The sequence below is a fragment of the Xenopus laevis genome, chromosome 3S (genome assembly GCF_017654675.1).
Source record: "Xenopus laevis strain J_2021 chromosome 3S, Xenopus_laevis_v10.1, whole genome shotgun sequence".
NCBI classification, from domain to species: Eukaryota; Metazoa; Chordata; class Amphibia; order Anura; family Pipidae; genus Xenopus; species Xenopus laevis.
Window position 1 is genome coordinate 44,932,697 of NC_054376.1, and position 72,089 is coordinate 45,004,785.

General features: G+C 37.8%; 1 protein-coding gene across 1 annotated transcript; it reads left to right on the forward strand.

The window, feature by feature from the left end:
* The first annotated feature begins 14,975 nt into the window (after positions 1-14,975).
* LOC108712848 (ammonium transporter Rh type C) lies at positions 14,976-40,211 on the forward strand. The gene is made up of 10 exons (XM_018255328.2): positions 14,976-15,309; positions 23,832-24,018; positions 26,955-27,105; positions 28,110-28,257; positions 28,691-28,857; positions 30,253-30,390; positions 33,499-33,635; positions 34,644-34,768; positions 35,251-35,324; positions 38,737-40,211. Exons 1-10 carry the CDS (start codon positions 15,123-15,125, stop codon positions 38,842-38,844), a joined length of 1,422 nt encoding a protein of 473 aa, XP_018110817.1. The 5' UTR covers positions 14,976-15,122; the 3' UTR covers positions 38,845-40,211.
* The last annotated feature ends 31,878 nt before the right edge of the window (positions 40,212-72,089 follow it).

Below are 72,089 nucleotides of genomic sequence, written 5' to 3' on the forward strand. Positions count from 1 at the left end.
AAAACACTATCTCTATGGCAGACAATTTTGGTGGTAGGCACTCGGAGTGTTCTTGAGAGGTATCAGCCTGTCACGGCAGTGTCTGCCACAAGCTTTGTATTGGGAACTGTTAAAATGGTAATTAGGCGTGTTTTGACTGATGCTTTTTCCTGTTGTGTACCCTAATATTTAAATTGCCCTGTGTACTGTAGGCCTTATGTGATTTTTGTGTATCCTCCGTGCCAACAGATTTAACAGACTTTTAACATACGATGGATAAATTACACATTTATTTATTCAATTTTCATTTGCAAAGGGAAGATAAAAATTTAAATAGCAGCCATTTAAAATCCAATGTTCGAGCTAAATTAATGTACCTCAAACTATTCTCTTTAAAGTAGTGCTGAACAGTATCCTGTGCATTAGTCTCTAACACTGGGGTATATTTATCAAAGAGTGAAGTTAGAAATAACCACAGTCTGCTAGAGTGAAATACCGCCTGTCTCCATTCATTTCTATTGGTGAAAGTGAAAGTTCACCCTTTTATAAATACGCCTTTAAAAATCCCCTAGAAATGAATGGAGCAGACTGTGGTAATTTCCATCTTCACTCTTTGATGAATATTCCCCTATCCGCAACTCTCCATTTATTTCTATGGTATTTTGAAAGGCATATTTATCAAACAATGAACTTTCACTTATACCCATTAATAAATACTCTTTTAAAAATCCCATAGAAATGAATGGAGAGTGGCGGAATCACATTCTAGTGGACTGTGGTGATCTCTTACTTTACTCTTTGATAAATATACCCCAATATCTGACAGCTGCACAGATCATGTGCAGTGAATTAGCAGAAAGGAAGGTTGGGAGATACTGAGTCATCTTTGGAGGCACAGATCTTCACTGATATAGAGCAGTGTTTACCTTTGTCTATAGGATCCCAAAACGTAATGTACAACATTTCTACCCAATTTATTTAAGCTTTATCACTTTATCTCTTTAATCCTATCACTTAATTAACATTAATGTTGCTCTGAAATCAGTATATATCACCATTATGGCACTGATAATATGGGTTACACATTATGGACGAAAGTGCCTAGACATCTGCTTGTTGGTTCCTCCATTGGTGCTGTAACTGCCTTTTTGTTTTGGAAAGGCATTCTACTAGATTTATACAAGGCTTTGGTTCTATTCAGCAATAAAATAATGCATTTGTCTTATGTGCCTAATTTACAGTTGGCATTCCAATTCATTCTACAGGCGATCACATAGGGTACAGTGCAGGCCAGTAATGAAATTGTTCCATTACTGTCACAGCAAACCCATTCTGTTTCAAGCCCACTTTTTGTATAGTGGCATTATTTCTCTCCAAATAGTTGTCATGAAGCTTAAAGAACAGAACTATCATGAATTTTATTGTATGCTCAATTTTTGAGTTAGACCAGGGGCCTAGGCCAAGCAATAATAATAACTGCAGACCATTATTTCTCATCTACCAATCTTACCACCAGAGTCCAATGGCAGCCATATTTTAGACTTCTGTGCAGCTGCTTATTCATGAAAAAACATGTTCCAAATGGATTGTTCTTGTGCAGTTTGAATGAATATTCAAACTGAGGACATACGATTACAGAAGGGGTTCTAGACGCTTTTGTTTAATTAATGTATCTGGATACCTTTTGCCATATAGTTTCATCTATACTAACATGTTAATTATGCATGTTGTGTGTGCTCCACATTAATTTAGGACAGGGCAAATTTGTAATTCTAGGAATTATTAAAGTAACTTTTTAAAATGAATCAGTGTCAAGATTAAGTAAACTAAAAATAAACACTTTTAGCAACAATGCTCAGTACTGTATGCCTCAAATGTTTTTGATGGATTTCAGGATACACTGATTTTGTTATGTCTACATAAAAATACCAATTTAAGTGACTATAATGTGCTGATACAATAATAACTGTATTTATCTGATTTAATTAAAACAAATACTAAAAAAACAAGATATTTATCTGTCAATTCTTTAATTAGTTCTGGGTAAAAACCACTTTGAGGTACACATACACAAGTGTTTCTGGGTTCATCCTGGCCTGTTTCCCCAATGGTAAAGTCAGGTGCATCTTGCAGCTTAATGCACCACATAATGTATGCAGGTACTGTACATATGATGGGAAAGGTTTAAAGACAAAGGTCAATTGAGATCCCTGATTTGCACTTGCACATACAATGCAAGAGCCCTAAAGGATACAAGAGCTTGCCCCTTAGTGCTTATCTATGAAGCACTTGCCCTTTATACTGTGCTCTGCCAAATAAAAGGCAGGCACATAGGACAGGGCCCTGAAGCAGGCTGTGCTCAGAATGAAGCATGTCAGAAGGAGAGGATGCCTACATGACTCCCCACAACCCTTGAAATAAAGAGAATCGAGCATGGGCAAATGCAGGTCACACTCAATTCTAGGTACGGTGCACGTGTCTTTGTGCTTCTAATCAAAACTAGGGGTAGGCATAAGAGAAATGTGCCTGGGACCCATTGGCAATTGAGCGCATCCCACCTTCAAAAGAATAAAAAGCATAATCACTGCTCTCCCTGCCCTGACTCTGCATTGGCTTTACTCCAAACTCCTGGGCAAACAGTAGTGGACCCCAGGTGAGCAGATGGTGCAGTGGAAGCTACTGTGGAGATAAGTGAGGGGTGTTAAGGCTGTTGACAAGTAAGGGGAGGGTGATGAGTGACAGCAGATGCAAGAGGTACTTGCCGTGGGCAGAAGTAAATCTTAGCCCAACTCTGTTACTCTGGGGGGGGGGAGCTTGTGAGTAAATGTTCACATTATTCTGCATTATGCACTGCATATCTTGGTATCCTCATTGAGAACAGGTATTGCCTATTCCATTTAAATGGAACCCGTGCAATATGTAAACTAATACCTTTGAAGGCAAGGATCATAGTCAGATAGGACTCTTTTTGACACAGCCTGATTCTGAGGAAGACTTATTAATTATTAGGATTATTAAAGGCAGACTGAAATATTTTAAGCCAAAAGGGATTCATTGAAAATGTAAGTTTATGTGTGAAGAGCACTGGAGGTTTGGATTATGAAGAAACTAGGGGGTATTTACAAATGTAAAAGTTTAAAGAATTGGATGCATACATCATTGTGACCCCAAGCCATAGAAATTATAACATTCAAACATCAACCATTCTAAGCGCAAGAGCATCCCATTTGTGTTAAAATGAATGCACAATTGCATGTACTTTAACACACCATACACAATGATGCTGGGCATTGCTGCATTATGGATAGAAAAAATTAAATATCGGATAAAGAATGCTTTAGGTTATTAACATTATTATATTTCTCAATAATATTGACATCTGGGGTTAACTGTGTGTGTTGTTTTCTTGAATTGTCTTGGTTCATTGATCTGTTACCAGTAGCGCAGCATGAAAGGTTAGTAAAGGACTACCGTTGTAGCATGGATAAAACTGGAAATTTTTGTTTGGCTCAACATGACCTTTTCTCATTGACACACTCTTTTCTTACTTCCTATGTAAACTGTATTCACATTTTTACAATAAACTGCATATTTCAGCTTTTCAAAGTACAGGTATAAGATCCCTTATCTGGAAACCCGATATCCAGAAAGCTCCGAATTATGGAATGGCTGTCTCCCATAGACTCCATTTTATCCAAATAATCCAAATTTTTAAACATGGTTTCCTTTTTCTCTGTAATAATAAAACAGTAGCTTGTACTTAATCCCAACTAAAATATAATTAATCCTTATTGGAAGGAAAACCAGCCTATTGGGTTTATTTGATGTTGAAATGAATTTCTAGTAGACTTAAGGCATGAAGACCCAAAGCATGAAGACCCAAATTACGGAAAGATCCGATATCCAGAAAACCCCAGGTTCCGAGCATTCTGGATAACATGTCCCATACCTGTATATAATCCTCACTTACAGGGGGTTTAGATCGAAAAATGTTGGATGAAAAGGGCTGGTGCTGAGTACACCTTGGGAAAGGTGGTAAGGACAGGGCCCCATGCTGCGCATCTTGCCACTCCTACCTTGCTCCTCAGAATGGAGAACATGGTTGGGGTGGGACGGATGGATGCCTAAGTGCATGCCGTCTAAGTAAGAATAGATACAAAGCCCAGTCTGCAGTTCTCTGTGCCCCAAAATGGAGCAGGTGCAGCATGCAGAGTATATAAAAATGACCAATTGCTGCCTTTTTTGCATCTTGCACTAGAGTCCTTAGTTGAACCAATTTTTAAGTCCCCGACCACCATCAAACAGGAAGTGATGTTGCTGCAAACCGGAACATGTTTTGTAAAACTTTAAAAGGAGTAAAATATAGACAATATTACATAAGATAAGAAATTTAGATGAGACCTGCAACCCGAGCCGCAGACGATATGTTTTATCAGTTTTGCCAGTAAGGGTATTTTTCCACCCCAATAGAAACAGAGTTTGTGCTACTGTCACATTGTAACAAGTATCTATGGTACAACTTAATAAATAAATATTGGATCAAAAATACAAAATTGTAGTAAAGAATAAAGGAGAAAACACTCACAGTTCACCTCAGTCCCAAGGTGCAAGATCCAAAAGTACTATGTCCAAAAAGAATGTGAGGGTCTCCAATAATAAAGAAACAAATGTAAAAAGTAGAAAAATTTATTAGGACATAAAACCTAACGCGTTTCGTGCCTATTGGGGCACTTACTCATTCCACCCAAGTCATATTACAGATCTCTTTTAGAAGTGCAAACCCAGGTCATATGTATGGATTAAAGCACTGTTTTTAGATATACAAGTGTAGAGACTGTTATCCAGAATGCTTGGGACCTGGGCATAATTACTGTACAAGGTACTATTTAAAAATAAATGAGAAAAAGGAAAACATTTTGTTTAAAATATGGATTATTTGGATAAAACGGAGCTGGCCTTTCCGTATTTTGGAGCTTTCTGGATATCAGGTTTCCAGATAACGGATCCCATACTTTACTTGCAGCTTTCCTATTTTATTTGCAGTCCTATGCAGCCTGGTGTGCAGGATAAAAGAGTTGCCACTGCTGAGTGCAAGTATAACAAGTGCTTCTGAGCCCAGTGTGAGGATGGCTCATCTGCTGTACCACAATGGCTGGGGACAATGGTGGGCAGTTGTAGTGAAGGTGGGAAACATATACAACAGGAGCAGAAAACTGCTGCCCAGTCAATGTGCCGTAATACATTAATATACAATAATATACTGAGGCCGCCGCACCATACTTCCCTGCAGCTACAATGGCATAATACACTGGGATTACTGTACTGTAATGTAGATAATTAACTATGCCATAATATACTACAGTTAAAGCTAAATAATATATAAAATAAAGTAACCCCCATTGTAAAATACAGTATAAGGATATTATAAGTCACCAAGGAGTTCCATGACTATACAAAAGCATAAGGCCAAAGGCCAAGTGCTTTTATAAAGGACATGGAACTCTGAGGTTACTTCTAATATCCTATTTTACAACAAGGGGTACTTTATTAATTATAACAGACAAGTTTAAATGAGTCCTGTGACATTACATCATTACAATGACTGTAACTGATGACACTGATAAGCACTATTTGTTAGGATATCATTTACATGCTATTTGTGGCTCTTGTATATTAAATAATGAATAAAGTACCCCTATTGTAAAATATAAGGACATTATAAGTCACTGAGGAGTTCCATGACCATCTAAAAGCACTAGGACGAAGGCCGAGTGCTTTTATTCAGGTCATAGAAATCCGAGGTTACTTCTAATATCCTCATTTTCAAACAAAGGGTACTTTATTTATTATACTGTAATACACACCTTTTTTATGTGAGAAAAATGACATTACAAAGAGCTGTTTATAAGGATATAATTTACAGGATATTCATCTCTTTTGTGTATTATATAATGATATTACTGCGATATAATGTATATGATCACTGTTTTATTATATACCAAGGTCATATGTAATAAAAGGCACAATGGTCCAGTAACCACTAGAGATGAATTTTCTTTTGAACCATAAGTCTGTAAGGGTAATGTGCCATAGTATACTGAAACACTATGTACAAGGTCATTTTCCATAATATACAGTATTTGGGATCACTGTGCTGTATACTGGGAATTTCGGAATTTTGTTATATTTTTTTACTATGCCATTGTATTCCGTGGGGCCACTGGTGCATCAATCTCACAAGCAATGTGTAATATTCTAGTCTCACAAGCCATGTGCAATTGCTTTCAGCAATGTGTCAGTCTCACAAGCAGCTATAGAATATCTGCCCTACAATTAATTTATAAATTACCACTAGAACTATGTCTTTGCCACTGGCAATGTGTCCTTTTTTCTGGCAGTGTGTCTGTACCACAAATACCAGGTCACCCTTTGTGTGATGCGCCAATAGGTGCATAATGTTACACCAGGGCATATTAGCGCCCTTTTCTCGCAGACGCAAGCTTAGAACATGTATGTGTAATGTACTAAGTGACACACGTCATTAAGTATTTGCTGCCAAAATTTGCATGTGGCTGCAGTGAGCACAGTTATGCTGGCATGTTGCATTGTGGGTTTGGTTAAACACATTTTGGAAGGAAAAATAAAATGAGAAAGAAATGTGGTTTTGTGACTTACAATAAGATGGTAAGATTCCAGTTAAAATAAGGTAAAAACAAAGATTTTGTTTGTATTAATAACATCAGCACACTAACAGTAGAATTTGAATTAGTATAAACACTACTGATAAGAAACTGAAAAAAACCTGCTTCACCCACCTATTATAAAATAGGAAAAAAACCCAGAGAACAATGCCACGAAGAAGCAATTACTTCTGCTTGGGTGTTTATATAAATTTATTTTAAATTAATATAAAGATTATGTGCCAGACATCACATAATCCCAGATGAGATTACAAAATCTATTCTGTCCAAAGCATTTTTAAAATGTAACCATAGAAAAAGTCTAGAAATACCCCGTGTGAGTAGTCTATATGGCTATAATATTTCAGCACTTGGGTAGCATACAGTATGTCACAGGGATAATTACATATGTGTAACTACTGTATGTGTAACTATCCGTCCCACAATAGATTGCATCCATCTCAAAGTGGTATTGACTTTTCTTGTAATAAAACAATTCTATAATTTTCTTGTCATCAGGCATTAATCTCAATTAGATTCGTTTTTTAGTCTAAATACCAATAAAAAACAAAACCATAGTTGTTATTTAGTAGGAACTGCAGCTCTTGACCAAAAAAGCAGGAGTCCCCAGCCTTTGTTTGTTTGCATAGTAAAGGTTGTAATCGATTATTTGGTATTCCCTATGTGGAGTGGTAGTCTAAGGGTCAGTCCACATGAGCAGATTCAGAGAGATAAGTCACCCCAGCGACAAACCGCCTCTTCTTCTCCCCAAACGGCCTTCTCCATGCCCTCCACTGGCTAAAATTAAAATCGCCTGCGGCAATTCACACGCGGTGCTTCGTTTTCCGAAGTCACTCGAAGTTGCCTCATGAGGAAACATTACACACCTTACAGCTGTGGTGTGATGCCAACATATTCTATTCAGAAAATGCAGGTCATTTTCTTGCTCAATAACAGTTATTCTCTTTTTTTTGTTTTTCCTGCCAACTAGGGCTGGGCGAATTTTTTCACTCTGTTTCGCCGCAGAAATGACGCCCATAGACTTTTATGGCATCACACGTCAAAAAAAAGACTGGCGTCCAAAAATATTTGTCGCACGTCAAAATTCTTTTTGACGCCCATAGACTTTAATGGGTGTCGGCGACATTTCGCCAGTGACGGATTTTTGGTCAAATTCGCCCAAGCCTACTGCCAACACATTTTTCCCCGAATCATGCCAGAATTTAGAGGGCTGAGGTGTTGTAAATAACAAAATAGGAGAAAGTGAAAGTACCGAATCACAAATAAAAATACAAAATCATGATTTTGCAGTGAATTGAGGCAAAATCACAACTTGAAAGTGAATAAATATTCCCTGTTGTGTTCTACCATACATAATATATAAAGGTTCTTCTAAAAAATAATATCTAATGCCAAATTAATGAAACATGGCCAGAAATGCAACTATGACTAAGTGTCCCTAGTAGACACAAAACGTGTCAGGCCCTTGCTTTTAATCATGGAAAATAAAATGTAAATTTTTAACTTTTAATATCTGGCCTTTTTTGATATTTCCAGAAATGAAACTAGTTTATTTTGCCATTGATACTGGCACTATTATTGGTTTTATATTCTCAGAAAATTCTTATTAAGCACACATATGCAAATCTCTAAAACACATTCAATTACAGTATATATAAAGGTAAAAGTAATCCAGTCTAGCATTTGCTTGACCTTGTGCAGGGTGAAGCATCAGAGAAAAGAATCTGCTAACTACAAATACTGTACAAAGAGAGTGGAATTTCTGCAAGGACAAAGCTGGGACACAGCATCACATGCAGAAAATGACTGGTAAACACTAATATTCATATTCATATTGCAACAAGTAATTATGTTATCACATCAGAGTCATGTTTTTTTAGAAGCCACAATGAAAACTATGCCAGTAACCCTGCATTATGCAATAAGTGTGTGCATCCTATATAATAAAGTTCAAATGTCTCTGCGTCCAGTCCCTGTGTCCGTGGGATTGCGCTACTGCCCCACGGACCGTCTCCTAGCGACGTAGATAGACGCGCAACGGACTACATATGTTCTAGCGCCCGTTAATTTAATGGGCTTAATGTCTATTGTGTATATAATACTGAAGAACAGCCTGTATTGTTTCTTGGTTGAAAAAGTCCTGCTGAGAGTTGAGAATGAGGAAGTCAAACAATTATTTCAAGTAAAAAACAGATAGAAAGAAAGGCAAATCATACATTGAGATCCACAACTTTGGCCAGCCTGCAAAACGTACTGATGTTTGCCACTTTGGTGACCCATGTACTGGGCCATATTGGGAAGATCCAATCAGATCCCATCTACATCAATGTAGTCCTCATCTGATGGAATTTTCCAGTGGGCAGTCCATTGGGCAGGCCTGATACAGTACACAGTCCTTAAGTTACTAATAATTATGGAGGGTCAGAGTCAGCAGCTTATATCAGCCTCAGTTCCATTATATATGAAAGTTAATGAGCTCCTGTATATAGTATAACTTATTGGCTGCATTTGGCAACTGTGCAATTCAGTTTGTAAATGAGCCTTATTGTGTTCTATGTTATTATTACTTTCAGGATTGCAATGACCTGAGTTTGTTTAGTAATCAAGATGCAAGAAGCCTAAAATATATTTAATAATTTGCATTCAATTCAAGCAGTGCTGAACTGAATCTATTGAAACACAACAATTATCATCCCATACTCCACCTTTGTTTTGTTGCTAGTACAGGTATGGGATCCGTTATCAGGAAACCCGTTATCAAGAAAGCTCCCATAGACTCCATTTTCTACAAATAACCCACATTTTTACAATTTCCTTTTTCTCTGTTATAAAAAAACACTTTTTGGAAGCAAAAACAGACCTAAGGTATGAAGATCCAAATTACAGAAATATCCGTTATCTGCACAGGTCCCAAGCATTCTTTGACAGGGTTATAAATACAGGTATGGGACATACCTGTATTTATAACCCTGTCAAAGATTTATTACTTTGATGGCAACAAGAAGCTACCAAAATAACCTTAAAGCGGTGAGATAAACTCCCTCTGCATTCTGCTAGTTGGTGTATTTAAACATTGCTGTATTTCAGAGAATTGTTTGCTTGCTTTAAAATTATCTGATGTTGTAGTTCCTCTTTTTTCTATATGGGTCAATCCAGTGGCGCATACTACTTGAAAAAAATACTATGTGAAAAATATTAATTTCTATGAAACATATGGGCTGTTTTATGTGATACAGGTATGGGACCTGTTATCCAGAATGCTCGGGACCTGGGTTTTTCCGGATAACGGATCTTTCTGTAATTTGGGTCTTCATGCCTTAAGTCTACTAGAAATTAATTTAAACATTAAATAAACCCAATAGGCTGGCTTTGCTTCCAATAAGGATTAATTATATCTTAGTTGGGATCAAATACAAGCTACTGTTTTATTATTACAGAGAAAAAGGAAATCATTTTTAAAAATTTGAATTTTTTGGATAAAATGGAGTCTATGAGAGACAGCCATTCCGTAATTTGGAGCTTTCTGGATATTGGGTTTCCGGATAAGGGATCCTATACCTGTATAAAAAACTGCAATATTCAGGGGTAAAAGTTCCCTTTATCTAAGAACTGCTTAGCTTGATCTCAAGTGTTTTTTGTTCAGATCTTTTAGGTTCAGGGTTTATTTGATACAGATATAGGATCTGTTATCTGGAATTCTTGGGAAAGGCTTGGGACCTGTGGTTTTCCACATCACGGGTTTCTATCATTTGAATCGCCATACCTAGTCTACTATAGAACATTTAAATATTAACTAAATCCAACCGATTGTTTTACCACCAATTTGGATTTATGCAGATTATCCAGGATAGTACAAGACATTGTTTTAATATTATAGAAAATAAAGAGATAATTTTTTTTAATAGTGTTTTAATTATTTTCCTTCTTCTGAATCCTTTCAGCTTTTAAATGGGGTCACTGAACCCATCTAAATAGCAACTGCTCTGTAAAGCTATAAATAGTTATTACTACTTTGTATTACTCATCTTTTTATTCCAGCCTCGTATTCAAATCAATGCGTAATTGCTAGGGCAATTTGGACCCTAGCAATGAGATTGCTGAAAAAAAACAGTAAATAAATCAAAAACTACAAAAAATAAAACATGAAAACAAATCGGAATATCACTTTGTACTTGTTACTAAAAGTTCATTAGGTGAACAACCTTTTTAAAATTGATTACTACGTTATGGGGCAGATTTATCAAGGGTTGAAGTGAAAATTAGAATTTTCAAATTTCAAATTAGAATTTTTGAGTTTTTTTTATGGCCAAAACTGTCAAATTCGACTAGGGAATTGTTACAATTTGAGTCGAGTATTTTTAAAAATATAAATTTTTGAAATTTATCATACACTGGCCCTTTAAGAACTCAAATTCAACTATTTGTCACCTAAAAACCTGAGTAATTGCTGTTTTAGCCTATGGGGGATGTCCTCGGATCAGTTTAGAGTTGTATGCTGCCTACCTGAAATTCAGAGAAAAAACCCGAATCGATTTCAATTCGATTCAAGTTTGTGGGTCGATCCTATTCACCCGAGTACAAAATTTTTTATTGTAGTTGGTCGAATTTTGAGTTCATGGGAGTTTAAAATAACTCCCATGAACTCGAAATCCAACCCTTGATAAATCTGCCCCTATGTGTGCACTGAGCACACTGTGCAATGCGTTTCCTGCTTTCCAACATTTCTTTTGACTGAGCAGATAAATTGAATATGGTCCTGAGAGGTCAACTGAGTTAAAAACCTAAGTGATGTCATTCTCATTATCTCATTCTTCTTTTCTTGTCAGCTCTTACATAGGGAATTCACTAATTAGTCTTGCACCTTAGTGACCTGCGATCAACAAATTAGCGGAGGTAGTAATGGCAAAAAACATAAATCCATCCAGTACTTTATACTAGGAAAAATATCTCAGTTGCATTTTGTCACGGAAAAAAAAACAATTGCCTTTTTTCTTGGGAAAAAAAAAACACTATGAACGCACTTGTTCGAATACTGAAAATATACTTTGCATTGACTTCTATCTTGACAGCTTTTAGATGGCAAAATTTAAATTTTTTGAAAAGAAGTGAAAAATTCTCAAAAATATTATGATCATGTTTTTTCCATAGTCACTCTTCAAAAACAAACCTTGGCCACATTTTTTTGCTATAGTTTTCCAGAAGTGTAGTAAAATGAGCGAAAACGAGCAGCGGGCGGGCCAGAGACGTCGGGGGCAGGGCAGTGACGTGGGGAGGACAGCTGCGGCAGGACTGATGACGTGAAGATCAGCTATTGGCTGATCGCCATGTCATTCACTTCAATGTCCTGTCCGGATTTTCTCATTTGGAAATCCGGACAGGAAGTTTTCACCCGGGTAGCATTTCCAAAAACTGGGCTGTCTGGGTAAAATCCGGATTGGTGGCAACCCTAAGGGTGGTCCTTCCTTTTTGAGCTTTAACTTTAGAAGAGAGTGGATGGTGCTGAGGAGCTCAACACTAAAGGGAAACAAAGTGGCAAAGTGCTACAGGCTTAAGAGAGTTATGTTTTTTCATGGGTTCTGCTAAATAGCTATGTTGGTATGGACTAAAGTTCACTCTTAAGTCTATTCAGGCTGAGCCAGTAAAGCTTGATGGAAAATAAAGCAAATGGAAAACAAATATACCTGTAACCCTATTGACACCCTTTCTGGCACATCTGACCGTGTTACACTCCTGGAAGAATATTTACCAAAGAGTAAAACTGGAGCTCACTACAGTCAGATAGCATGAAATTCCACCGCTCTCTTTTCATTTGTATGGCATTTTTTAAAATGTATATTTATCAGTGGGTTACATTTTTACCTGATGCTATATACTGTGGCACTAAACAGTTGGCATGGGACAAACCTGAGTCTCTACATGGTGGCATGAGGAGCTATTGAGTCGAAATGCAAAAATAAGAGGATGAGTATGGAATAGTTCAGTAACAAAAGTAAATAATGAAAAAAGTGAAAGAAATCACAACTTCACCCCAGTCTATGGGTGTGTATATATATATATATATATATATATATATATATATATATATATATATATATATATATATATATATATATATAGTCCATGTGTTTTCTCCGCACTCCAAAAAGGGGCAAATGACCCAGGTGCTACCCGTAATGAAGTAGATAAATATATAGATATAGATGGGTGCACACCAGGAACGTTTAAGACAAGGTTACTTTAAAAAATTAAACATACTTTATTGAAATATTAAAAACAACCTCTGTAATTAGCTTCATACACTGGGGCACATGGAGATTTTCTTGGGTTTGGGTTGGCATAGTCTGATTCCTGCACATGTGAATTCAGTTGCCAACTAACAAAATATCTATAGATATTTACAACATGGAGGCATGGCAGTGACATGAAGCTGGGGATTCTTAGAATGATAGGTCCCTTTAATGCAAAGCTCAGATGATTACTTTATTTAAAAATCCTCCATAGAAGAGTAAAAAAAGCAGCCCTTTTGTTTAACAAAGTTCAAATATTTGTAAGCAGACCTTATAATGAAAAAAAATACCTGCCATTCACTTTATGTAGAAGTTCCTCCATTGTTACAGGTCTCAGAAATCCCAAAATGCACTGCAGCAAATCTTTAAATACCAGGAGGGGCCTGGGGGAACCCCTTTTAGAGGTACAAGCTATCACACCCCACTGGATCACAAGTAGTTATATGCTTCTAAAATAATTTAGCAAATCTTACTGCTAATCCTGCTTCCTGTGTGACGTTTTAGTAAATTTTTAAATTTAACAAAAAGCTAATTTCTGGCTACAAACTAGTAGGGTGGGAGCACAAGGGGAGGTATCTTCTGTCCATTCCTTTCCCTTATTGGTCACTGGGTTTAAGTCCCGGTTGAGCTGCTCAGGGATTGGATAGCCGAGGTTTGAACTTCTCCTCCAGCTCATCCAATCACCATGCAGCTTTCCCAGGACTTGAAATTCTGTGACCAATAAGGGAAGAAAATGCTGTCACTGGAAGAAGATGCAGCCACCTGTGCTCCCCTCCTCCCTTCTGTAGTTGACCAGCTCACTGACAGCAGGTGGGCCACACTAATGAAGTAAGGGCATCATGGCAGGGCCCCCCTAAAGGTAATCCTTTGTGGTCCCTGTTGTGTGGTGGGGCCCTGGGCACCAAATTTATTTTACATGGACGTTTAAAGGGGGCCCTGACCACCAATTTTCTTACAAGTGGGGGGCCCTGGCCACCAATTGTTTTTCCCCATGTGGGGTCCTAGCCACCAATATTTTTTAATGGGGGGCCCTGGCCACAAATGTTTTTTTTTAATGGGGGGGCCCTGACCACCAATATTTTTTTATTAACATGTGGGAACCATAGCCACCAATGTTTTTTTTTTTTTTTTTAGTGTTTGGTGGGGGGTGGACCTGGGGGTGGGGAGGGCGGACCTGTAGGTTGGGCTTGTGCTAGGTGCAGCCCAGGAAATTTTATTGTATGGGACCCTGCGATTTCTGATGGCGGTCCTGTATACTGTAGTGTATTATATAAACCATAAAAATAAATATTTGTGCATGTAATAAATTATTAGAATGTCACTATGTTCACTTTAACCTTACTTACTCTAACGCAAGTTCCAAATTTAAAGCTTACAGTCATTTAAAGTAAAACATAAGAAAAACAACTATAAAGGACAAGCTTGGGCAGGTGAAGCTGTGCAAATGTTTGCTGGTGTCACAGTGTTCCATTAGGCAACGTTATTTTGCTGAAGTTTGTCCCTTGTTGCAGACCCCTGTAAAGAGAATGCAGTCTGTTTCCAGAGCAGTAAGTAGAAAAATACCTTACCTTAATCATGTGAAGCTAAATGATCCTATTAATATTTTACAGTTGTTTGACCAGGTGTTTTACAGTTTATTGAAACAATGACCTGGTCTTTACTGGTTAAAGATACAAAACAAAAACTGTGCTACCGTGTTAGCCAGTAGCTTATAGACGAAATCCACTGGGTAAAAAAAGGATTGCAGTTTCATGTTGTGATTTGTAGTGAGTTGAAAAGAAAAAAAAAATTAGTGGAAAATGTATGGACCAATGAAAGCCACCGTCCGACTCCACCCTATTTTCTATACATCCCAGAGCCATACCTAGGCTGAGGCAGACTGTAAATATTCATAACCTTTTCTGAATCCCCTCCTACTTTTCAGGTGAGAAGTTGCACCCCTTAAGCCCTTGAATATACAATAGCAACAGGTCATTTGCTCAGTCTTCATATGGGACTTTTAGCCTGTCCCTATTATACAATACCTGCAACAGGATATTCTGGTTTATGCCTACAGCAGGTTTCTAGCTTATTATCTGTTATTCGTTTATTGCTGTTATTATAATTATTATTTTTTAATTTTTTTTTTTAATATACAACCAAAAATCCATCAAAAATGCAGAGAAACAGCAACATGCGGTGGCGGCTACCGCTCATTTGCTTTGTGTGGGAGATCGCCATGATCGTTCTCTTTGGAATCTTTGTGAGATACAATGATGAAGCTGATCCGCACTGGCCCATATTCATGAAGCATGAAAACATCACTAGTGACATTGAAAATGACTTTTACTTCAGATATCCCAGTAAGTACCTCTTTATAATCATTTCATTGTCACAACTGTTATCTTAAAGCCTGTATGAGTTGGTTGTATATTGATGTCCATACGCAGGGAAATACCATAGGAAATCCCATCTTCATTGCATATTGCCTTATCATTTTTGGCTTTTAGTAGTATAAGCTAGAACTTATGGCATCTTTCATGCTGTGTGCTAACATCTTGCAGCTGAATAACAACTAGAGGACTGTAGGTTTTCAAATTCCTTTTGATAAAGGCTACAGAAAACAATGTTAAAGCTGAAGGTCCTTATTGTTTTAATGCTGTAACATTAGATGGGTGTACATCCAATGAAACCGAGGTAGAGAACCTGATAGATGGCATATCACCCAATAATCCATTTCCCTAAATTATACCTGCTGCATTTCTGAGAACAGGTTTACCTTACAGCTTGCAACCAGTTACAGAATTTGTTTTTGGTGTAAGCACTGCCTTGTACATATTTATAAGCAACCGAGAATATCAAGGACATTCAATTTTGTGCAGAAAGAATAATAAAATATTGTTAGCGTCCTTCATTTTCGTGCATAAAATGGTGTTTTAGGCTCCACTGGTGCAGCAGAATCGCAGCACTAATGCTAAGCAGTGAGGCAGTAGCTTGATACTGGTAGATAATTGCAACCATACCCTTGGTATAATGATGATAACGTCTCATTACTCAGAAATATGTTGTTCAAGCAGTAAATGCTCACCCACAGCAGCTCTAGCCTTTGCAAGAGGACCAACCCATGTGTTCTCTGCACCAGCACTAAAGGATGATTGCTGCTGTTAAATGCTCACTTTCTCTTAGCATCCCATATGATGATTGATAAGAACTGACACAGAACTGTCAAGTACATAATGAGCAGACTGTAGGAATACATGAACCCAGAGTACACAGCTTACTGGTCTGACCAGTTTTATGCTACAGAGCTTTTTCCTTGGTTCGACCCACCAGTGCTAATCTTGCTTCATGCGTGACAATTTTCTGCAGATTTTCCATTTACTGAGTGACATTCTGATGATAAATTTTGAAACTGACTTCTTATTTCAACTAAACCAGTAGGAGTTGTCCAACACTTTCCCTTCTCTGTACTCACACAGTAGAACCAGTTTCACAGTGCACCCATGTACTATAATGATAATAATGATTAGGCCAAGGCTGGAGCAATGGCTTATTCAGTAACTCCCTGCCCAAATATGATTAAATACACACATTTCCTTAAACAGAATCACTCAGTTAAAGGTATGTTCTTCTTAAAGTAAAATTATTTTTACCAGAAAACTGTGCTATGGAAGGGAATTTGTGTACCAGAATCCATCAATTCACAAAGGCAGAAGTTGAGGAAGGGGTTGCATAACACTGTTGGCCTAAGTGGGGTGGGAAAAAGGTTCTAACAAGTATCATGGTTCCCTTTCAGACTGTGGAACCCTCCAGGTTAATTAACCTTTTATTTCAAGCTCCGCCGCTGCAGGGACTGTAGAATATATCGGCGCCATATAATTCATAAATAATGTGATTTCATTCATGCCATCTAGACATGTTACATTTAACATTTCCCTTCATCATGTTGGGTGTGGCTGTCAAACTTGCAATTATACAGCTCTGTGAGAAACCTGCACAGAAAAATCTTACAATCAATTTTTTATGGCAAGGCAATTCAAGGGTGGCCCACATCTAGATGTAGCAAGATGGTTTTATGGTCCCTAGCCTACAAACAAACTGCACTTGTTTTTAATGTGACATTACAAATTTAGTTTGGCCCTTTAAATTGCAGAGAATCACAAAGTTGCAATGCACTTATATTAGCCATTTACATGTTATTATAAATGTCGGCTAACAGTGCTGAGAGAGTCACACATTGGAGATTCCTTTACTATTCCACAGAGCCATATTTTTTATATTAGCACTTGAGGGTATGTGCCCAGGGCACCTAAAAAATCCCCACTGTCAGACACTTGCAGCTAAATCCTTCAGCTGTGAGCAGGGATGGGTACCCCTCTCTTTGCCAACTGGCACATGAATAGATTGGTGCCTGGAGGGGGAGATCAGAGTATAATGCAACGTTCCCCAAAACCCTACTAATGTCAGCTGCTTTCCCAAGCTGTGCAGTGTCGGCAGCACTTTGTACTGCAGGATGCCAGCCAATGAGAAGCAATATAGAGTAGGCGATACCTTTTATTGGCTAACTGGGTAGATTAAAAGAATGCAAGCTTTCGGGACTACTTAGGTATGGTATCCTGAAGCAGTAGTCCCAATGAAGCAGGAACCTAAGTAGTTCCAAAAGTTAAGTTTATAAAAGTTATCGCCTATTCTATATTTTCTGGTTTTAATCTATGGCTAACATGGTACAACACTCTACTAATCAGCAGCTAGGCAGACCTGACAGGGAACCATAGCTTATCGATTAGGACATACCCTGAAACACAGACAGCAACCAGAGAAGATCTATTGGGAGTTCCAATAAAGGGGCAATTTTTAAAGGTAGTGATCATTTTAGCCCAGATAGAAACTGGCACCACATATTATTTATTATTGCTTAAAAGATTGAGGGTATTTTTCTGGATGCACTTTTTAAAAGAGTACTAAACTTCAAGTAGTGTAGAAATGCTGCTGAAATGCTAGGTTCTTTACCAGACCAAGTTACACACAGCCCTTTAGCAGTTTATGTCTTTGTCACTGATGCCCCAGTAGCTCCCCATCTTCTTTTCTGTTGATTTACTGCACATGCTCTGTGCTGCTGTCACTTACTAAGCTTATGGACTGACTCACAATATACTGTACAGATTATATTATACTGATTAGTAAATAATGCAGATTAGTAAATAATGCAGATTCTCATTACATGACAGCTCCAAAAACCAGCACAAATTTCATCAGAATCAGCTGTGGAGCATCATTTTATATGACATGCAAACTCCCAGCAAGGGTTACCTTAATTCTTCTCACCATGGTTGACTTCTATGCACAGAATCAACCACATGAAAATCAACTGCAAACCATGTGTTTCTCAAAACAATGAACTTCTTTATTGAAACACAGGCTGTCCATCAGCATCACAATATCCAGACAATGAGATCTCCATGCACATTTCCTTCAGTGGAAAACCTTAACACTTTGAGATATTTCAGATAGTTTTGCTCTTATGGGGGTAGTACAACTTGTCTTGGCGATCCTTTCCCCAGCACTGGAAATCTAATGGGGTATCTTGCTTCTTGGCAACTTTCCCTCCTCCTGAGCTCACCCACACGTGTGTCTGACTGTTGGCTTTGTCACCACTAGGTGCTAACCCCAAATAACCTCCTCATTGGAGCATTTAACTGATCATTTAATATTTTATCACTGCCTCTCATTCCTAGAGGAACTGTAACAAGAAACTGATATCACTAACTAAAACCTGGGCCTGAAACTTGCTCAGACTTAATAATTTGGTGACAACCCCTAAACTTAGCTTCTCAATAGCAGCTGAGAGCAGACTGAGCATGTGCTCATTACTGATAAAATCCAACATGGTGAGCTCCTGTGACAGTGTTGAAGTCCGGAATCATTAGAGTTAAATAGATGCTGAACCTTTAGTTTAGTGTGGAATGGTCAGTACATAGAATATGGCATTTTTATCCATATTAGTTTTTAGGGGTTAGTGTCCTTCTTTGACACTATATTTGGAGGGCTATAGATTGACCAACCCTAAATGAGTCACCCATATACCATTTACTTTTTTATCTACAGTTTGCACAGGAAAGTCATCCATATCGGATAAACCCTCCTAAACCATAGAGAACTGCAGATATCAAAAGTTCAAGTTGATTTTGTCCAAGTAGATTGCTTTCATCCATATTTTTATAAAAAAAAATCTATATACTTACCTTCAGTCAAGACTGGAAAGAAACTCAGTTGAACTGTGATGTCACAAAATACAGAAGCATAAATTGTGCCATAGGATCCCAGACTGACAGCATGTGGTGACTAAAGGAGCATGACATAAGCTCAATTAGAAGATCCAGAGACTGATAATAAGCACACTGGAATGTGGACATGCTTTGAATACTAATATTTTTAACAAAGAACATGGGTGTTTCAAGACAATCACTTTCCAATTGGCTACTTGGTATTCCTGTTGTTGTAAATACCTTTGTATGTGTAAGTGTCCCAATCTCCCAATCTGTTGCAAAGCATAGGTGTCAATTCTCACATAAGCAGCACACGGTCAAAACACATTGTTCACTAGTAACCCTCCATCTCTAAATGCCTCTGCCTGACCTCTCCTCTTACTGTTTACGCTCTTCAACTTCATTCCCTGTTTAAAGGAACATTAACACCAAATAATTACATATAGTATCTAAGGTGGCGAAAAAGAGCAATAATAAGATGTACATTTCTCATAAACACTCCAGCTCATACTTATGCAAGTGCAAGAGAGAATTTAAAGGAGAACTAAACCCTAAAAATGAATATGGCTAAAAATGCCATATTTTATATATTGAACTTATTGCACCAGCATATGCACTTCCATTCGCACATGCGCGTGGCAACTCGCGCATGCATGCACTGAATGCCAATTTGAGCATGCACTCTCGGAATGGCAATTCCCACATGTGCACGTCCAGCCAGCGCTGGGATCAGCCAGGTTGCCTAGGGCGCCTGGTCGGCCAGGCCCGGCTCTGATCAACACAAACATAAAAAGGTTAATTACCCAGCAGTTTTGTTGCCCATGTCTTTGTTGTTTTAGGAAAGAAACATATATTGCTTCCGAGATTTACACAAGCCTCGGTTATCAAGCAGCTAGCCTATGATATAGTGAATAAAGTACCCCCTCCTGTAAAATATAAGGATATTATAAGTTACCTCGGAGTTTCATGACCATATAAAAATACAAGGCCAAAGGCCGAATAGTATTCTTGCATTTTCCCCAAAGCAGTGTTAAGCCCAGTTTTAAAGTTTTGTTTTTCTTTCTAAAAATTCTGTTAAAACACTAAAGTGTGAAGTGAACTTGATCAAAGCCAAGGAAATCAGACAATTCCATATGTAATATTTTCTGCATTCTTCAGGTGATCTGACTTTTCGTGAAGAGCAAATAATTGCATATAGTCTCATATAGTTTCACAAATACCTCTGTAAAGGTGTAAACACTGGTTTTGTGTCCTGAAAATGATTGCATTATTTCAATGAACATAACTTTGTTTTGGACATGACTGAAATAGTTTAGACTGGCTATATAGCCCGTTTTGGTAATGTCAAATGTTCACCAGTGGGGCGTAGGAAAATGAATCATGCAGTTACGATCCAATGATACTGAATGGCCACTATCAGAGAGAGATGAGAAGTACAAAGTCTTTATTCTCATTATTATAGTATGATGATGGACTTGTGAGCCTTTAATCATGATAATTTGAAATATAACCCATATCCTTAAAGGGATTGTTAAATTAACTTTGTGTGATATAGAGAGTGCTATTTTGAGTCAGTTTGCAGATGGTCTACATTTTCAGCAGCTATCTGGTTGCCAGGTTACAATTTACCTAGTAATCGGGCAGTGGTTTGAATGAGAGACTGGAAAATGAAAAGGGGAAGGCCTGGATATCAAAAGTAAAAAACAAAACAAAAAAAAACTGACAATAACATTGTCGGGGGTCCGTGACACCCATTTGAAAATGAAGAAAAGGCAGAAAAAGAAAACCAAATAATTTAAAAACAATACATAATAAAAAAAAAATGACCAGTTGAAAAGTTGCTAAGAATTGGCCATTTCATAACATACTAAAAGTTAACTTAAGGTGAACCATCCCGTTAATTATGTGTGTATTTTAAAAACTGCAAGATCCTTTTAACTAGTCTACAACAAACACAGGTGTAGGACTATCATTTTGTTGTTCTTCATAAAACATAAATGTATATGTATCTATGTACATACATATATATATGTATATAACAATTAGTTTTGGCACAATGTGAACATTTAATTTAAAGACCTCATTGAAGTAGCATGTTAGCTTAGCTAGACAGCTACATGGAGATGCAAGGAGACTTCTATCCATATAGAAAAGCCACACTACATCGTCAAATATATTTTAATCCAAATGGTGTCTTTCCCTTTAATATGCAAATCGGCAGCAATATCTGCAGTATTCTTCTGGGTAAATTCCTGGGGGAAAATGATTGTATAATTCTATTATCTGTAGTGCTAAACAGAACATTTATCATGACTATAGCAGATGGATAATATTGCTTGTTAAATCTTTTCAGAGTTCGGGTATAAACAGACTGTATCAACCAGTGGGTTCTTATCTTCTGTTAAATTGCATGTTCCTGTGTTATTATTTTTCTCCTATTAAAAGCTCTAAAGTGACTTTAAGTTGTTTAATTGTGATTAGACACACTCTCAACTTGTACAGAACTGCACATTTTATTTATCACAGATTGTTGCTCTTGACTTAATGTTACTGTTAGTCTTTAAGCAGGACCCAATTTACTTGAATTGGTTCAAGGATTTAATAAATAACCACTGAGCGTTTAACTTAACTGTGCTTGATCATTATCAACAGTGAAAAACAAATTGCATTTAGATTCAAGATCACCTTGACTTGCCAATGGCCTGCATAAGAACTTTACTTTACCAAGGTGACTGCTTTGATGGTACTAAGACTGCACAGAACATGAAACATATATGTAGTGATGGGCGAATTTATTCGGCAGGTGTGTTTCTCCGCCACCGCTGGATAAATTTGCAAATTTGCTGTGAAATTACGCTGGCAAAAATTCACCTGTGTTAAAAAGTCGGTTTGCTATTTTTTTTCCAGTTTCACGAATTTCTAAATTTGTGAAACTGGAGAGAAATTTGCGAAACTGGAGAGAAATTTGCGAAACTGGAGAGAAATTTGCGAAACTGGAGAGAAATATTCGAAACTGGAGAGAAATATTCGAAACTGGAGAGAAATTTGCGAAACTGGAGAGAAATTTGCGAAACTGGAGAGAAATTTGCGAAACTGGAGAGAAATTTGCGAAACTGGAGAGAAATTTGCGAAACTGGAGAGAAATTTGCAAAACTGGAGAGAAATATGCGAAACTGGAGAGAAATTTGCGAATCTGGAGAAAAATTCGCGAAACTGGAGAAAAATTCGTGAAACAGAGACAAATTTGTGGTGAAGTGAAACGGGACAAATTCGCCCAACACTACCTATATGTAGTGGTAATTAAACTTATTGCCACAGCCCTAACACTTCAGTATTTCCCTATTGTATAATTATACAATATAATTCTCAAGTATTTCGGTGACCAGTATATAACTCGTTTAAACCTGACTTTGGTATATGTATATCTCTTTGTTCCATGATTTGGTGCTCATGAGTAACATGTTGCTTATCAACACTATGGATGTTGCTCCCAGTAGCCTCAAAGCAGATGCTTCTTGTAAAGGTATGGGATCCGTTATCCAGAAAGCTGCAAATTACGGAAAGGCTGTCTTCCATAGACTCCACTTTATCCAAATAATCCAAATGTTTAAAACTGATTTCTTTTTTATCTGTAATAATAAAACTACATTGTACTTGATCCAAACTAAGAAATAATGAATCCTTATTGTAAGCAAAACCTATTGAGTTTATCAGCCTATTGAGTTTATTTAATGTTTACATGATTTGTAGTAGACTTAAGGTTTGAAAATCCAAATTACAGAAAGATCCATTATCCGGAAAACCCCAGGTCCCGAGCATTATGGATAACAGGTCCCACACCTGTACTACCAAAGAGAGCCTCCTGTAAGCTGCCAATTTACACCCCTTATTTGGCGCCTCCAGGAACGTTTTCACGCTTGTGTTGTTAACCCACTCTTTTTATATTAGAGTGTCATTCACAGGTAAAAAAGGTTGGGGACCCCTGGTATAGATTTTGAGTGCAATAAGTAGCACTTATAAATAGCTTTAAAAGTGTTGGGTGCATTTGACGGCAAATAGTCCTGCCCTTTCTGTGGCCAGATCAATCCTTTTCATCAAATTGATTTCTCTGTGCTTGCAGGCAAAATAAATAAATAGATACAGTTACTGGGTGAACTATTTAAAAAGTTGTTTATGTGTGTACAGTTAATACCTTTATTATTTGGACAGGGACCAGATGTGCTCTGCACCTTAAAAAACACTTCTATGAAGCTGGTATTCTGTACATATATATCCCCATATTATAAACTTCACTCACCCTTATTAGCATCTTAGGGACACACAAGTGGCATCAGGGAAGAAAGGCAGCAGACTAAATTCTCTAAATGCATGGGATAGCTATGTCTATATCAGACATGTGTGGTAATAGCAGCTAATTCTAATTTTCTATCCATTATAGCTATAAAGTCTACATCAACTGAAATATGGGAAGATGGTTTATACAATATAAGGGAACAAGCAACCATAGAGTAGACATCCTGTTTGGTAGACAGATAAATGGAATGCTGGCTGAATTATGAACAAGTGCTGAAATGCATTTTTACAGGTCATTCTAAAATCTCTCTTCTATCTGCCCCTAGGTTTCCAGGATGTCCATGTAATGATCTTCGTTGGCTTTGGTTTCTTAATGACATTCCTTCAGAGATATGGCTTCGGCAGTGTGGCTTTCAATTTCCTGCTTGCCGCCTTTGGGATTCAGTGGGCCCTTCTGATGCAGGGCTGGTTTCACACATTTGTAAATGGGAAGATCCTCATTGGAGTTGAAAGGTGGGTAATAATAATTATAACGAAAACAATGGATGATTATATCCCTGAGTCCCACCATACATTAAAAATTTCCAACTATAATACAAAAAAAATGGTGCCTTGCTATAATTTTGAAAATAGCAATATTTACATCTAGAGGACAGCTGCTGTCAGTGTGTATTCAATGTACATGGCTGTAAATGCTGTTATGATAATGTAATTAACTGCATCTAGTCTGCCCAATCATAGTTCATGCACTGGAAGTTTCGGCAGTTGCAGTGTGATGTTTAAAGGGATTCTGTCGGGATTTTTATGGTGTAGTTTTTATTTCTAAATTACACAGTTTACCCTGCAAACAATTCACTCTACAATATAACATTTCATTCCTGAACCAGCAAGTGTATTTTTTTTTAGTTGTAATATTGGTGTGTAGGCAGCCATCTCAGGTCATTTTGCCTGGTCATGTGCTTTTAGAACGAGCCAGCACTTTAGGATGGAACTGCTTTTAGGCAGGCTATTGTTTCTCCTACTCAATGTAACTGAAGGAGTTGCAGTGGGAGTCGCAGAAGGGGAGAGGTGATATCACTCCAACTTGCAATGCAGCAGTAAAGAGTGACTGAAGTTTATCAGAGCACAAGTTACATGACTGGGGGCACCTGGGAAACTGGCAATATGTCTAGCCCCATGCCAGATTTCAAAATTAAATATAAAAAAATCAGTTTGCTCCTTTGAAAAATAGATTTCAGTGCAGAAGTCTTCTGGAGCAGTACTAACCAATGCATTTTGAGAGTGTCCATTAAGACCAAAAATTATATTAATCAGATAGTGTTCTTTCAGTTATGGAGAACTCTTATTGAATTTGACATTACCTTTCCCTCCTTCTGATCTATCATCTGCCTGGCTAGGGCTGGCTTCACCCGCTGACTTTGTATTTAAAATGCAAATTACAGAATATGTAATTTACTTTCCCCTTAGAAATTGTAAACCTCACAGGCCCAAATTGTAAACGTCACAGGCCCAAGCGTCATCATCTTGAGAGTCTACAAACAGAAAATTATATATATATATATATATATATATATATATATATATATATATATATATATATATATATATATATATATTTATCTCTGAAAACATAGCAGAAGAACTATTGTACATAACAAAGACATAAAGCTCAACAGGCAGAATAGAGAGTTTATTGGACTGGAGCAGTGAGGGGTGGAAGGGCTTGGTGCACACAGTAACAGCCACCACCTGTAGCCATCCACCCCTCCCCACTTGTGTCTCCCCCATTGACCACAAGCTTGTGCAAATCACTTCCTTTGATGTAGGAGACCTGCGTGTATTATTGCTCTTCACACACGCACAGCATTTGATAAGTTAATGACATTTAAATAACCATACTAATAAAAATGCATCATTTGTTTTATGTGTCAACATCTGTGTTTAGTACATACTGTAATTTGCTGATTTAATTCATCCCTAACCTTACAATTATTTATTGGCTCCAGAGTTGACTCTTAAGCGCTTTCCAGAGAATTCTTTTAATAACTACTCACTCATTTCTGGTGAACTTTCCTGTTACTAATATTCATTTAGAGCAACACACTTATGCTACTAGAGCCCCAGGCACAGTGCATCTACTGTACTAATTCTTTGGGGCGACTAATCATTGGAACTGGTTTCCCCTGCCTTCCTCCTACTAGAATAAAAAATTGCCCGTGGCATGGCACTCGCGGCGCTTCGTTTTCCGAAGTCGCCCGAAGTTGCCTCATGAGGAAACTTTGGCCAACTTCGGAAAATGTAGTGCCGCGAGTGCCATGCCGCTGGCGATCTTTCATTCTGGCAGGTGGAAGGCAGGGGAAAACAGTTACGGGGAGATTACTCGCCCCAAAGAAGAGGCAATTAGTCGCCAGGTGACTAAATCTCCCCGAATCTCCCAGTGTGACCTTACCCTAAATCAATCTCAGTGACTAAGGAGGCATTTTCAATGCAACTACTGCATATAGAATCATAGACAATGCATAGGTTATGGGCATATGTATGGGATCCGTAATCCACAAAGCTCCGAACTATGGGGAAGGCACCTCCCATTTTAGTCAATTTATAATTTTTAAAAGGATTTATTTCCTCTCTGTAATAATAAAACAGTACCTTGTACTTGATCCCAACTAAGATATAATTAATCCTTATTCAAGGCAGAACATTCCTATCGGTTTTATTTAATGTTTAAATTATTTTTTATTAGTGTTAAGATGATGATCCAAATAGCATTCTGGATAACAGGACCTGTACCGGTAGAACAAAGCTGTCGGGTACCACTGAAGGTTATAGCCTCCTCTATGCTTCCCACTGGGCCTGAGCCCTGTAGATGAAACAGGATGATCCCAGCTGAGGAATAGCAGGAGTGGCAGGAAAACTCACGAGAATAGTAACACATTTTATGAGTATGTAGAAACAAGGCACTTCAGATCCAGAAGCAGAGAAGTCAAGCAAAAGGGGTTACACAAAGAGTAGTCCGAAAACAAGCTGAAAGTCAGGAATCCAAAAGGTCAAAAAATCTCAGAAGAACATGCAGTGTCAGCCAAAGACTAGCACTGAGCATAGGCCTCGGCAGCTATAAAAGCTGAGAGGCTTGCTCATGTCAAAATGTGCGCATGCCAAACGCAACTTTACTTCAACTGGGCCTTTAACACATTCCACCTTCTATTCAGTTATATATATATATATATATATATATATATATATATATATATATAAATTTTTTTTTTACTGCCTGTGTACGTTTCCATAGTGTGTTTTTCCTTAATATGCAAGCTGACTAATTCAATTCCTCTTGTACTTGCATCATCAGATAAATACACCATAATAAAAAGAACCTAATTGAGATGTATGTATATAATGCAAGAAATATAGATTAAACATATGATTGCCCTTGATTTTCTTTCAAACAGCTTGATCAATGCAGACTTCTGCGTGGGATCAGTCTGCATCGCTTTTGGAGGTGTTCTAGGCAAAGTTAGTCCAGTTCAGATTATGCTCATGACCTTGTTTCAGGTCACTCTGTTTGCGGTAAATGAGTGGATTCTTCTAAATAAACTTCACGTAAGTCACTTCTATTTTTGTTGATACTTTTAGAAAAATAACGGTTTTGACCACAACAAATGCAGCTTGAAGACTAAGCTTGACTTGGCCTGGGATAGAAATGTACTAGTATGTAAGCCTAGGGAACTGTTTTACAGTTGGACAAAAAATTACAAAGAGCTGTCATGCTCCGCAACACCCACAGTTTAATTTCAACAGTCACAAACTATGGCAGGGATTGTTTTTAACAGTTGCTGGCCAGGTAAAAAAATAAACGTTATTATATTTTTTGCACCTGTCAAGATTATACACTTATACAATCTGATTATATTTTTTAAAATGCAGAGTTGTCCAAACAATGGGGCACATTTTCTAAGGGTTTTGGCACACATGCAGATTTGGGGGAGATTAGTCGCCCAACGACAAATCTCCTCTTCTTTGGCAACTAATCTCCCCTAAATACCTTCCCGCTGGCATGAATGTAAATCTCTGGCAGGATGGCATTGTTTAGATAGACATTTCCATCTTCAAACATTGTATTTAACAGGTAGAGGATGCCAACGTGTGTCTTAATCAATAAATTAAAGACAAAGTAATAACAAAAAAATTTAAATCCCTAAATGTGTTTACATATTATGTTACCTCTTTTTGAAAATGTAACTCATGTCTAGAAAGAAGGACATTTTTATATTACACCACAAGTAGGTACATGTTTTGGATATATATCTGTTCAGCGTAATAGACTGAGAGAGGGGCTTTCATTAGAAATAATTACAATTATTTATTACAAATAAAAGGTGGTGAAACATAGCAAAGCCAATAACTAAGAGTAGGTAAGCCATGTGATCTAAATGTGCAGGCACTTATAGGCAGAGTAAAGGAAACTACAATCTTTATTTCGGGTAAACATGAGACACATGATAGCCTTACGTGTTTTGTACACAGGGCACTTAATAATAGGGCCCTTGACTTCAGTGTAGATGATCAAGAAAGGGCAGATTTGATATCTCTTTTCTTCAATGCAGGTAATTGATGCTGGTGGTTCAATGACTATTCATACATTTGGAGCATATTTTGGCCTTACTGTTGCTTGGATTCTTAGCCGACCAAAACTAAAGCAAAATAATGACAAAGAGGGGTCAACATATATTTCTGATCTGTTCTCCATGATTGGTAAGTTCCTTCAGGAAAATTTCATGTACCAGGTTACTTTATTTAAGAGTGTATATACTGTATATCTGTGATAGGACAACCAACAATTACTGCCAAAATTGTGTTTATTTAAGTGTGTATGAGCAATACAATCTTCCCTACAGCCAGTATTAAATAATATTTCATAGGACAGATATAAAAGGTTACGAGGGTCCACCTAGAATAAATATTTTAGCAGAGAACATGTATATCAACCAACCTTAGACAGAGATTATTTACATGCAGTTATCTAGTGTCTCCTAGTGCACATGCTAACCAAAAGTCTGCTTTTCTAGACTTCTTTGTGGCTCACTTTCACGTATCAAGATAGACTGCTGCTTTAACGTGGAAACTTGATAGTTGAACCAAACATATATAAGGCTACTTTTACCCTCTCATTTTTTTGTGATCACAGGAACCCTTTTCCTATGGATGTACTGGCCCAGTTTTAATTCTGCTATCTCATATCATGGAGATGCCCAGCACAGAGCTGCAATAAACACCTATTGTTCTCTTGCTGCTTGTGTTCTCACAACAGTAGCCATATCCAGTGTAGTGAACAAAAAAGGCAAATTAGAAATGGTAAGTATTAAGAGTTAACGTACACTTATCATATATATATATTTATATATATATATATATATATATATATATATATATATATATATATATATATACAATATATATACTATTATTCACACATAGGGCCAAATTCAATTCAGCGAGAAAAGGTTAATCAGGTGAAAACTCATGGATAAGTTTCAATTTGAGATGGAGAAATTGGAGATGTCTCAGTTTGACTACAAACCAATCGGAACTCAGCACCTTGTAGTACAGATCAGGAAGTAGCTGTCTGAGCATAGCAGGGACTCCAAGGGGCAAATTCACTAAGCTTCGTAGTTGCGCCAGCGTCCGATTCGCCACACTTCGCCAGGCGTATTTTCGCCAGCGCTACGCAAATTCACTAAAATCCGAAGTTGCACTCAGGGGAAGCGTAAGGTTGCGAAGTTGCGCAAGCGTTAATTCGCCAAGCAAAGCGAAGTTATGCTAGCGATGCTTAAATTGCATACAGCGCCAGATTGAAGTTACAATTGAGGTATATGTAGCAGAACTACACAAGCCTGGGAAACCTTCAAAACAGCAATTAAAATTTTTATTTTGCCCTACACATGTGCCCACTGTATAGTTAAGGTGCCATGAGTTAGGAAATGTAGGGGGGAAGGAGGGGAGCCCCAAAAAAAATTTCGATCTTTTTCAGCCTATCACCCATAAAAAAAGAAAAAACGCCAGCGTTTTTTGGGACTTAGAAAAAATTTGAACTTTTTTTGAAGCAATCCCTATCTACTCTATTGCACTTCGCCTGGTCTGAGGTGGCGAAGGAAGTCTGGCGTAAAAGGTAGCGTTCAGAATAATTTGCGCATCAGTGAATTTGCGCAGTTACGTCCGTTGCGCAAATTCGCCAGGCGTAAGGGTGCGACGTAACACTAGCGAATTTACACCAGCGTCCGTTAGTGAATCGGCAAATTAACGAAAATGCGCTACACTATCAAATCAACGCTAGCGTTAGGCGATTCGTAGTTTAGTGAATTTGCCCTCAAGGACGCCAAACGTACATTTTGTGAGATTTGGGTATTTACACCATACACGGCAAAATAAAAACCTAATATACACCCTGTAAGTTGTAAGTGTTCAAGAACAGTGGTTTGGTTGGATCATCAATATCCCCTTAAATAGGTGCCAGCAAAAAAGTAAAGAAAGTTTTTATTTTAGGGATTTTCAGCAGGTGTGTAACTATTACTGAGGCTTTCTTTTTTTAGTTCATAGAACATTCTTTGCCAGTTAACAGACTTGACATTTTTGACCGATCCACTAAAGTCAGAAAGTACATGAAGTGCTGGAGCAGCTACATGTATTTGCTTAATAAACGCTGTATCATCTGTGACACATGGTGCCTTTTTCAAACAATTTCATATACAGGTTCATATTCAGAACGCGACCCTGGCAGGAGGAGTAGCTGTTGGTACAGCTGCAGAAATGATGTTAACTCCATATGGATCTTTAATTGTTGGATTCATATGTGGCATTGTGTCTACCTTAGGATTTACCTACCTTTCGGTAAGTAAGAGTGCTGCAGTGGGCTATAAATAATATGGCTGCGCTCATGTTTTTTACAGTGTAAATGTTTTTTAATTAATTTCTATTACATAAAGGAATAGTAAATAGGAGGCACTTAAAGGTCAATAAATAGTAAATTATAGTCAGTAATACCTGTTTCTTAATCTAGATGGAAACTTTAAATCTTAACATGCATCAATAAAATCTAATTCGTTTCCAGCTCCACATGTGTTGCTACAAATCGATATCGTACAAATAGTACAAACAAATTAGGGAGTTGAGTAAAGTAGAGAGGAGCCAAAATAGACAAAAGGTACATCAGCTAAGGCTACACAATAACTAGATCAATAGGTGTGTCTTGCCAGAACTAGACAACAGTGCCAAACCAAAGCCACTGTAAGTAGTGAGCTGGAATGTGTTTGAGCATAGGTGCTACATGGTGTGTAATAATGCAAAAACAACAAGCTACACCAACAATTGTGAGCAAAGCAAATCCTGCAGCCTGTCCTCCTAGTATTGAGGTGATGGCAGTAACCCTGGGTTATGGTGATACAGTACATCTATTATGCAGAAGGAACTGGGTTTGAAGACCATCCAAGGCAGTGATCCCCAACCAGTAGCTCGTGAGCAGCATGTTGCTCTCCAACCCCTTGGATTTTGCTCCCAGTGCCCTCAAATCAGGAGCTTATTTTTGAATTCCAGGCTTGGAGGCAAGTTTTGGTTGTATGGGTGCAGAGATCCAAATAAATCACAAAGTTTATGCACATTTTGCTATGTGTGTGCCATCTGAATCTTCTTGGTTACTGTTGTATAAAAACCAGGTGCACTGACAAACAGAGCCACAGTGTAGGTTGGCAATCCACATAGGGGCTACCAAATGACCAATCACAGCACAGAACATTTTTCATGCTTGTGTTGCTCCCCAACTCCTTTTACTTCTGAATGTTGCTTGCGGGTTAAAAAAGGTTGGGGATCCCTGATCCAAGTGTTAAATGCAAAAGTAGCCTTGCATTTATCAACACTGAATTTTCTCTGTCATTTTACCAAACCCCAGTTTGTCTAGGTTACTGACAATATGTTCCATATTATTCATACTCTACTGGTCTTTATAATTTTGTCTCACCTGCAAATATAGAGACTAAAGGGTGAATGTAATAAAAGTCGGTAATGCAGTGCTAAAAGTTATGTCTTTGTGCAAACAAATTTTCCTTTGTACGAATGTAATAAAGCTTTTGTCAACCCCGAAACTGTTTAGCGACTTCTATCGACAGTGGAAGAAAGTTTGTGAATTTTATAGTTTGCACCAATGTGCAGTGAATGTAATACAACTTCTTACTAAAAAAGTTATGTTTGCTCCAAAAGATTATGACTCCTTCAGTGCACAATTAAAATTCACTATGCACTATCCCCTAACCCTACCCCTTTTGCCTTTTGTACCCCCCTCCCTATTTCATGTTATTTGAATTATTATAAATAAAGAATAGTAAAAAAAACTCACTATGCACAATTGAAATTAGCAATGCAATAACAGTTTAAGGAACAAAATTACATCGTTAGATGTGAATTTTTATTCTTATTGGTGAGAATTGTTTTTCTCTTTGCGATTTGTTTTACATTCCCCCAATAATTTTCTAGCTTTAAATGTAAGCGTGGCAATGGTGGTGGAGCTGTTTTGGTTACCCTTTATCACTTTCCCACCTCATGATTTTGCAGAAGTGGTGGGTTTTATATATGATTTATGTTTTTGTCACTTAATTATAATTATTTACAGTACCTGTTTTGTTTATTTGTTTGTAACTAAATCTGTGGACCCCAATATGGGGATCCTTATTTTTCCCTGAGTGGAGTAAAGGCGAAAGTGGAGACATATAAAAGTGTAGGATGATAGACAGGCTGCAAGTTTGACGATTCACAGTCAAAATATATTTTAAAGCAAACTATTCCCTGTTCGGAGGAAGGTTAGAGGCAGGACTGCCATCAGAAATCGCAGGGCCCCGTACGACAAAATTTCCTGGGCCCCCTGGGCTGCGCCCACCGCAAGCCCCACCTACAGGTCCGCCCTCCCCCCCACACAGTAAAAAAACAAAAAAAATGTTGGTGGCTAGGGTTCCCACATGTTAATAAAATATAAAAAGATATTGGTGGTCAGGGCCCAAAATAAAAAAAACATTTGTGGCCAGGGCCCCCCCATTAAAAAATATTGGTGGCTAGGACCCCACATGAGAAAAAAAAATTGGTGGCCAGGCCCCCCCCCCACATTATAAGAAAATTGGTGGCCAGGGCCCCTTAAACGTCCATGCCTTCCTGAAGTTAGCAGCTCTTAGAAAGATGGGGGCCTAGCTAATCAAGTAAGTGTGGCGTGGCCGGGGCCCCCCTTACCCTCGGGGCCCCCTACAACTCTCCCCCCTGTCCCCCCCTGATGGCTGCCCTGGTTAGAGGTATTCTCCATTTTTAGTTACTATTGAATGCTCACAAACTCTTTAATACTTATTAAATGTATTATTACTATCCCCCAATAAGATCATAGTATATCATGACTATAGCCATGATGAATATGTTAAAAACATTACTGTGCCATATATAAAATCATACCGCTGCTCAGATGTAGACACATATATATTTAGAATATCTTAACTTACATTGTCATTTTTATTGTACCCTTTTAATTGTGATCACATGAGTGTTTCTAATGTTCAGCCTTTTAAAGGTTTAGAATTAAGTGCCCGACTGTGACAAACTGTATAATATCTTGATGCTATTATATGAAATTCTTTTCTGTAACACAAGGCATGTACTGTATATAGTGTATCTATATATAAAACATTAATATTATCTAAACTGCATTGTAGCCTGACCTTCACTGCTTTCCAAGTTTCTGTTCCATATTAGTTCCATATTGCATATGTTTATCCACTCTTTAAGGAGTTCCCTCTACTTTATTTTTCTCATATACTAATAAGATTTGTCTTTTGATGAGACCCTTTTACCACTGGATATTGTTCACAGCCCATGTTATTTTTTAATTTTATCCACTGCATTTTAAGTATAATATATGGGCTGGAAATTTTTGAATATAAGAATGCAAACACTATCATTCTTTTTCCCCAGCCTATATTGTCTAATAAATTACGGCTCCATGATACGTGTGGAATACATAATCTTCATGCAATACCAGGCTTAATAGGTGGAATTGTAGGTGCCGTTACAGCAGCATGCGCAACAGAAGGGGTTTATACTGCAGAGGGGTAAGTAACCTAAACGACCAATAAATATACAAATAACAGTTATTTTCATGAGATGGTGTCCTGACATATAGGGGCAGATTTATCAAGGGTCGAATTTCGAAGTAAAAAATACTTCGAAATTTGACCATCGAATTGAAATGCTTCTAATTCGAATATCGAATTCGAACTTTTTTCATTTAATTTGGGTATTCTACGAACGATTAAATCCTTCGAATTGAACGATTTTTATTGTACGATCGAACGATTTTACTTTGACTTCAATAACCTTAGAAAAATGCTGTAGAAGGTCAAAATAGGCTAACATAGCACTTCGGCAGGTTTAATTTGGCAAAGTATTGAAGTCGGTTTTTTTTACAGAGACAGTATTTCGATTATCGAATAGTCGAATATTCAAACTATTTTTACTTTGAATCTAATTCGAAGTAAATTTTAAGTCGTAGTATCCTATTCGATGGTCGAAGTATCCAAAAAATTACTTAGAATTTCGATTTTATTTACTTTGAAAATTCCCTCGATTTCACTTTGACCCTTGATAAATCTGCCCCATAGTATACAAGCATAATTCACACAATTCTTTCCAGAAAGCATCTTTGTAACTGTTAAATTCTTGGAAAATAAAGAACAAAGCTGCAAAAATGTTTGTGCCTTTAAAAAAAGAACTGGTTCACTGTGCAATTTTAGATTCTATTCAAGTATCCACCAACAGATGAATGGTTCTTATAATGAAAACCATAGCACCCAGATGTAAGCAGACAGACGGTTCTATCTTGTGAACCTGAAAAAGAAGGGCATTTACCCAAAAGTGTGTGGTGTTTCAGGTGGATACGCGTTTAGCTGTCATTAGGCATTTTCGGGGAAGAATGGGGATTTCAGGAATGTTAAATGGTATGGTCTAAAACTTTAGTTGTCTTGGAGTTACAGTATGTATATAGCAATGTTCACAGATAGTGGTCTTGAATAGACTGCAATATTTTATTTCAAATTCTTTGTCATATTTTTGTTTTGTAGACTGAAAAAGATGTTTCACTTTGAAGGTGAATATGCAGACAGAACTCCCAGTATACAAGGAATATATCAAGCGGCCGGCATTGGTGTGTCTCTGGCGTTTGGGATTGTAGGAGGCACCGTTGTAGGTATGAAATATCAACTGTTCTTATTCTGTTGTTGGAAGATTACAGATAGGTAGCTGGCAAATCTAGTTATTTCTTGAGTGCAGTGAAAACCATTAGATCCAAAAGTATTTCAGGGCTACTATTGTAATTCTGCCTTGTGTAGTCATGGGAAATAAAATCAAATCTTCATTTTTTATGCAACATGTAGATAATAATATTTGAATTTTACATCTACATGATTTGTTAGAGTGGGGTCTGGAGAGGTTAGGTTAGGCCCCTGGCTTTTCTGGTGCATTCTGATGATTTATTTTATGGCCCAGTTGATTCATACCTGTATGGGTGGGCAACATACACTTGGAATCTCTCCCCATTAACTTGTCCCCCACGTTTCACTCAGAAATGCAGCAGTCAGTTCAAGGTCATTTTGGCTTGCTATGTATTTTACTGACTTTCTGATCTCTTCAAGGTTTCTGGCTAATGTCAATTTGCAAATATTTTTTCAGGCTGCATTCTGAAACTGCCGATTTGGGGAGACCCATCAGATGAGAACTGCTTTGATGATGATGTCTACTGGGAGGTAAGATCTTTATTATGGCAAGCACATTACAGGGAGCGCAACACTTTAGTTGTTTAAGAAACCAGTTTTGCTTTCTTAGTAAATCACAGCTGAGCAATAATTTATCTACCCCCTCCCATCCCATTTCCTTTTTGGACTTGCCATGTTGTTTGCCTGGGCTAAGGAATGTTCCACAGACATAGAAAGGGTAGAACAATCTAATTTTGACCTACATTTTGTAATACACCTTGAAAGATACAACAGAGGGGGGATAACCCAGCTAAGGCACCACTGGCCCTGCCTCTTGTGGGTTGGGATCTCTCACTGACCACAAAATGATGATTGTTCATGTTGATAATAACTATATATATATATATATATATATATATATATATATATATATATATATATATATATATATATATATATATATATATATATATCGGTATATAACCATTGTTAAAGCTGTGTGATAATATTCCATCAGATTATGGAGCATGATAATAGGCACAACTTTCCCTTTAATGTTGTACATGCAAAGATGAAACCTTTTCTAGTACAATGGGTAGATGTACCCACTTTCCAACGACATTCCAGAGAAAACACAATTTTCATTATTGTTTTTGTTATGTGCTTTTTATAAAGTATCTCTTGCTTCAGGGGACAGACAAGGCGTTGGTATGCCACAAACTGTATAGTCTATTAAAGCAAAAAAAATAAACATATAGGTGTCAGCACCACTGATGATAAAGGCCAATATAAACATGATATTGGATATACTGTGTAAAAAGTTCATGGGTGCAGGCCTATAAAAAAACTACACTGTCACAAAGTTAAAGCACGATTTCTTAGTAACAGGTTTGCACGCACAATAGTCCACATTACCAGTTTAGTGTTTAGTGTAACTACAGGGTTATGGGCCCCCACATAAAATATGTTCCAATGTCCCCTTATCGCCCCAAAATTCTAATAGCTAACACCACTTTCTTTTAATTCAAACCCATTTTCTTGTAGCCGTACACCTAAAATGTGCCCATTTTGTACTGAATGTAGGTCTAATTTATAAATACAGTGCTAAGTAAAATTGTGTTATGCAACCCCCTCAATCAATGCATTTTTTCTCCTGTTTGAAAAAAATAGGACATATTTGGGGATCTTTCTAAATAAGCTGTGCATAGTTATATTTTCAGTATTTACCAAGGCTCTTTGTAGCTATTTAGGCTTGTGCATGTGCCATATTGTAACATCAAAATGTAACTGTTGTGCGCATGTCTGGAGGTCAGATGTATTAGTTTAAGGCATGCAGGGTTTCCCTAGTGACTTATGCAACCGACCTCTAGTGAATCACACAAATGTTGGGCACTGTATGCAAGCCGTTTGTATGCTCTCCCCATGTCTGTATGAGTTCCCTGCAGACTCCAATTTCACCCCAAAACATACAAGCTGGTTAATTGGCTCCTGATACAATTCATTGTGTGTGAATGGGATAGGGACCTTAGACTGTAAGTTTGGCTGGGGTAGGGACTGATGTGAATAATGTATAATCTATGTAAAGTGCTACTTGAATGTATTGGCACTTTTTTCTCCTATTCATACACGATAGCAATGTATCAACATTGTCTGAAGCATTATTTGCCACTAGGTGGCAGTAGATCCTAAGAGAAAAAGAAAGATGCTATATTTTTATTAATTGTGTGTGATTAAACATTGAAAATGTTTCCGGTAGTAAAAAAAAGGCATATGAGCAAACTGCTTCCTATTATTATTTTTTTTCTCCTGGAAGAGATTAAAACTTTTGTTTTCACCTACAATACCATTCACCAAAGTATATTGTTGGATCGGTAGAGTCCTCTGCTCATGCAAAGACATTCTTGAAATTGTTAAACCTAATGGCCCTTAATAAATATAAATATATATAAATATATATATATATATATATATATAAATATATATATATATATATATATATATATATATATATATATATATATACACATATATATATATATATATATATATATATATATATATATATATATATATATATATATATATATATAATCAATCCAGAAGAATCCACACTCACAGGCCTTACTGATTAAAATGTAAGTTTTATTTTTAAAACACGGTCTGACGTGTCGGCCAACCCACGGCCTTTCTCAAAGTTTAAGAAAGGCCGTGGGTCTGCCGAAATGTGAGACCGTGTTTTAAAAATAAAACTTACATTTTAATTATATATATATATATATTTTGCCGTCTCTGCACCCAGGCACATTTACCGCAGTTACCGAGAGTGCCGGTATCAGAGTGAAATATATAATATTACAAGAGTCCTCTGCACTCAACCCATTATCAATATGTTTAAGACAGAGACATTTTGTGCATACTGCTACTGAAAAATGCCTTACCCTTTATACAAAACAGGGATTGTTTGTCCATATATTGCAATATATTTAAACTTTAAGATTTAAGTCATCCCATATCTGGCCAGTCCTATGCTTAATTTTCATCTGATTCATTAAGAATTCTATTGCTTCATTATACATTTTACAAAGGGACTAAGTTTTACCTGCAACTTACTTGCTGCTTTCAAAGTAAAACTCCCAAACTTGGCTGCCCTTTTATTAGACACCAGTGGGATCACCTGACTATAGCTGGGAACCCTTCCCAGCTATAGTCCCTTTGTAAAATGTATAATATATATATATATAGTATGCACAGTGAAAAAAAACACTAATAAGAAATATTGAAGTTCTTATCTTCTCAATCGTTATGTACCAATTTTTGATAAAGCACCCATTCACACACACACACACACATACGTATAAAGAAGAAATGGCCGGCAACACCGAGTCTTTTAGTGAAAAATTCAAAAGTGTATTAAAAAATACATGTAAAGCAGTTTCAGTCCACTCAGGGACCTTTCTCAAGACCTTGAGAAAGGTCCCTGAGTGGACCGAAACGTCACGTCGGCTTTACATGTATTTTTTAATACACTTTTGAATTTTTCACTAAAAGACTCGGTGTTAATGGTCATTTCTTCTTTATTATTCATTTAATTTATCTTGCACCTGAATCAAGCTTCAAAGGCGGAATGCTGCCCATTCGGAATTACTATATATATATATATATATATATATATATATATATATATATATATATATGTATGTGTATATATATGTGTGTATATATATATATATATGTGTGTGTATATATATATATATATATATATATATATATATATATATATATATATATATATGGAACGGCATTGCATTTACAAAGATTTTAAGATTCTGATTCATGAGAAACATGGATTTATAGGGTATTTGCCCACTGAGCAAGACAAGTGTGTACTGTATAGCAAGTGTTGTACAAAGGACTAAAGAATATTTTGGCATAGGGGAAATAAAATCTCTGTTTGTCCCTACAGCTGCGTGAGGAGGATGAGGAGGAACACCTGGGAGCTGCCAACCAATACATCACTCATTTACCAGAAAATTTTAAACTACCAGATAGGACTGAAATTTCCTTTAAATGAATTGTTCCCCAAAATTTTGTAAAAATACTCACAATGCAGCACTCTCGTTTTTGGCCCGACTAACACAGAAACGTTTAGTTCTTCAGAAGTAATTTTTTTACCCTTTTATAAAAGGTCAGCAGTACAATATTTTTTCATGACCAAACAATCTTTTTTTTGTGATAAGATCTTGAGGACTTTAGACTTTTTCATCCAGCAGGTGTTTGATATCATTGGGTGATGAGGTCCCACTGCCGGACGTCCTTGCTTTAGAACAACTTGAGCCTGACCCATTAAGCTGTGGGCATGTAAGTACATGTGAGATTTTATTTTGGCCTCATCCTGCCAAAGAACTCTATAGAAATACATTTTCTTTACATATACTGCCCCGAGTACCAGTAGAACAGAAAATCCACCCACTCCTTGGAAAAAGCTGGACAGAATGGCTTGAAATGACAGTTCTGCAAGCCAGAAAACGGAATGTGATTTTCTCAGCCATAATTATTGTCTATATATGGTGTTGGAACTCCCACGTGCATGAATTACTGTGTTTGCATTTGTGTAGGAGGCTTTGATTTATACATTTCTTATATTTCAGCACTGACATTAGATCCTGATCCCATAGTTCTCCAGTTGGGATACCAACAGGAGACCGTTTAGGGTGCCAGGGCTTATGTGCACATGGGATTTTGTCTCACATAAATTGAAAGTTAAAAATAAAGTATAAATTGTCTCCTTAAAAGGGAAGTAGCAGGTGTAGGCCCTACTGTATAAACTTCTGAATCTCCATAAAATTTACTGGGTGCCCCTCCATTTCACCAGATCATAAAACTTACACCTATTTGCTCTCACAGGGGATTGGGCTGCATAGCTACAACTGGACTAAAGTAGCACAAACATATAGTGCAGTAAATACACACACTTTGATACCTCTTAAAATATCATCCCTGTCGCATGATAATTGGGAGACTGGCACATTTAATAAGGACATTCTGCCATTTGCATCTTGATTTCACATTCCCCTCACTCCATGATTGTGTTTTGCACTGGGACCATGGAACTTTTTCTATTTCTTTTTTTTATGTGTGTCTTATTAGTTCTAGAGCTACATTTATATATTTAAAATGGTGTTATTTTCTTTTGCCTTGCTACTCTTTTTTATGTCATTTGCTGCTCCACTATTTCCACTATTTGTAAAAAATGCTCACTCCTGCACTTGTGTGACAAGATCAGAAGTGTGAAGATTGCTAGAATCTAAGCTGTAAAGCAAATCAGAACTGCCGCTTGGTGAGAGAAATAAAGGGGACCCAATCATGTGAATACTTAAAAGTGCAAAACCTGCTGTCATGTTTTTTTATCATTGAAGTAAATGGGTTTCCCCCACCAAACTACTTTTGATGCTAATGTAATTTTAACAAATGTGTAATAATGTTCCATTGCTTTGTGCTGTTTTATTCTATAACCAGATGTGCTGGTTGTTAATAACATTTATTTGCCCCATAAAAAAATTGTCTATATAGTAAAGTTATCACTATAGCAAAGTTGCCTTTGGAAACAGGTGTTTGTTGGAGCAACAGGTATAGAAAAGGCAAAATCATTGGTTTAGAATTCAAATTTAGTGATGGGCGAATTTATTCGCCAGGCATGAATTTGTGGCGAATTTGCGCAATTCGCCGCTAGCGAATAAATTCGCAAAACGCCAGCGGAAAAAATTTGCTGCCGTCAAAACATTTTTTTCTAAAAAACGGACGCCGGCGTCAAAAACGGGCGCCGGCGTCAAAAACGAGACGCCGGCGCAGTTTCCCGAATTTTTCGCGCAAATTCGCCCATCACTATTCAAATTGTTAAATAACAGACTGGAAAATAAATAGGCGATGACCTGAATAGAAATCAGTAATTAAAAAGTAGCATTAGTTATAAATTTGTAGCCTTACAGAGCGTTTGTTTGTAGATGGGGTCAGTGACCCCCATTTGAAAGCTGGAAGACCAGGGACCTCCAATACCCTTGCTGCTCACTCTCCTTCCCTTCTGCTCATTGCTCCACAAAACTGTAGCATTTTATTCAAGGCTTTTCCATTCTGTATGTACATTCCTTTAAAAAGGCTAGAATACCCCTGCAGGTGAAATGCAAACACTATGGGGCAAATTTACTTAAGGTCGAATATCGAGGGTTAATTAACCCTCGATATTCGACTGTCGAAGTTAAATCCTTCGACTTCGAATATCGAAGTCAAAGGATTTAGCGCTGTTCATTTGATCGAACGATTAAATCCTTCGAATCGTTAGATTCGAAGAATTTTAATCCATCGATCGAATGATTTTTGTTCGACCAAAAAAAAGCTACCAAAGCCTATGGGGACCTTCCCCATAGGCTAACATTGACTTAGGTAGCTTTTAGGTGGCGAACTAGTCGGTCGAAGTTTTTTCTTAAAGAGACAGTACTTCGACTATTGAATGGTCGAATAGTCGACCGACTTTTAGTTCGAATCGTTCGATTCGAAGGTCGAAGTAGCCCGTTCGATGGTCGAAGTAGCCAAAAAAAACATTCGAAATTTGACTTTTTTTCCTCTATTCCTTCACTCGAGCTAAGTAAATGGGCCCCTATGTCTCATCTGTTTCCGATAACCAAGCCAAAATGTTAATTTTGATACTGGCTGCACATTCACATGGATATTATCACAGGAATACAGAAGAGAGTAATACGATTCTTTAATAGGTCACTCCTTAGATCAGGGATCCCCAACCTTTTAAACCTGTGAGCAACATTCAGAAGTAAAATGAGTTGGTGAGCAACACATGCATGAAAAATGTTCTTGGGGTGCCAAATAAGTGCTGTGATTGGACATTTAGTAGCCCCTATGTGGATTATCAACCTACATTGAGGCTCTGTTTGGCAGTACATCTGGTTTTTATGCAACCAAATCTTGCCTCCAAGCCTGGAATTTAAAAATAAGCACCTGCTTTGAGGCCACTGAGAGCAACATCCAAGGGGTTGGTGAGCAACATGTTGCTCACGATCTACAGGTTGGGGATCACTGCCTTAGATTGTACATTATCTGTGAGTTTTTTTTCAAAACATAGTTTTCCTTTAAGGGAGAGTGTTAAAGTGGACCTTTTACCCAGACATAAAAAAGCTGTATAATAAGTCATTTTCAAATTAAACATAAAATCCAAATTCTTTTTTGTATTAAAGCGTTCTCAGCTGTCAATCAAATATTGCCTGCCCCTCCACTATGCCTAGGCAGAGAGGCGGGGCAAGCAATTACTTTCACTTTCCATTCAGCACTTCCTAGATGTCACTGCTCTCCTCACATTCTCCCAGGTCTCTTAACCATTTAATTGTGTAGCCAGGGCATGGGGATGGCCATCAGTTCCCCCATTCTTGTGCACAAACAACAGTTTGAGATCGTGGAAGGCTTACAGTGTCCACAAAATGGCTCGTACCTAATTGTTATAATCCAGACTGAAGGAATCAAGATTTAAATAATTTATACAGTGTAATTAAAGTTAATTTTGCTTGACTAACATGATAAAATAGGATTTAGAATTTTTTTTGGGTGTCGGTTCCCCTTTAAAGTAGAGTTACAGATCTGTGCCATGCTAATTTAAAATCTGTCTTTTCTGAGCCCAAGCACAAATGAGCTTGTCATACACATTTATGGCAACAACAGACAGGTTCTAATGCACCTCCTGTGGGAAGTCTGACAGGGACGCCTACTCCAGACCTGGAACACAAAGTCCTAGCACAATATTATTAGTTAAATATACACCAACCCAGATGCACTGGCTGCTGCTATTTTGGGATATGAAAGCTAATAAGGAATTGAGTGACAGAACTAGCACTTTACAGGAAATATTGGACCAGTTTCCACATGGAGGAGACAGGCCCCCCAGCTTAAATGGGTTGTTCACCATCTAACACTTTTTTCAGTTCAGTTGTTTTTTTCATCATAAACAAAGGCTTTTTTCAATTGTTTTCCATATTTTATTTTTTACCGTTCTACCCAAATTTACGTTTAAAATTTAGGGGGAACATTTACTTAGGGTCGAAGTGAATTTGAAGTGAATTTTCGAATTTAAAAACTTCGAATTTCTAAGTCATTTTTGGGTACTTTGGCCAAAATTCGACCATTCGAAAATCTAAGTACTGTCTCTTTAAAAAAAACTTTGAATTAGACACTTCACCACCTTAAACCTGCCAATTGCTATGTTAGCCTATGGGGACCTCCTAGAACCTATAGCCTATAGCCAATATTTGGGTAAGTTTTTAGAAGTCGAAGTTTTTTTTTTTTGGAAAATCATTTGATTAAATCGTACGAATCGTTCTAGTCGAACGATTTTAATTAGATCGAAAACGGCTAAATTCAAACAAAAATCAAATTTTTCAATTCGATGGTCGAATTTCAAAGTTTAAGACCCTTCGTATATCTGCCCCTTATTGTTCCTGTCTCTAGTGATTCAGTCTGGCAGTTCAGTGATCCAGGAGCATCTGAACTGTTACAATTTGCTGCATTTAGTTGATACAATTAGTTGAAAATGTGAAATATTAGCAACTAGTGTATTAATTCTAACAGCTGCTTTTAATAAAGTTGAGGGATGCTGCTCAGCAGGGACAAAGTGTAATAAAATACCTGGTGGTCTAGTGGTGCGGCAGCGTGGACAGCCGCCACGCCGCCGCGCTCCTTCTCTTGCCTCCAGCGCCGGCGCCATCTTGGTTTCTTAGGGTGCGCGCGGCTCGCCTGCGCGCCTCTTAAAGGTACAGGTGCGCTGGCATGATTACGCATTGGCGCACGTTTTGGCGTGAAATTTGAAAGTATTTAAGGCCCATTCATACTCCCAGCCAGTGCCGGTGATAGAACTTTGTTTCTAAGTGGTTTCTGAGCCTAGTGCATCTGTTCCTGTTATTCTGTATCCTGTTTATCCGTGTTTGACCCTGCCTGTATCCTGACTATTCTGAACTCTGAATCCTGACCCTTGCCTGCCTACGACAACTCTTCCTGCTTAACCCCTTGATTGACAATCCGGTTTGACCCTAGCCTGCCTGACGATTCTGATATCCGCCTGCCTCGACTCTGCCTGTCTGACGATTCTCTTGCCTGCTCCATTTGTACCGTGACCTTCGGCCCAAAAGACTCTGCTTACAGCCGTGCCCCTTCGCCAGCCAGAACATCTCGCCTTGCACCCCTCGTTAAGTCCAGGTGGCACCCAAGTAAGCTGAGGGCTCCTCCCGAAGCCCAACGGTGGTCACACTACTGGTGAAGCCGAGCCGAGACCAGGGTGCTTGGCATTTGTTCTGGTATCGGGTGCCGGCCATGACACAAAGATAACAAATGTATCAAATAAATGTGTCGATTTAGTGCAGTGAAAGAGTCGGCAACCCTCCCAGAGCTGCTTTAATGAAAAATGAAACTTTACACTTCCATATTAGAAAAACAGTCACAAATAAAAAATTGAAAGTAATCTGAAAAAAAGTCTTTATAATCTAAAACTGACCGAAAAAGTGTAGGTGATCAACCCCTTAAGGAAGGGGGTGAAATATATTTTTTAGATGTCAGTTGGTCAGTAGGTGGCAGCAACTCCTAAGTTTGGTGAAAGAGAAAAAAAGCCTTAGAAAGTTATTGGAGTGTGGGAGGTCCTTGACCCTGTAGTTTATTTATTTATTTTTTAAAAAAACTGAATGTTGTGAAGAATCTCTTTAGCATAGTAAGAATCTTTTGGATATCAACCATGTGTAGATCTAGCCAATAGCAGGGCAGTATCTGCAAAAATGGCCAGCCTTAACATCCAACAGAAAGCATAGTAGGTGTAGTGACTCCAAGGTAAAGCCACTAATATTATTATCATTATAATTAACAAAGCGTCAACATATTCCACAGTGCGTACAATACAGATTACCTATAAGGATACAACTGACGCAGGAGTTAAAGACCTCTGCTTAGAATTTAAAAGGTTGCTAGCCAGACAGTTATAACTTTAGATAAGCAGTTAAAGGTACAGTACAGTATACTTTCTTATTGAACACAAGTGCAATAATTATGGCTTGTGCTGAACATATTTTTTGTCTATTGTTTTAATCACACAACAAATCCATGGTTTCTATTATATTCTTTTTTATTAAATTATGATATTTTATTATTAAATATTTTTTTTAATTAAAGGAAAACTATACCCCCAAAATAAATACTCAAGCTTATATCATATTAAGTGGCATATTAAAGTGTATTACCAAACTGGCATATATATTTAAGCAAACATTGCCCTTTTACATCTTTTCCCTTGAGCAGCCATTTTATGATATTCTATGTGCTGCCTTGAAGATCACCTGACCAAAAATACTGCAGCTTTAACTGTAACAGGAAGAAGTGTGGAAGCAAAAGACATAACTCTGTCCCTGAATTGGCTCATGTGACCTAACATATTTGGCTTGTTTGAGTGCACAGTTAATTGTAGTATCCCAGGGGTCAGCCTTTATTTCTTAAAATGGTGGTTTTCTATTTATGATTACCCAATGGCTCATACTACTAAAAAAAGTATATTATTATGAAAATTGTTTATTTACATGTTTTATGCACTATAGTTTTATAGATAATTACATTGTTCAGGGGTATAGTTTTACTTTAAGGACATTTTTTAAGAACTATAGTAGGAAGTGTGTATCGATGTGTCATCAGTGAGGCTCATACACATGAGCAGAAGCAACTTGTTCAGATATTTTTACCCAAAATGCAGTTCAATTTCAAGTTTAATTCCATACATGATTTTATTATTCCATTTGAACTGTTTTCAGGACGAGTTTTGGAGTAGGCCAAAGACTGACCCCAGCATTACACTTCAGAGGGAAAATACAATTGATAGATTTTATTATTTAACACTTGTTAGATACTCTACTATACAATAGCGCTGGGTGAATTTATTTGCCAGGCGTGAATTAGCGGCAAATTAAATTTTTTTATGCCAACGACAATTCCGACACCATTTTTCGCAGTTTCTGGAAAAATTCGCCCATCACTAGTATACAAACATCCAGTATGTCTGACCACCTTTGCATCAGCTGTTGTTAAACTGCAGCTTTGAGCTTCCAATGAATAAATTCAAAGACTGACCTAGAGATGACAAGAGTGTCCGTTCAGCATCTCTGAATTATACATCTTATTCTCACATATAAATTGTGACTTCTTCACTTTGGCTTTGATGAATGTACTAAATGCATACATTATATTGTAGGTGATTCTTTTTTATAAAGGGATGGTCTAATACCCACCCAAGTTTTTCTTTCAATGTGTACTGTACAGGCAGTTTAAAGCCTTCCAGAGTCCTAGGCCTTGTTCTAATTAGAAGCACTTGATGAAAGGAGACTGAAGAAGAATAAGAGTGAGCAATTGTGTAGAATATCAAGGTTTTTGGTCATTTGGATGTCTGGAGGAAGTGTGGGAAAAGGAGCTAAGGCCATAGGGTATACGCTTTAAGGGATTAAGAGGTACAAATTGGATGGGAGGGGACACAGCAATTGACCACATGCATTAGAAGGCAAGTTCCCATGAGAGGAAAGGCTCAAGCTGTCCATGTTTAAGTAGATGCTATGCCTGGCCTCACTTTTAATCCCTTGTGACCTGTGGGCAAGAAGCAGAAAAAGAGTTTGACAAATTCTCATGTAAAAAGATGGCATACTCCCCCAGGCCTCCATACTGAGCTGTAAGAGGATGAGATGGGAGGGAGGCAAGGGCTTTAATCCTATAGTTAATAAGCAGGCAGGTGGGCTTAGATCATGCTCAATCCATTGAATGGCCTACCACAGAGCTACTTAAACCGAGAAGACCTACTCAGATCACTTGGTCCTTGGTTAAAACAAGAGCCTCACTGTCTGAGAGCAAAGTAGGAGCAGTGTGACTGTGTGCGTGTGTGTGTATGTGTGCTTGTGCAAGTGTGTGTGAAAGCTCCTTAGGCACAAGCTCTGTACATTCTAATCAGATTAAGCACACCAGTCACTTACACCCCCTGAATAGGACACAAGGCCTCTAATCAGTACCTGCCATTGAAGTTCAGAGCAGGGTGAAATAACGCAACAGGAATTGGAAGAAGCCATGGTGGATAAATTGGCCCTTTGTGGGGAGAAAGCGAGGGTAACACCCGACATATCCCCCCCCCCGACACCCTGCTAGCTCTGTTCCGGCTCTGTTCCTTGGCATTTTATCAGTTTGCTGCCATATTGTTTGCTTGAGTGGAGACAGTAGGTCTGGTTCACAATAACACAGCTCTGTCCCTATTCATGTGATAATGCTGGAAAGAGAGAATTCAGTTTGGTGTCTTGGTCTGAAGTGCTTTGCAGATCATACCCAATATCAATACTAAGCACCAGCAAACAGGCCAGGGAAAGGATCATATGGGAAAATGTAATATGTTTCCTTTGCGCTAAAAAAGTAAGAAAATGTTAGCGACCATGTTTGCGTCCTTTTTGACTGATTTCAGACCTCAACGAGGTTGTGTGCACTTGTGCAGTGTATGTAAAGTGGCTTTTTCCACAAAATATTTAACAAAACTCCAGAGCAGGTGTTGACGCTAACCTTTGCTTAGTGATAATGATCGATGTAATATTCGCCCGCGAAGGACTTTACATTGCGAGCAATGCTAAAGATTCGCAAAGATTTCATTCAATTTAAAGGCACATTTAGACTTGTGGTCACTTCTAGGGAGGATTTGCTTTAAATATGAACTTGACATGTGACCCCTGTGCCATGAATGTAGCCTTACTAGTATAGCTTTTCTCTTTCAGTAGGGATTTTACCACCATTGTCAACACTGTTTCCTTCAGATCAGTGAGATCTAGTTATCTCTATTAGTTTATGTAAAGTATAGTGAGTTTTCATACCAATGGTAGATCCACAGTGGGGCTGATTTCATAACAAAGGTGCTAAATTGCACAAGTGCAGTTACCCATAGTAACTAATCAGCAAATAGCTTTCACCAGACTGCAAGAAAAAGGAAATGAAAGCAAATAGCTATGGAAAAAAACCTTGGACTGCTGTGCTGATGAGTCCCTTTGAGAGCAAAGCCAGTCTGTATTTGGAAGTGGATCAGAATAACAGCATTGACTGTATAACCCAGAGGGTGAGCTTTAGCCTGTAGGGTAAATTCCATTGGAATTATGAGAGTCATTCTGGGTCTCTTCTAGAAATTTTTTTCTGCTAAACTAAAATGCTTGATGCTTGATAAAGGGGCGTGGGCGTTGCATCACTGCACTGAAATAAAGCAAGGTTTTACCTGCATATTAATGGTAATGGTGCTGGTAATTTTCTTCATAGTCCCTGGTGTGTGTCATATGCACAAGCAACGGGCCAGATCAGAATAGGCCCAACGTCCTAATATGTCCTAATAAACTTTTTGTATTTTTTTACTTGCTGCTTTATTTTTTGGAGAAACTTACATTTTTGGTTTTGTTCCTATGTGTATGCACCCTTGGACTTGGGTTAACTGTGAGTATGCCCTCTTGTTTATATTCTATTTTTAAAACTGCATTTATTTTAGTAGTGCGTATATGGGCTGGGTGCACCATTTCTTTGATGCACAAGCAACGGGCCAGATCAGAATAGGCCCAATGATAGTTCAGATAAAAAAAGATTTAGTTCATCTGCCCAATATAAATAGAGGAAAATTCCTTTTTTCTGCCTCTCTAGTTTAGAGTGTGTTAGTTGGGCTTGCCCTGATAATCTCTATGTTATAAACCCACCATTGGGGTCAAAACGGGTCACCCAATGAAGTGGTAAGCACTGTGGTGGGGCAGATGTTAGAAATGTGGTACATGGCTTTTATGGAAGGATGACAAAAGGACCGCAGGAATATATAGTGCTCTTATTAAGAGTTAAGGTTTTCTGTTGTGACTGACAGACAAGGCCAAATCAAACCTGATGCTTCCACCTCCCATCATTCTCTGTCTCTCTTTCACACAAGAGTGAAGAACCGGCAGCAGAGGAAAACTTTATCAGGACAATCTCCCTTTAGTAAAGAGACAAGACAAATGGCTCCAGGATTAACTGAATGTTCTATAGAACTTGCTTTTAAGTGAAACATCTTTATAGATTACTCAGATCTGCAGCTTCTAAAGCTCAGTTTCCTATGCCTTCTCTCTCTGCAAAAAAATTACAAATAGTGATGATCGAATCTGTCCCGTTTTGATTTGCAGAAAAATTGGCGAAACTGTGAAAAAAATCACGAAACGGTGAAATTTCGCAAAACACAATGAAGTCAATGGGTGTTTTTAAGAGCGAAAATTTTTACACGCACAACAATTTTTCTCTCTCCAAATGCATTAAAGTCAACGGGCGTTTTTTCTTATGGCGACTTTTTTGTTCTAATGCATTAAAGTCAATGGGCATTTTTTCTTATGGCGACTTTTTTTTGTCCTAATGCATTACAGTCAATAGGCGTTTTTCTTTATGCCGATTTTTTTTTTCCCTAATGCATTAAAGTCAATGGGCATTTTTTATTGTGGCGACTTTTTTCTGTCCTAATGCACTAGTCAATGGGAATTTTTTCTTATAACTTTTTTTCTCCAAATGCATTAAAGTCAATGGGCGTTTTTTCTTATGGCAACTGTTTTGTCCTAATGCATTAAAGTTAAAGGGCGTTTTTTCTTATATTTTTTCTCTGCGAATTGGCGCACATGGCGAAATTTGGAATAAAAAATTAAATACATTTGCTCATCACTATTTACAAACAGTTACAGAGCTACTTTCCTTTTTTTAAATACAGGTATGGGACCTGGTAACTAGAATGCTGGGGACCTGGGGTTTTTTGATGTTTGGATCGCCATACCTTAAGTCTAATTAAAAGTAATTTAAATGGTATAAAAACCTAATAGGATTGTTTTGCCTCCAATAAGGATTCATCATATCTTTGTCAGGATAAAATAGAAGGTACTGAGAAAAAGTAAATCATGTTTAAAAATTTGAATTACTGTATTTGATAAAAACGGAGACTAAGGGAAATGTCCATAGGCCTTCCAGGAATTTGGAGCTTTCTGGATAACGGGTTTCTGGATAACCGATTCCATACCTGTGCCACCAAAAAACCAGCAACATGCTTTTTATGCAGGGACATTCCTTATATAGGCAAGGCTGTGCAGATTTTAACATCGAAATAAAATAATCCTGTGATAATATTCTTTAATAATTGTGAAAAATCAATTTAATAAGGAAACAATCTCCCCCCCAACACACACACACACATACACACACATACACAATTAAAGTGGATAATGATATGTCACTTATCCGCCCTAGATACATTTTGCATATCACATATTCAGGGAATTGTGGAGAAAGACATTTGGAATCCTGGGAAAAATATTCGGATTCAAACCTATGGTGTTAGGTACCAGGTGTTACTTTTAAATCCTTCAGTAGTTTTTATAAGTTTCTTGTTTAATACCTGTCACATCCACTTGATTCTCGTGTGCTAAAGAAATAGTGGATTCTTTGTTAACTTGAGCCCTTTTTACTCTGTGTCCACCATGGAATGTTAAAGGGCAAATAAACCCTAAAAATGTAAATGGCTAAGTGCAGGTGTGTCCCTTCCCTCATTGAAGCATATACAAGCCCTTTACTTCCCATTGCCCCAAGCCACAATGTGGGAATATTCGGGCTGCTCCTACTGGAACCAGATCTAATTCATTCACAGGTGGATACAGAACCTGTCACATCTCTAAAAAGAGTGGAGGGACCTTTGCAAGCCTTGGTGGGAAAATGCCATATTTTATATATTGCACTTCACCAGCCTAAAGTTTCAGCTTCTCAATAGCAGCAATGATCCAGGACTTCAAACTTGTCACAGGGGGTCACCATCTTGGAAAGTGACTGTGTCACTCACATGCTCAGTGGGCTCTGAGCAGCTGTTGAGAAGCTAAACTTAGGGGTTGTTGCAAATTATCAAGCAGAAAATGCAGTTTGTCTGTAATATAAGCTGATGCTACAGGGCTGATTATTAAATTCTGATGCTAATTGCACTGGTTTCTGTGCTGTCATAATTATCTGTATTAATTACTAATCAGCCTTATATAGTGATTCTATTCTATGTGTACTGTATATTGTGAGTCGGTCCCTAAGCTCAGTAAGTGACAGTAGCACAGAGCATGTGCAGTGAATCAGCAGAAAAGAAGATGGGGAGCTACTGGGGCATCTTTGGAGACACAGATCTGCACTGCTAAAGGGCTGTGGTTGCCTTGGGCTGGTACAGAAGCCCAAAACATAATGTACAACATTTCTAGACTACTTCATTAGTTAAGCTTTAGTTCTCCTTTAAAATCTCATTCTTCATGTCCCCATGCAAGGCCCTTACGCACAATATACCTTCCAACTGTACTGCAACCAAAATCCCCCTAAGGCTGGGGCTAGACAGGAAAGTTTTCAGCAATTTAACTCTATAGGTTATATTATTCTTCGTAATTGTCAGAGCCTCCTGACAACTGCATCTGAGATATACATAGAGCATACTTTCCAACTGTCCCATTTTTCACAGGGCAATCCTGGTTTTGACAGCTCAGCCTGCAGTCCCAGATTCCTACGGAAACGTCCCAAGTTTCTCTTTGATCTTCTGAACTGAACGCCAGAAAAAGATACAACGTTTCTGAAACTTGATTAAATAAGAGGATTTTTGGCAGAGAGCCCGGGAATATTCAGCACCTGCACTTAGATACATTTGTAACTATTTAAGATAAGCAGGTCTCTTGGAACAACTGAGGCTTTCACTTTTCAGGGCAATTTCGCCTTCATTAGCAAAACTGTAAAAACACATAAAACATTGCCCTAAAACGCCCAGAAACGTTTTCAAACTTTACCATAACTAAATTTTGTAAAATAGATGAGGTCTTTAGGGGTGTGTGGCCATAAAATGTTCAAAAAAGTTTTGCTGAGCTACGTTTTTTTTTTATCCCTATTTCAGTTTTTCAAATGTTGGGATGTAACATAGTAACATAGTAAATTAGGCTGAAAAAAGACACAGGTCTGTCAAGTTCAATCTATCAGGGGAACACTGGACATGGCATTCACGCATATGTCACTTGGTTAAATTCATTAATCAAGAGATAATTACAGAGCAATACTTAGCCCTATCCTGAAAGTTATTAGTGACTGACTCCCAATATATAGTGAGTATATTGTGTACAGTATATTGTGTTCAGATTAGTGTTCTGTAGACAGTGTGCAACCATTATGCTAAAGCCAACACTAGAGGGAAGTAAAGACTATTCTTTAGCTGCAAAATACTGCAATACCTGGTTCTGTCCTTTTTGTTCTGTTGTATAGAAGAGACAGCCATTGCTCCTACACAGAACAACTACACAAATATTACACTTGTCAGCCCTAGAAAAAATATTATGCTCTGGTAATGTCCAGCAGTTAAAATATATTCTACATGCAAGCCAGGATACTTGTTCATTAATGGACCTTTAACTGTTTATCATACAGCATACATATTCTTCTTGAGTGTGATTATATTACATTCGGGGGCCGATTCACTAACTTCGAGTGAAGGAATCGAAGGTAAAAAACTTCGAATTTCCAATTTTTTTTTTGGGCTACTTCGACCATCGAATTGGCTACTTCGACCTTCAACTTCAAATTGAAGGATTCGGAGGAAAAATCGTTCGACTATTCGACCATTCGATAGTCGAAGTACTGTCTCTTTAAAAAAAACTTAGACCCCCTAGTTCGACATCCAAAAGCTACCGAACTCAATGTTAGCCTATGGGGAAGGTCCCCATAGGCTTGGCTAACTTTTTTTGATCGAAGGATATTCCTTCGATCGTTGGATTAAAATCCTTCGAATTGTTCGATTCAAAGGATTTTATCGCACGATTGAAGGAATTATCCTTCGATCGTTCGATCGAACTATCTGCGCTAAATCCTTTGACTTCGATATTCGAAGTTGAAGGATTTTAATTCCTAGCCGAATATCGAGGGTTAATTAACCCTCGATATTCGACCCATAGCGAATCGGCCCCTAAATGTATAGAAAGAATGAAAACACATATAATTGGACAGGATTATTTTAATATATGAATAAAATGGAATTGACTTGGATAAAGGACAACATACAGGGTGCTACTAACTTTACTAAGCATTCAGTATTTCCAAAGGTCAGCGCCAACAGCCAAGTAACCAAGCTGGCTTTTCTTGAATTGATCCCATGTATAGATTCAGTTTAACCACAATATTGATCTGTCCAGATAGGAATTGAAGCCTATGGCAGCCCAACATTTTCTTATTGAGTGTCACTGCTAGGAAAAGGTTTTATTACATCTTTCAAATTCCTGGTCTCTTTTTAATACAAAGACTTATAGCAAAGAATTTCAAGTATGTACTGTATAAAAGTTTTATAAAAGATGAGGAATGGACTTCCCATTACTCTTTATGTATGCTATCAATAGTCTTTGGGAAATATATTAGGAAATCTTTGAACAGTAATGACAATCTGTAGAACAAATACATTGACGAGGGAAAGAAAATCATGAATTGTGTAAGCTACAAAGTGAGTAGCTAAGAGACTTCTGTCCTGTAAAGGAGCCTTTCTATGGCATTTAAGAACTGTGGCTGTTTATTTTAATTGTGGCGTGAACAAAAAATTTTGTTTGAAAATACAAAATTTTGTATGTACACAGTTTTTAAAATGTGCGCACAAAATATTTTTTTTGCACATATCGACAAGAAGGAATTAGAAGGAACATTGCCAGCAGCTGATATGGCAGATATGGTCAGTTATTAACTGAGAATACGAATCGCCGGTGGGATGGCAAACGAATCGATTCGAATTTCCGAAGTCACATGAAGTTGCCTCATGAGGATCTCCTTCAGATGTATGCAGACACAATTTGTCACAGTATCCAAACATAGCCAACTGAAAGTGGTTTACTACACTATCCGTTACAAGTGTAAAATGCATTGTATAGATTTTCCATAATACCTTTTCTAGGGTACAGCTCCAGTATTTGGTATAGGTATAAAGGCTTTGATGTTCATGGTCATATTCTAACAGCCATTGCAGTATAAAAATGGCATAAAAATGTCTTATTTTTTATGTACTTTTTTAGCAACTTCCACCGGAACTTACCTACAACGGTCTGAATCAGTGTAAAATAACACCGGAAAAATTGGCGTTCGCAAGGTGTAAAATATCACACACCTTGATAAATTCTTTTAAGATACTTTGTACACCGTTCTTTTCACACAGCATAATAAATTGGCCCAGAGGAATGTAAGAAGAAGGCATGAGTGCCCAAATAAAAATCACTTTTTACACATGCCCCTTAGTCTGAAAAGGGGTTTAGTTTATTTTAAGTCTTTGCTCCCAAGGTCATCAAATACCAGGCTACATAGTTTGAGGTCCTTTTCACTGACCCCCAATCATGGGCCACTTGTCTTGTTCCACCAAAACCTTCCTACTATCCTAAATTCCTTGTCAAAAAAGCACCTTTATTTTTCTCCATTGAACAAAATTCCACTGTATCTCAGGTTGCAATAGGTATTCATGTGGTTAGCCAGTTAATTGTTAATATATTGCATTCACAGTTGTATTATTCAGGCAATGGTTAACCTGGATCTTTATGTCAAAAAGCACCTGTAGCAGACGGAAGCATAGTATGAATATTTTATCCAAGGGCAAAGATACTGTTAAACTCGAGTTTATTGGGACCAGGAATAGGAAAGTACTGCAAGTGCTAAAGTAAAAACTACAGAAGAAATATGTCTCTGCTTTCCCCCAGCATTTCCAGCCTTCCTTCCAGTTTGTAAAGCTGTTACAAAGTGTTCCCAAGAATAATAGATTAGGCACGACTTTACCAGCGGAATATCTGTCTATTCTTAAATCTGACGTGCATTTAAAAGAAAGAAGGGGCCATTTTCAGCCACAAGCGATGAATCTTTCACAGGCTGACAGTATAAAGCCTCTTTTTAATGGTCGTCCCCAGCTTTGCCATGTTGCTAGGCGAGACGTTAACCCTTTTAGCAGTGATGAGGTCCTTAGTATATTCTCGTGCTCTCTTCAGAATACCTCTGTTGGCAAACATGGCGTTAAACTTCTTTCCCGCAGGATTGTATTTTGCCACAGTACCACGTTGTAAAGAGATCTGTAGCGTAACAGCAGACATATTGTTTTGCAAGGGTTTTTTTTCCCCACTTCTGATTGACATTTAACAGCCACCCTAAATTTTTAGCCTGGATTTCCTTGCTTCCTCCTGTCTAGTGTGACTCAGTGTATAGCATGCATAATACATCCCATTGGCTATCAGCTGCATGCTAGCAAGGCAATCACAAGTGTCTCTTTGAAAAGAAAGAACAGATCAGGCATTCTCACGCCATGAGAGCAAAGGCCCAAATACAATGTTTCTCTCCTCTATAGATTTTCGGGTTATTCAGCTTGATTTATTAACTTCTATCCGGGAATACTGACTTTGTTTTATTGCTTTGCCGTAGGTCTGTATCTTTGCTTTTTTTCTTTTTAACATTATGCAAATATATTGGCAGCTGCCTAATTCCATAATAAGATACAGGCTGTAGATGGATAGAATTGTAAATTTGCAGCATCTTTGACTGTGAATTCCCATAGTCTACATTTCGCTATCACTTTTTCTTAATTAACAAAAGCATTGTTTTCTAAGTCTGGAATGCTAAAAACAACTGCTTGAAAAATATCTTTATATACACAATATTATCATTACCCAGAGCCTTGAGAAATCGGGAGACAAATCAAGGGCTGATACTTTTACAGTGAGACTGAATGGTCCTTTGCTAAATATTTCTCCAAAAGAGAATATGGCGACGAGATAAAGTCGCGATTAATGGAATTTCATTGTAAATCAAGTGACTGTGCACTTTGAGGATGTTTCCTTTTCTTTTCTACCAGTATTCTGTAACAATGCATCCTTAAAACAAATTGATTATTCATATGCTAACAAACACAACATGCTTCCTCATAGATTTTTCAGGCCTCCACTATATTACTCATTTGTCATCATCCTACTCAAGGTCATAATCTAGACAATCGCAAGGTCACATTAGCTCTGCTGTGGAATGGAGACACTTACATGATTAGGTCCTTGTTGATATTCCTGTTGCAATATATTTATACAGGTATTGTATGTTACCTATTATTCAGAATGCTCTGGACCTGGGGCTTTCGAGGTAAGAACACTTTCTATAATTTTAAACTCCATACCTTAAGTCTTTTAAAAAATCATTTAAACATTAAGTAAACATAATAGCATTGGTTTTATTAAGATCAAGCACAAAGCAGCATTTGTTATTACACAGAAAAAGGTAACCATTTTAAAACAATTTAATTATTTGCTTAAATGAGAAGGAAAGGTTAAAATTAAGTAAACTTTACCAGAAAGGCTTATATAAATATACCAGCAAATCCTCAAAGTAATGCTGATCTGAGTCCTCTGTCAAAAGAAACACCACATTTCTTTCCTTCCATTGTGTACACATGGGCTTCATCTTAAACTTCCAGGGCTAGGGCTTGAGCATGCTCAGTTTGCTCCTCTCCCCCCCTTCCTCCCCTCACTGCTGTAATCTGAGCCCAGAGCTATGAGTGAGCAGGGAGAGACTCAGGCAGGAAATGATGTCACACCAAGCTAATATGGCAGCTGCTATCCTAAACAAACAGAGAGAGCTTCTAGAGCTGTTTACTCAGGTATGGTAAAGCATTCTGCAGAATAAATATAGTCTTATAGCTTGGACTATTGTGGCTAATCTATTGGCAATAAACTGTAGCTTTCCTTCTTCTTTAAAATTGAGTCTATGGGAGATCCTTCCTGTAATAATGAGCTATATAATACGTTTGCAGATAACAGATAACATACCTGTACTTACTTCTTTAATGGTGTGTTGTAACTTAATGTGCAGGTTCTTCTAAGCTATTCAGAGACATGTTTCTTTCATTCCATATCATTCTCTTTATGTCTTTCCAGCATGTTCTTGGCCATTTATAGACAATGTCACTTGGATTAAACAACTAGATTGCCAGTCATTTTCAAATCATCTGGCAGACCATTTATGTCTGTGAAGCAGTTCCCTATCTCATTGGCTAATATTGCCCATTATCACTTGTATAGTATCATCAACTACCTAGTAGCAGGATGGGTCCTCACTTCTGAACGGATTCAGGCTATTTTAATTTCACAGGTGAAATAATGAGATAGTCATCAACCAACCAAGTCACAAATTTACCACATGGATGGGGTCATCAATCTGTTTCAGGATGGGTCAACACTTCTCAAGTGATCCAGTCAATTTTGCTCACAGGCCAATTAATTAGATTGTTGTTAAATTAGGTTAGTTGTCTAACCATCCACACTGGACCAAACTTCTCAATATCCAATCAATGCCATAAATGTCTAATACTAAAAAATGCTTCCACCCAATACCCTTTAATCTATGTTAATGGTGTATGGTGGCAGAATGATTATTTTATACACAGGGTAAAAGATTATGGGTTGGTGTTATTTTAACTGCATCCTGCCTGCTTTACAAGAGAGGTAGTAACTACTCCAGTCAGATAAGGTAATTGGCAATGGATATGGGGTTTCTATGTTAGCAAAATAATAGCTACTTTGGTAGCACAGAGAGAGAAAATGATAGAAACCACTGCAATTATTACATTTCTATGAAGCATGTTATATGGTGGTGAAATGGGGCAAAATACTCCATTAAATTGCCCTACTACATCCTAAATGTTCTGGTGTCTTGTAACATCTGCCGCTAACTTTGTATGTTTAAAATGGTAAAAGTAATGGCAAATAGGGATAATTATTGCCAGCAATTAAATCTACTGTGGCGAAAATCTCCCAAAAATGCTTTTCTACTGGCAATAAAGTAAATTGCTGGAGTTGCCTCACGAGGAAACTTCAGGCGACTTCGGAAAATTAAAAGCTGCATATGTTTTCCCACTGTCTAGAGAACGCTAATCTGATAAGAGCACTGTCAGCAAACTTCAAGACAAAGGTTTCTCTAGCTCTCTTTACTGGCAGCCCTGAGTGAATTACAAGTGATCATGAACAGTTTGGGTTTTACTTTTTAGAGCATGTGCTGCTATATCTTATAGGCTACATGGAAAGAACAAAGCAGAATTTCAATATGACATTAAAGGGAAATATACCTGTTAATAGATAGATTTATTTTCAGTTCATTTACCTTGATTAAACTCATAGAACTGCAGTATATAAATAAGCATGTAGCTCTTCAGCTTCTTCTTTCTTTTGCTAAACTACATCAACCATCATTTGTCCTATTCAGTTATTCGCGTCTCACAATGATCATATAGTGGCAATGACACGGAAACAACAGTCATTCCCACATTATAACATGTCTAACTATTAACATGTCAAGTTACTTTCTATTCCAGTAATCAACAGCAATCAATCATTCACTGATACAATTATATGGAAACACTACTGTATATAAAGACAGCTATGTGTAAACAGTAAACCCATTTTAAAGCCACAAAGTGATACTTAAAGTAGGTCTTGATAGGCATTTTGCTATAAATTTTGCTCTCTCTCTCTCTCTCTCTCTCTCTCTCTCTCTCTCTCTATGCTTTATATAATATATAATATATAAGTGCTGACACTGCTCAGTTCATAAAAGCCACAATGAAGTTGGATTTAGAGTCCTGCCTGCGGTACCCTGCGGGTTGCCAGTAGAAGTTCAGGGTGTGGGTATAGATGCGGGTCGGCGGTTCTGTGGGTTTGTGGGGCGCGGGTCGGGCCGCGGATCTTCTCAATATCAGTTTTTACTCATTTATTCTGATCACGCCTACTTCCGATGATTTCACTTCCAGTTTACAATGGCAGCACTTCCTGTTTTACTCCTTTTTTCTGGTCACGCCTACTTCTGATGATGTCACTTCTGGTTTACAATGACAGCAACCAGGTTGCGGATAAGGTATTTGCAGGTTAAGTTGGGTCGGGTAGCGGGTCCAAGCGGGTAAGAATGCGGGTTGTGGATTGCAGGTTGCGGGTACGGGTTCCAAAAAATGGACTTGCGCAGGACTCTACTTGGATTTGCCAAACCATTATGCTGCCATTATGGATATACCTAAAAATTTCACAACTTTACCAGCGTGAAAACATGAACTTTCTAAGAGAAACTTCAACATTTGTTTGAACTCGGGATCCTATAGTTACCAAGTTAAAAATAGTAATAGTTTTTTTTTAAGAACAAAGCTTTACCAGACATCACAACAAAGGTTTACCTTAGTGACAAAGTGGAAAGGCAAGTGTATCAAATGAATACCTTCTAAAACTCGCTAGAATTGAATCAACATCTTAATATCTGGTCACCAAACTCTTTGCTACATTAACCCCTTAAGCAAATATCCATATTTTTAGAAAACCTCTCCATCCTCTATCTTTATTTCTTTGCCCAATCCCCACCTACTTTCCATAACACTTGTGGGCTTATTTATCAAAAATCGGATCTGTGAAGTTTGTGTGGTTTTTTTCCTACTTCAAATAAACTCACAATTTAAAAAAACTGAAATGTTTAAGAAAAAATCCAAATGTAAAAAACTCGATTGAATAGGCTTAAAAACTCAAAAAAAATTTCAAATAGTGACAAAAATTCAAATTCAAACCTTGATAACCTTGAACCTACATTCCAGATTCAGAGCAACCGCCTTACCCCCACTGCTTCCAGAATCCTGCTGCAGCACCTAGTCCTTCATCCTTATACAACTAAAGAGCTACTGCTGCAAATATCATCTATCCTATTTACACAACACTTTGTCCACAATTCTTGCTTTTCGTTTTCAACTCCATCCCCCTTTATGCTCTCACCACAATACTTGCCTCATGATTCCTGTCAACGTACTGACCATGTGGCCTTCTTCTCTCTATTTCCTCCTGAATAATTCAGTACTCCGATCTCCAGCTTCCCCTAGATCACTACTGATAATTACTGATAATACAGATTTAACACATCATTGCTTTTCTAACAGTAATATTTGCTGGGAAATGGAGTAAAAATGCGGGGAATAGAGTGTGAGTAGTATGGATCTAAGAAGCTGCCCACAAAAGAAAAAATAAAGAGATCATGGTCAAGATTCCAAAAATTCCGATTTTACCAGTATTGTTAAAAAACGATTACATTCTAGAATGTTGCATATGGCCACCCAATATGGTTTATAGTACACAGCCTGCCCATGAACTTCATTGATATAAAGTATATCATCATTTCAATATAATCTTGCCTACACAAAAATCAAAGCAATAATACTATGGACAAAGGGTTTATCTTTGATATACAGGTCAAAACGGTGCAGTTCTACAAGCATTTCAAAAAGGCAACGTCTGCTTTAGTGGAATCATTTTTTGTAGGAAACTTAAGTACATAACTGCTAGATATTTTACTCGTATTCTTCCTAAGGGCTTGCATTGGCTACATCTCAGATGGCTGATGTCTTGTTCCTCTGCTCCACAGTTATTCGTCACATCTTTATTTGACTAAAGCCAATTGAAAATATAATGTAGTACTGACTCGATGTTACTGGGGCTGGACGCTTTCCATTCACTGCTTGTCACTCAGACACAATGAAACGATAGCTCCATTCTTAAAAAGTTTGGGAAGGGGCTTTTCATTGTTCCTAACCAGACAACAGCCCTCAGTTATGTCTGAAGTGGCCTTTAATCTGTATGCAAAGCAAGGCCCAGTCCCAACAAATTACCATAAAACTCTGTCGGTGGCAAGGAGGGAGACACTGTCTGTGATGTGGTGGCATCTTTTATTTTCTCAAACCACTGCTACATCTTCTCTTGAGCGAGAACTGTTTCTTTCTCGGTCAGGGACTTACAGAGATCATCTATTAAATGTCAATTAAAATGGAATAAAGACATCTACCTAATGCTTACTTTGCTGCTTTCAATGAACATGGCATTCAAAGGTATGACTGGGTAGTTCACTGAAATCCCAATAGAGTGCTTGTAAATTTATGAGCCATTCAGTCATGAAATATATAAGAACTACATTAATCGCACATCATATTAGTCCTAATATCAGAAAGCAACAGCCAAGTTTTCAGTTGAAATGTTATGCCTGTCAGTGAATAGTGGAAATTGCCTTCTGAGTTAACCCTGTGGTTACTTTATGGGCCCTAATGAACTCACTGGCTTTATGTACCATAATGTTTTAGTATATGTTGCTGTTATCTACTACTGATAATATATACTCTAGATAGCTAATATTTTTTTACTATTGTTAACTAAGTGGGAACTGTCTTCTTTTAATAATTAGTTATAACACCCAAAGTTTGCCTTTACAGAGGGTACCATAGTATATCAGGTCTAGTAATCCCATTGTAATGAGCACTAGTTATCTATAGTGGTCCAAAAGAAATTATCCATGTCCTAAAAGTTTTGACAATTATTATTTAAGAATTTAAAGGAGATCCAAAGGATGGAATTAAAGTATAAAGAACTTTCCCAACCATTTTTCTTAAACAAGGCTTTATATAAATACTACAAAATCCTCTTTTACTACAGCTTGGCTCCCAAGGGAATTTGAGAAAATAATAATAATCATAACAATTGGGGATGCACCGAATCCAGGATTCGGTTTGGGATTTAGCCAAGATTCTGCCTTTTTTCAGCAGGATTTGGATACGGCCCAAATCCAATTGCCTGTCCGAACCAAATCTGAATCCAAAAAATCATGTGACTTTTCGTCACACAAAGAAGGAAGTCAAAAAACTTTTGATGGCAATGATCAATAGTGATGTTTCTCTGAAGCAAAATGCATCAAAGTACATTGGCTTTTTTTTTTCCTGTGGCTTTATCCCATGTTTTTTTTTCTCCACACTCAAATGTAAAAACTGTTGGAGGGCAACACAAGCATGAAAAAAATCCTAGTGGATGCCAAATAAAAGCTTTGATTGGCTAGTTGGTAGCCCCACGTGGACTGCTGCTCTGCAGGAGACTCTCTTGGGTAAACCTGTGTGTGTGTGCCTTCAAAACTTGAATTTAAGCCAGGAATTTTAAATTAGGCACTTACTATAAGGCCTCCAACCAAACAGAAAACTGCAGGCACTCACAGGCCCCACAAACAGGCTTGTAAAGGAACTGAGAACTTTATTTCATACCACAAAGTATGATTAAGTGCCCAAGTGCATGAAACGCATAAGGCTATGTATTAATTTAGTTTGTGGCCTGAAATAAAGTTCTCCGTTCTTTTACAAGCCTGTGGGATCTGTCAGTGCCTGCTGTTTCTGTTTGGTTGGATACCTCACCTTGAGCTGTAGGTCTGTGGCATGTGTACCCAGATCCAATATACTACTGGTAAGATTACAAATGTATTGGCCTTGCATTGGGAATTTCTTTCTTTGAGTGTATGACTTACTGTATATAAGGCCACTGGGAGCAACATGGATGGGAGTGGAGAGCAACATGTTGCTCACGATCCACTAGTTGGGGATCACTTTTGTTTTGTTATGCTATTTATAAGTAAGCTTTTATAACAGGAAACCTCCTATTCTGTCCTCATCATTTTGTCTTCTGTTTTTACATGCAAAGCAATATTTGGTATAGTTGTTAACATATTCGGTTCCTCTTTTTTTACATCTGGAACCAACACACTCATGTTATGAGTCACTTATACTTATCCTGCTTTGACTGCCTAAATGCAAGATGATTCACCAATTGCACCAACATGGTTGTGTGTTTCCTGCAATAGGAAAAAAATGTTAGATTGCGCATTCACACTAATAAACTGTTTACATTTAAAAACTATAACAAAACACCTGCTTCTATATTAAGGATATGCAGTATATGTATAATAGTTTCAGTTCCCTTTAAAAATATAGACCAATGGCAGATAGAAAGCTACAGCCTGAAACAAGCTACAAATTCATTTTATAATGAGAGTTCCTATTAATGCAAAATAGGTTAACAGGATATTTTAATTGTAATATTCCTATGAGATGCACACAAATGGAACATGCAGTTCCTTCAAAGTGGATAGTACATTTTCCAACAATGTTATTACAACGCACATTTTACAACTCAACAAAGATTAAAATATGAACTTCTCTATGAAATATATTTATAAAGCTTTAAAAAAAAGCTCAATGTAAAGCTATATATCTATAAAGCTCTAAAAAATTAACTGATTGCTTTAGATTCAGGATGCTGGCCAAAATTCATTCCAACATTGGCCGATTACCAAGTCCAAAAGGTACTTTCACATTGACATTGTGAATGAGAAAAGACATTGGTCAAAGTACAATCAATTGCTCTGAAATGGCATTTTGATGCACTTCTAATATATAGATTATAGATAGATAGAGATATTATAGAAACATAGGGGCAAATTCACTAAGATTCTTAGTTGCGCCAGGCGTAACTTCGCCGCACTTCGCCAGGCGTAGTTTCTCTAGCTCTCCGCAAATTCACTAAAATCCGAAGTTGCGCTCAGGGGTAGCGTGAGGTTGCGAAGTTGTGCTAGCGTTGATTCGCTAAGTGAAGCGAAGTTACGCTAGCAATGGTTAATTTGCATACGGCGCCAAATTCAAATTTCAATGGAGGAATATGTAGCAGCACTACAAATGCCTGCGAAACCTTCAAAACATCAAATAAAATTTTTTTTTGCCCTACAAATGTGCCCACTGTATAGTTAAGTTGCCATGAGTTAGGAAATGTAGGGGGAAGGAGGGGAGCCCCAAAAATTTTTTCGATCTTTTTCAGCCTATCACCCATAATATAGAAAAAACGCCAGCGTTTTTTGGGACTTAGAAAAAATTTGAACTTTTTTTGAACCAATCCCTATCTACTCTATTGCGCTTCGCCTGGTCTGAGGTGGCGAAGGAAGTCTAGCGTAAAAGGTAGCGTTCAGAACAATGCGTCCGTTAGTGAATTTGTGAAGTAACGAAAATGGCTAACGCTAGCAAATTGACACTAGCGTTAGGCGCTTCGGCGCTTAGTGAATTTGCCCCATAGATAGATAGATAGATGATAGATAGATAGATAGATAGATAGATAGATAGATAGAGAAAGAGATATCGATATCGATAATTAGATCCATTATGCACAATTGGGTCTTTTGGAAACAAAAGAATGGACGTGTTTCTAAGGCTGCATATATACATTTGAACAGAATATGTATATAGTAACTCATAACTATCAATAATTCAAGTTATTCTCCAGGGGTTGGTTTTATATCAATTAGAGTAAAAACTACCTTTGCTTTGCATTGCCTTGAGTTTCTCATTTAAAATATTAATGTATTTTTTTGCCTTGTGGATGGGTTTTATGCAGAGCAGATCTCATTGCATGTAAGGTCCTTTAGATCTGTAGAGTCCTACAGTACAGGAACATGGGAGTCCTCATGTCAGAGGCAATGAGGTAAGGACATCCCCAAGTTAGATTTTATTGGTCAAATGGCATCATAGTAATGAAAATATACATCTGCATAGTTGCATAGGTTACTAAACTACAGCCAAGCCATTTTTAAAGGAGAACTAAACCCTAAAAATGAATCTGGCTAAAAATGCAATATTTTATATACTGAATTATTGCACCAGCCTAAACTTTCAACTTCACAATAGCAGCAATGATCCTCGACTTCAAACTTGTCACCATCTTGGAAAGTGTCTATGACACTCAGTGGGCTCTGAGCAGCTGTTGAGAAGCTAAACTTCGGGGTCAACGCAAATGATCAAGCAGAAAAAGTTGTAGGTACAAGAATGATAATTAAATTCTGATGCTAGTTGCACTTGTTTCTGTGCTGCCATTTAGGGAGTATCTTTATTAATTGCTAATATGCCTTATACTGTGACATTTATATTAGATATGCTGTATATAGTGAGTTGGTCTCTAAGCTCAGTAAGTGACAGCAGTACAGAGCATGTGCAGGGAATCAGCAGAAAGGAAGATGGAGAGCTACTGGGGCATCTTTGGAGACACAGAACTTTACTGCTAAAGGGCTGTGGTTGCCTTGGGCTGGTACAGAAGCCCAAAACATAATGTACGACATTTTTAGTCGACTTTCTTTAGTTAGGCTTTAGTTTCCTTTAAAGGGGTGGTCCACTCTTAAATAATCTTTAGTATGTTATAGAATGGTCAATTCTAAGAAACTCTGCCAGTTGCCTTAATTTATTCTTTTTTTTTTATAGTTTTTGAATTATTTGATTTCAAATGGGGGTCACTGGTAGTGATGGGCGAGCTGGTCCGAAACCCATGGGCTTCTAAATTTATAGACTCGCGCCTGCCCCACCCCTTTTGTGACATCACTGCGGGGCAGGCGCAGGTCTATAAATAGAGGGAGAACGTCTGGCCAGGTGCGGGTTGGGAGGGGGCAGGTTAGGGCCGGTTGCAGGTCGTGAATTTCTTGACCCGCACACTACTAGTCACTGGCCCCATTTAAAAAAGAAATGCTCTATAAAGCTACATATTTATTGTTACTGCTACTTGTTATTACTCATCTTTCTATGCAGGTCCCTCCTATTCATATTCCAGTCTCTTATTCAAATCAATGCATGGTTGCTGGGGTAATTTGGAAATTGCAAACTGCAAAGCTGCTGAATAAAAAGCTAAATAACTAAGATAATAAAAAAAAGAAAGATTTTAAAGATACTACTGAGAATACCACAATTACTTATATACTTGTACACAGAGACCACAAAGAATACCACAAATTATGATATTCTAATTATCCAAAGAAGCAGAACATATTTAATGGCAGCAGCAACTCTTTGTATATCTGTCGATATCTTGATTTTTACCGACATCATTCACGTAGGACATACAGCTAATGCAGAAAGGGGCAAATGTATGAAATATCAAACTGGCAGATGAAGAAGGAGTCCCAGCAGTTGAATGTACTTTTCCTTTCAGTAACTTCCTTATTACAGTCAGGAAACTGTTTTACAAATTGATAAATTTTTCAGTGCAAATGAAAGTTTCAAGCTGACAGATACATTTGACTGCACCGAGGTGTTAACATTCTGTTCTGTGGGATATTAAACCTTAGCAGCAACACCAAGGGGGTTATTTATTAAAATCCGAATTTATCTAATTTCTCTCTACAATAAAATCTGACACGGTTTATTTCCCGTTATCTATTAATCCATTTTCAAGAAAAAAATTTCAGTTTGGAAAAAAACTTGTGAAAATCGCACGAAAAGTCGCATTGTATACATTTTACTGGCCCAATACAGTGCACTTGTACGCTCACACGCATGCGTGCTCACTCGTACATGCATATGCACTGGCTGGGCAGCATAGTCCGACCCTGAAGATAAATCACACTTAAATTACATTGAGATTGCCTATAGAGTGGCCATCCGGCCAGTATTTTACCGGCCTAGCCAGTAAAACACCTGCCAAGGCCGGGCCGGTATTACAAATTTACCGGTAATGCAGTTGCCGGTAATTTGTAATACCCTTTAAAAAAAGCCCCTGGCCTGCTCCCAATCCGTACAGAACTTACCTTTTTTCCAGCGATGTGGATATCGCTGCAATGTTGCTCTGCCCCTTTTGCGGCACACCATGTAGATACGCCCCTTTGCATCACGGCCCGCCCCCTTTTGGTGCCCACCCCCCACTACCCGGTAATATTTTTCAGTAAAGGTGGCAACCCTAATTGCTTAGTACATGTCATTTTTGAGGTTATGCCCCCATAGTAATGAATGACCAGTGTTGAGTTATATACAATAGCACTAAATTTATGGCAGAGGCTGTATTGATAAAGAAACAAGTAAGTACAAATAGCATTCAATTACACAGCCATAACATCTCTTATTTGGGGGTTTGCATTGCAGTATTGCCAGTATAGCAAAAATATTTTCAGGGTAAAAACATTTTAGTCCATTGTAAAGGGTTTTAAGCCCAAGGCACCATTGCCTTGAACAATGTAAAAATACCTGTAAAATCAAACTTTTGTGCATTTTCTGTGGAACTATGTGCAATACATCTGCAGTGCTGCATGATGATCAGAGCAAGCCAGACTCACAAAACTCCTGCAGTTGCAGCTCCCTGCTGGCTGAGGATACAGGCTGGGGGTTGCACATATGCTAAGCTAACAACTCTCTCTTTATGAGCAGTAGCAAACAGGGAGAATGTTGTTCCCCTGAATACAGCTTTAAAAGACAATATGATGCATTTTACCCACATACCCCAGACATTCAAGCTGATAGGCTGCTGGTAAGGTGAGGGCCACATTAACATAACGCTGTATGGCATGTGTTAAGCAAGGCCATGGGAAAGCTAATTTAGCCCAGACAAGATGCAAATTACTCTGATGCATTATTAAATAATTATATGTGTTACCGGCAAGGGCCTGGATTTATCCATTCATAATCCATGTGCAAATTCAAGGATATCTAGCAGATGTAAAGATAAATAGACAGATGGATGGTCAGATTTTTTATGAATACCCTTATGGTGCTTTTAATTGATTTCTGAACATCAATATTTAAGTGGGTCACAGATTTGCCAAGGCACTTACAGGGTCAGGGTTCGGGAGGTGGGTTGGTTTGCCTGTCAATGCAGAAAAGTGCCACAGGTTGGACATTCCTGATGTATATATTGAAAATATGAATATGCACGTATTTTAACAAAAAAAGGAATCTATTGCTTTTTGGTAACTTTATCCTATGTGAAAGCACATGAACCCCGTCTGTCGTTTTGCCTCTCGCAGCCTTGTAGATCAAAGCCAAGTTCACACATTTTCCACACAGATAAACGATGAAGAAAAGGCAACTGCAGCAATGGCAGCAAAGTTAAAATTGCATTAGCATAGCCCATGGTAGGGTAATTCCCAATGATACCTAAAGAAAGTTGTAAAATGAATGATGCATCAACCCCTTGGGCGATGGAACGGCGTGACCAACACGGAGCAGCGTAAAGGGTTAAGAAAAATGAATAAATCATAAAAACATTATGGATTTTCCGGTGTGAATGAGAAGAAAGGTTTTAGAAATTAATCCCATAGCGGCTGTAGCCTTTGCAAGACGTTGGGTTAAAAGGGCACAAAAGGTGAAATAGAGGATTGAAAGGTTTTATTTTTATTTTTGTTCAGTTGTAGCTGTAGTTGTTTTCTCATTAAATGCTACGGTGTAAATCATTAAAGATGAAGACATCTTCAGCTCCTCTCTTGACAATGAGAAACTACCCTTGAGCTGCCGAATGCATAGCTCCCCTAACCACGTGTATGGCAACCCCTCTGGGCAGCTGATGGACTCTGTACATGAGATACTTGACTTCAGATCGATGCAAGGTCACGGGGGTTAAATGGTGAATGTATCCCATGTGACCCTGAGGTCATTTATGTGACCATTTAGCCATCAAATACAATCACGTGTGGTTAAACAGATCAACAGCGCTCATGGGTTGCTAGATTGGTAACTGATCTATTGCACCTTGGGGATTAAAAATCCTTTGTGATTAGCTCTGAGCATTAGAGTGTGTATAGCACATAATCTTTAGAGAGTAACAGGTTTATGTACTTACCCGCTCCTCCTAAATCAAATGACTGCACAGGCAAGTGCCTAACCTCAGACATGTTGTTAAAGAGCAGCAGAAAGTCAAGGCAGGCTTGTCACTGCTTTCTGACATATGATGGCAAGAAGAAAGACAAAAATGATAACATACTAAAAAAGCTCACCTTTCTCCCCCCCCCCCTTTTTTTGAAATAAGAGACTGGCACACATAAAAAATAGATGAAATGAACATCAGTGTATAAGAGCCTGGCTTGCTATAGCTTGCGTGCTTTTATGCATGACAGGTGCAGTTCTGTATACTGATCTTATTTATCACTCTCCTATTGACTTTTACTTGAACTTCAACTCCAAAGACTGATGTTGGGAGTTACAATATAGCTCAAGAGCATAGCCAGTGTCGGACTGGCCCACCGGGATACCAGGAAAACTCCTGGTGGGCCCAAGTGTCAGTGGGCCCACATGCTGCTAAACATACAATGCTGCCGACAACAGGAGCAGCCCTGACAGAAGTCATTTATACAGTATGTTACCATAAAACATTCATTTTTCAGACCTTTTGTCTACAGGTCCCCCTTTGAGATCCAACATTTACGGGGTTATTTACTAGACTCTGGTCAGGCTTTTTGGTGGAAAACTGGAACTTTTCAGATTTTTTTTAAAAACTCAAATGTTTCAGATTTATTTAAGTTAGATGCAACAAAAGGTCTGAATCGGAAAATCCGACATCTCAGACCTGCCGACAGGGTCGAACTGGGGGACTGCACACACGTGCACAAGCACAATGTTATTGCTGCAACCACCCAACAAAGGGAGGTCACAGCAATAAAGGAAAACTATACCCCCCAAACAATGTAGGTCTCTATAAAAAGATATTGCATAAAACAGCTCATGTGTAAAACCCTGCTTCATGGAATTAAACCATTTTCATAATAATATAAATTTTTTAGTAGTATGTACCATTGGGTAATCCTAAATAGAAAATTGCCATTTTAAAAAAAAAACAGGGCTACCCCCTGGGATCGTAGTATTCACTGTGCACCAACAAACTATACTTGTTAGGTCACATGAGCCAATTAACAGACAGAGTTGTGTCTTTTGCTTCAACACTTCTTCCTGTTACAGTTAGGGGCCCATTCACTTAGCTCGAGTGAAGGAATAGAGGAAAATAGATGAAAAATAATTCGATTTTCGAATGTTTTTTTTATCTACTTCAACCATCGAATTGGCTACTTCGAACTTCGACTTCCAATCGAATGATTCGAACTAAAAATCGTTCGACTATTCAACCATTCGATATTCGAAGTACTGTCTCTTTAAAAATTTCTTCGACCCCCTAGTTCGCCACCTAAAACCTACCGAGGCCATTGTTAGCCTATGGGGAAGGTCCCCATAGGCTTGCTAACACTTTTCTGATCAAAGGATTATCCATCGATCGATGGATTAAAATCCTTCGAATCGTTGGATTCGAAGGATTTAATCGTTCCGCGAATTGCGCTAAAACCTTCGACTTCGATAGTCGAAGGATTTTAATTCGGCAGTTGAATATCGAGGGTTAATTAACCCTCGATATTCGACCCTAGGTAAATGTGCCCCTTAGAGTTGTAGTATTTCTGGTCAGGTGATCTCTGAGGCAGTGCACAGACCATCATGAAATAGTGGTTCAAGGCAAGAGATGTAAAAGGACAATATTTACTTAAATATATATTTCAGTTTGGAAAGATTCTTTAAAATGCCACTTAATATGATATGAACTATCTGTTGCTTAAGTGTTTGTTTTGGGGGTATAGTTTTCCTTTAAGAAACCTCCAACCACAGATCTGGGCGCGGATCTGGGCCGGCAGGGCCCACAAGACCTGGGGGGCCACCGGGTTTTTTCCCGGTGTCCCGCCGGCCCAGTCTGACCCTGCCGACGACGAGGTTGTAAATAAGTACATGGCAGAGGTCCCTATCCTATTTTGAAGTTTCTGTGGTCTGCACTGGAATTAGCTTGAAAATCCGACCTTTTCCGCAAAAATCCCAAAAATTCGAGCAATTTGTGAAAAAACGTACTAAAATCATACTATTAGGGTTTTCTCTCGATTTTATTGAGTTTTTACCAGAACCGATTAAATCAAGTTTTTTTTTTATAATAAATAAGGTCAAATCGTGGATTCTTGTTTGATCAGACTTTTTTATTTTAATAATCAGAAAAATTCGGATTTTGATAAATAACGTTCTTAGTCTTTAACAGTGAGGTCTGTACCTGCCTTACTAATCAGGTTAATTGTGTGAATACTGAAACCCTTCTAAGGTTCAGTCCATTCAGTATGAACTATATTTTTACTCTGTAGTTTATTCACCACCCATTCTACTTTAAATACAGTCGCTGTGACCTGCTGTACATATTATTCTCCAATTCATGTCACCAGTACCTTGTTACTAAATTAATTTAGTAAAAGTACTTATTCCCTTGTCTGTAAAAAGGAAAAGTATTATAGAATGTCCAGCGCTGACTACCCCGGTTGCACTGAACAGATTCTGACACAATGCGGTCAAGATGTTACATTTTCTAAAAGTAATTACAGATAGGGTGGTAGTGAGAATGTCCAAATAAACCTTAAATGCTGGGATGAATCTTGTTCTGTGTTTAGGTAATTATACAGTCTTGATATTTTTTCATCTTCAAAGTGTCAGAACAAGTTCTATTACACATATGAGGTTACATAATGAAAGCTTGAGCAGTTCTCATGGATCCTGTAGTCTGCCCTTTCCCTTTGAGTTTAATACTGTAGGGACCCAATCCCTTCTTTATGCAGGTGCATTTAAAGTTATTTGTAAAGTGAATATATGATGTAAAAAATCCCTCTTTTCTCCACAGGCCACAATTTCTTTCATCTATGATGCATATGTCCATGGTATATCCTTATTTACATTACAGAGCATGTGCCCAGCCCCCAAGTGACTTTCCTATTTAGTAGTAAAAAAAGAACATGTTGATTTATTCTCTGTCCCAATCCTCAGATTAAGCCTTCATTCTCTCCATTCTTTTAACAGTGAAAAGAGTAACAAGAGCAAATAAATAAAGCACTATTATGAAGTCTCCAAATTGAACAAATAGTTATTAAAATAAGAGATTTCTTTAACCCTGTGCTCTCTCCATTTTGTAGTTAAACAGGTCATTTTTTTCCATTTTTGTGGCTAAAGTTCGTCAACGAATCAAAGTGCTTATGGTTAAATATATTTTAAACATTAATGATAAACAAACATTTTTTGGAGAGAGGGATAGAATAAAAATCACCCTTCTTCCTATATTTTATTGTACTGGTTTTGGACATTTGCCTCATGGACATCTCTGCCCAGTTTCAGTTAGTCCATTATGAGTCAGTAATAGTTTAATACAGGAGCAAGGTTAGGACTTGCATATTGATATTAACCAATTTTATACTGTGTCGTTTTTAAAATGTTGTTGAATGGGTGGGACGTAGACAAGCACTAGTGAATGAGAACCACTGAGCTATTTAGGTCCAGTGCTGCCCTAGTCATCTGACCTTGTTCTGTGATTGGCATATACTGTATACAGACATTACTGCTGTAGTGCACATGTGCCAATCACAGAGGATCCAAGTGGCAGCAGATTTAGCTGGTAGTGGCATTTGGATCATCTGGATGGCAAGCTTGAAAGTTCCCCCGTCATCTTAATCTTTTATTTAACATATAGCGGGGCTCTCCAACCTTTTTTTACCGTTGAGCGCATTCCAATGTTGGGGATTAACACAAGCATGAAAAAGTTCCTGAGGGTGCCAAATAAAGGA

What these genes read in the sequence shown, in the direction of transcription:
- LOC108712848 (XM_018255328.2), top strand. Translation starts at nt 15,123, where the DNA reads ATGCAGAGAAACAGCAACATGCGGTGGCGGCTACCGCTCATTTGCTTT. An exon ending in TTCTTCTAAATAAACTTCAC is followed by an intron (nt 27,106 to 28,109) that starts GTAAGTCACTTC and finishes TCTTCAATGCAG; the next exon opens with GTAATTGATGCTGGTGGTTC. An exon ending in ATGATGATGTCTACTGGGAG is followed by an intron (nt 35,325 to 38,736) that starts GTAAGATCTTTA and finishes TTGTCCCTACAG; the next exon opens with CTGCGTGAGGAGGATGAGGA.